This window comes from Impatiens glandulifera, chromosome 5 (genome assembly GCF_907164915.1).
Source record: "Impatiens glandulifera chromosome 5, dImpGla2.1, whole genome shotgun sequence".
Taxonomy (NCBI): Eukaryota; Viridiplantae; Streptophyta; class Magnoliopsida; order Ericales; family Balsaminaceae; genus Impatiens; species Impatiens glandulifera.
This window is the reverse complement of record NC_061866.1, coordinates 41,553,418-41,625,279: the sequence shown is the minus strand read 5'-3', so window position 1 is coordinate 41,625,279 and position 71,862 is coordinate 41,553,418. Positions and strand designations below refer to the sequence as shown.

At 29.4% G+C, this 71,862-nt stretch overlaps 8 protein-coding genes and 1 non-coding gene across 10 annotated transcripts; 5 read left to right on the top strand and 4 right to left on the bottom strand.

The window, feature by feature from the left end:
- The first annotated feature begins 13,813 nt into the window (after positions 1–13,813).
- LOC124939925 (transcription factor MYB30-like) lies at positions 13,814–15,468 on the top strand. The gene is made up of 3 exons (XM_047480389.1): positions 13,814–14,046; positions 14,143–14,272; positions 14,762–15,468. Exons 1-3 carry the CDS (start codon positions 13,911–13,913, stop codon positions 15,270–15,272), a joined length of 777 nt encoding a protein of 258 aa, XP_047336345.1. The 5' UTR covers positions 13,814–13,910; the 3' UTR covers positions 15,273–15,468.
- A 1,348-nt stretch (positions 15,469–16,816) lies between these two features.
- Positions 16,817–18,046, bottom strand: LOC124939372 (13S globulin basic chain-like). The gene is made up of 3 exons (XM_047479852.1): positions 17,910–18,046; positions 17,520–17,856; positions 16,817–17,206 (listed from the first exon to the last, which is right to left on the bottom strand). Exons 1-3 carry the CDS (start codon positions 18,044–18,046, stop codon positions 16,817–16,819), a joined length of 864 nt encoding a protein of 287 aa, XP_047335808.1.
- A 53-nt stretch (positions 18,047–18,099) lies between these two features.
- LOC124939371 (cocosin 1-like) lies at positions 18,100–18,969 on the bottom strand. Its single transcript, XM_047479851.1, has 3 exons — positions 18,639–18,969; positions 18,304–18,533; positions 18,100–18,219 (listed from the first exon to the last, which is right to left on the bottom strand). The coding sequence occupies exons 1-3, from the start codon at positions 18,967–18,969 to the stop codon at positions 18,100–18,102; spliced, it is 681 nt and encodes a 226-aa protein (XP_047335807.1).
- A 2,468-nt stretch (positions 18,970–21,437) lies between these two features.
- Positions 21,438–27,959, bottom strand: LOC124939370. The gene is made up of 6 exons (XM_047479850.1): positions 27,724–27,959; positions 22,901–22,927; positions 22,688–22,810; positions 22,363–22,612; positions 22,219–22,293; positions 21,438–22,016 (listed from the first exon to the last, which is right to left on the bottom strand). Exons 1-6 carry the CDS (start codon positions 27,957–27,959, stop codon positions 21,438–21,440), a joined length of 1,290 nt encoding a protein of 429 aa, XP_047335806.1.
- A 1,360-nt stretch (positions 27,960–29,319) lies between these two features.
- LOC124940153 (protein tas) lies at positions 29,320–32,948 on the top strand. Its single transcript, XM_047480636.1, has 8 exons — positions 29,320–29,652; positions 29,797–29,892; positions 30,135–30,218; positions 30,604–30,764; positions 31,271–31,388; positions 31,740–31,875; positions 31,971–32,149; positions 32,523–32,948. The coding sequence occupies exons 1-8, from the start codon at positions 29,386–29,388 to the stop codon at positions 32,760–32,762; spliced, it is 1,281 nt and encodes a 426-aa protein (XP_047336592.1). The 5' UTR covers positions 29,320–29,385; the 3' UTR covers positions 32,763–32,948.
- A 1,517-nt stretch (positions 32,949–34,465) lies between these two features.
- On the top strand, positions 34,466–39,660 carry LOC124939369 (PH, RCC1 and FYVE domains-containing protein 1-like). The gene is made up of 10 exons (XM_047479849.1): positions 34,466–34,513; positions 34,875–34,961; positions 35,183–35,272; positions 35,342–35,428; positions 35,568–35,672; positions 36,608–38,346; positions 38,424–38,634; positions 38,702–38,848; positions 38,934–39,280; positions 39,420–39,660. The coding sequence occupies exons 1-10, from the start codon at positions 34,466–34,468 to the stop codon at positions 39,550–39,552; spliced, it is 2,994 nt and encodes a 997-aa protein (XP_047335805.1). The 3' UTR covers positions 39,553–39,660.
- On the bottom strand, positions 39,293–39,366 carry TRNAV-AAC. Its single transcript has one exon. It is a non-coding gene; the product is annotated as a tRNA-Val (tRNA).
- A 2,412-nt stretch (positions 39,661–42,072) lies between the features above and the next one.
- LOC124937669 (putative E3 ubiquitin-protein ligase XBAT35) lies at positions 42,073–47,854 on the top strand. Of its 2 annotated transcripts, XM_047477970.1 has the most exons (11): positions 42,073–42,355; positions 42,468–42,582; positions 42,872–42,952; positions 43,090–43,178; positions 43,296–43,387; positions 43,805–43,886; positions 44,413–44,515; positions 44,593–44,667; positions 46,104–46,189; positions 46,708–47,336; positions 47,572–47,854. In XM_047477970.1, the coding sequence occupies exons 1-10, from the start codon at positions 42,254–42,256 to the stop codon at positions 47,305–47,307; spliced, it is 1,425 nt and encodes a 474-aa protein (XP_047333926.1). In that variant the 5' UTR covers positions 42,073–42,253; the 3' UTR covers positions 47,308–47,336; positions 47,572–47,854. The 2 variants fall into 2 exon arrangements, with proteins under 2 accessions (XP_047333926.1, XP_047333927.1); XM_047477971.1 differs by lacking the exon at positions 44,593–44,667.
- A 16,703-nt stretch (positions 47,855–64,557) lies between these two features.
- Positions 64,558–65,358, top strand: LOC124937670 (protein LIGHT-DEPENDENT SHORT HYPOCOTYLS 4-like). The gene has a single exon (XM_047477972.1). It carries the CDS (start codon positions 64,689–64,691, stop codon positions 65,262–65,264), a length of 576 nt encoding a protein of 191 aa, XP_047333928.1. The 5' UTR covers positions 64,558–64,688; the 3' UTR covers positions 65,265–65,358.
- The last annotated feature ends 6,504 nt before the right edge of the window (positions 65,359–71,862 follow it).

Genomic DNA, 71,862 nt, shown 5'->3' with positions numbered 1-71,862 from the left:
ACTTATTCATATATATTTAAATATTTATTGTTAGCCATTAAAGAGAAAATATATTATTTTATTATTTAGGGATACTACAGTAATCCCTAAATATAAGGATTCACTGTTCAACATCCCTAAAAAATTATAAGGATAAAAAATTTGATAAAGCATTTTTTTTACAACTTTTATGTTATTTATCTTTATAATAGAGATAGAACACATTTTAAGAATTCTGCTACAAATGCTCTTACTCCTAATTAAAAATATGTTTTTACATCTATATATACTTGACCTCCTTTGGAGCTAGTATATATTATCTTGGGTTATTTCAATTTTTTTAATTTTCTTTTTATCAAATAATATTTATAATAACCTGTTAATTCACTTAACATCACTACTTTAAGTTTATTAAATTTATTTTTTAATATAAAAATATATTTTAATAATTTATTTTAAACAAATATTAAATAACTTATTTTTTTAATCAAATAAATTTATTTAAAGAAAAGAAAACTCACACTATACGGTATCTGTCCAACTTTGATAAGGTCTTGTGCACGTATGTTGACCAGAAACCAGGCCCATTTAATAATTTATTTGATTTAAATTATATTTTGAATTTTTGAGGACTATTCCTTTTAATTAAATTATAAATTATAATATATTTATTTTAACATTTATAACATTCTAAAAATATATTAAATACTAACTAATTAAAGAGTATAAATGTATAATAATAAATAATATTTTAGAAAAATAAAAAATATTATAATATTTTGTTTCTTAATTTAAAAGAGATTTGTGATCAGGGGTATTTTATTTGAAAATAATCTCTAAATAACCCCAAATCAATAAGGCCAAGTCTTAGAATTGGTGCAATAAGTTAAAAATAAGACGAGATCAGCATCTTTTTAAATGTTTGTATTAGTCTATATATTAAGATCCCAATCATTTGATAATTTTATTGAATATTTAATTGGTTTAGGTTTAGGTTTATGTTTAAGCTATATATTTGATGGTTGATTATATAATTAATTAAATTGTTTGGAAACAAGTTTTTCTTTTATTGTAATTTTTTATTTTAAAAATTATTTAATATTTGAGCACAACAACCAAACACTCAAACAAAAGAGACCAAACACTCAAACAAAAGAGTCTAAGTATAAGTTAAGTAAACTAACTAAATAAATTAGTAAAGTGTTTAAAAAAAAGTAAAGTCGAATAAATTAAATAAAAATATCTTAATTCAGATAGATATATGAAAATTAATTTAATAAAATATGAAACTAACATAAAAAATTATTTACAAGATTTATTACTATAATAGTCTATCACATTTTATTTATTTTTAAGTCACATTAATTTGAGTGAAACTAAAAAAATATTATATTAGTTGTATATATATAAAAAATAAAATAAAATATCATTATACATAGGATAAAAAAACATTAACAAATGTCAAAACTATCAAATCACAACATTCAACCTGAATTGTTCTTTTATCACTTTTAAAAACAATATAGCGAATATATAATATTTTAATGTTAAAATAAAAAAAATAACTTTATTGATTAAGTATCTTCTTATAAGTTTAAGTTTATAAGTACTTTAATATGTTTCAACAAAGGTTACCAGATCTATCATTTTAATAGTTTTCAATAAATTATTTCTTTTAGTGTATTTCTTAACTCATAATCAACATTAAAATTCTTAAATTTGGTACTCTTTAATATTAAAATTAAAATTCTAATAAATTTAATTTAGTATAATTTTATAATTCTCAATTTTATTTTTTTAGTTCGGAATTATAATTACATATTTTTTAAACAAAATAACTTTTTTTTATCATTTATAACACGATTAAAGTTTTTATTCGATAATTTTGTTTTTAAATTAGGAGTTTAAAATATCGAACTGATGTCTTTTTTTTTTAAATTTAGTAAGTTAACATTTTTTGAACTGATATATATTTAATTTAAGAAGTTAACATGTTCAACAAACATTTTGTTTTTCAATTTAGGAAGTAATTAATAAGTTGAACCGATAATATTTTTAATAAAAAACAAAACTTAAAAAAAAATACTTTACTCATCTTGAGATATCTTAATTGATCGTGTCAAACCAATATTTCAATAAAATATAATATATATTAAAATTATTTTTATTATATTATTTTTTCAAATATAAGAATTTGAATTGAATTTGAATTGTATACTTTTCCTAACCTAAGAATTGAACCATATCAATTCTCATGTAATTAAAAATAGAATTTGAATGTCGTTGTTAATTTCAATTCTACTTATCCAAATATACCTAATGATCTCTACTTTGGTTCTTTTCTTACATAGTTTAAAGTTAAATTAACTTCCTAACCTAATACGCCTAAAAAGAGGGATCGTAGTTAGAGATATTAAACAAAATATGGTGATTATGGTACTGCCCTTAACGACCAAGTTACCATTGAGATTTCCTTCTATGCCCCTCGACGTCGAAGCTTATCCGTCACCGTCTCAATGACTCGATTTTGTCCCAATCTTCCTTTTCTTCCGAATAAAGGGAAGGAAAAATATCTTTGATATTTTAGGAATATAATTTTCAAAATATATGTTGTTTGGAGTCTCCACGGTTGAATCTCAATTTATCCAAAAACGAGTTTTAAATGTTATATGAAATATGCTTATATTAAATATGTGATGTCTTTAACTATCATAGAATTCTCGAAAAATTGACATATTTTTTTTTTTTTATAAAAAAATGATTAATTTATATTAAAAATAATGTAAATTTTATTGATTGAAAATAAATGAATCATTTTGATTACTATTGAAATGAATCGTGTATTGATCATCATTTGGTGAATATCACGCTTAACACAATTATAGTCCTCCTAATTATTATGAATTATTATGAGTTCTCACATATATATATATATATATATATATATATATATATATATATATATATATATATATATATATATATATATATATATATATATATATATATATATAGTTGATTGAGGTTTGGCTGGGTCCACAATGTCTTAATAATATCTATATACATATATTGAGGAAACTAATATCTTATTAGCTTTTTAATACATTTTCTTCCACTCAATTTTCCTTATTAAATTCTTTTAATATATTTTCAATAATTTATTTTTATTTCAGTTTTCATTAATATTTAATTTAATAATATATATATATATTAAATAATATAAACATCTTTTTTTTCCTATAAAAATATTATAAATTAGAATAATAAATATTTATGAAATATTTAAGCCATATTAAAATAGAATTCTAAATAAAGTAATTGTTTTTATTTTGATATTTGAATATATATATATATATTAAGTATTTATTATATTTTATAAATTTATTTATATATATAAGAATAATTAATAATGTTAAAATATCAATAAAAAAGACAAAATAATGTGTTAAATATATTAATATTTTAAATATTTATTAAATAATTAGTTTAAAATTTTATGGTCCAAATTTTTATCATAAAATATAAGATCATGTTAAAAAATAATAATTAAATTATTATTTAAAAAATTATTTAGTATAATTTAATTATTTAAAAAATTATTTAGTATAATTTATAAAATAATTTAATATATTTTGATATGTTTTAAATAGTTTATTTTATAGTTAAAATGTTTTTATATTAACTTAAGTATTTATGCTTTGTAGAACTCTATTTGACTAATATGTCATGTGTTGATGGATGTGGACATTGTCCCCAAACTTTGTGAATCTCATTCCCACCAGTCAAACAAATCAAGCAGCTCTTATGCATAAATAAATAAATAAATAAATAAATATATATATATATATATATATTATTGAGACTGATATTGATATTTATTAGAGTAATATATATATAATATATATATATATATATTATAAAATAGTGCATGCATGCAATAATTAAAAAAAAGACAAACTACAAACAGCCCATTATCTTGACTCTGACTAGTATCCATTTATTTGTTTGGAACTCCTTATTTATATTTTTGTTAATAGCCTCCATTTTTTTTTATGGTAGAGAATGAAATGGTTAATGTCAACTATATTAATTGTTTTCTATCATTTATTTGTTTTTTTTGTTTTTAAACAAACAAATTATTTCAAAATTATATATAATATAAACTAATCTACTTGGGTACTAATTTATTTATTTTTCTTTCTTGTATAGATAGTTATGATCCAAATTCTTGAATAGTCCTTGCAAATAGTTCTAAATGAAAATTGATAAATTCTTTTAAGAATTTATTTTATTTAATATGTTGTATATTGTAATTAAATTATTTAGTTATTTCAATTTACACTTAGGGCTGCTTCCATATTTTATACGAGGATTTTACTTAAAATTTCAACTATCATGTTTCCATTCTTTTTATGAATAAGTAATTAAATAAAATACTAAATTACCCTTTATTAAATAAACTACTCTAATGATAATTAGGTAAACCTGTCTGGCATATCTCAACTTGTTTGGCTTTATTAATATATTTAAATAATCAATTTCTTTTTTTCAAATCATACAAAGCTAAGTTTTTTTAAAACACTCACTTTTATCAACAACAACAAAAAAAAAAAACATATTAAATCAGCTCTGATAGTTTGTTTGGTTGGATTCTTTTTTAAAATTTCACCATAATCAAATATTATTTAATTATTTCTCTCATAATTGCATAATTTAATTCATTAATAAAAATATATTTTTTATTTAAAAAAATATATATTATTTTATCATTATAAATTAATTAATACCCTTTATGTATTTTTATAAAAATACATTTTTTTTAAATCACAACTGATTAATATTTTTTAAATAAATCAAAATTTATTTAAATTAAACTCAACTTTTCGATGAAGACTACTACCAAAAATTTTGTAACAATTTCACAGTTCAAGTTGAAAAGTGCTTATTTTGATCATTTTTGTAATGAGTTTGTATTAAAATTTTGTTGCAAACCCTATTTATAACTAAGACCTTGTTTTGATTGTTTTTTTTAAAAAAAAACTTAAAAGAAAAAAATTAATGATTGTTGATAATTTTGAGAAGGTAATGATTATTTTTGGTAAAAAAATTTAAAGGGTATTGATATATGTAAACAAAATAAAAAATAATAATTTAAAATGGAGAATTAATTTAATATTTTAGTTAATGAAATAAGTGATTTGATTGTTGAGAAGTGATTTATTTGAATTTTTCAAATAATTCAAGATGAATCAGATCTAATATATAGATGCAAAATTAATAAAACAATATTCTGATGGAATATTTCAAGATAGATGATGCCTATGGAATCTTTTAATTAAGATGCCTCTTGAAAAGTATCACTCTATTCTGATTTCTTGATTGATTCAACGAATAATTATCTGAATTAAATTACTTTAGTATTTTTTTTTTCTTCTATAACAATTAATTAAACGGTATCAAATATACCTAAGTACCGATTGACAAATAGGTAAAATGAATAAGCTTAATTAAACTAATTCTTCTTCAAAATGATGAATTGATTAATTAAATCTTCTTTAAACACATAAAACACTTCATAAGAGATGAAGAGATCATCTTAAGAAAGAGATATATTTTATAATCATAATTTTATAGTGAAGATAGTAGACTGAACTAAGGTTATGTGGTTTTTTCTTTTTGTATTTGAAAAAGTTTTTCATGTTAAACTTTATTTATTTTCTTTAGCACAATATCCTATTTAATTAATTAATTTCCAGTTACAAAAGAAGGAATCTAAGGAGAGCTTAGCTCACTTAACTATTCATATGAGTCATGATAAAGATATAGATGTTCACATTAACTACAAATAATCATATTAGAAACCAATGATTAAAGAGAATCTAAATTTATTGTAAGAATTTGTACGACTCAATCACCAATAAGTGCATGCTACAAGAAATGAAAATTGCGAACTTCTTAACCGCGCAAAGTTGTTGCAAACTTGGATGGACTCATCCTAATGTATGTGAATTATGGATTAAACTTGAATCAATTATTCAAAAGTAGACTTCAAGGAACAATGAAAAAGATATGAAGATTGACTATGAGTTTATAAACTCTTTTTAGTTCTCAACTTGGAGACACATATTTGTTGTTACTCTTAGTAGATAGAAGTATTTTTTTTCTTCTTTTTTGTATGTTGTTGCAAAAATACATTGTTAACCTCACAACATAGGAGAAAGTAATTACGCAAAAGTATCATATGAAAGTTAAAAGGACCTTAAAGAAGCACAAGATACAATGTCAAAATAATTGCGTACTCCAGTTTGTGGTTCTCGAATGAGTTGAGGTCAACTTGGAGTTCAACATCCTTAACAACATCATGTTTGATCCTTTTGTATACCTTATAGTTTGACAACACTTATCATGTTTAGATCTTAGGAACTTTGTTTCATTTTTATCTAGGCTCCAACATAGTCTTTTTGACAATAATGTTGGATGCCTCGTCGTTGGCTTTGTCAAATGTAAAACTAAGATTCTCATCAACATAAATTTTCAATTACTGTCTCCTCAATTCTCATGGTCTTATCATTCTTGGTACGTAGACTATTAGCAATCGGGAGTTGTTAAGACTCCATGATAAGTCGTATATCGTTAGAACCTTACATGCCCATATCATTATCAAGATGCAAATCAATACTAAAATTCAGTTACCCCTCTTCAAGGGAAATGTGCAAAATCCAATTGCATCCCTATATTTCCACAATGGCGCAGTTGTAAGAAGAGCACATTGATCATCAAGCATATTAAAATAATATAAGGGATTGTATTAAATGATTATTTATAAGGAATTGTATTAAATGATTATTTAGAGTTACATAGGTTATATCTAATATATAGACATTAGATTAGACTTATAACAAAACTAATATAATATTGATATTATTACAATTTATTATATTATGATAATATCTTACAAATATATTATCTTTATATTATAATATCCCTTCTCAAACTCAAGATGGAAAAGACTCGAACAATTTGAGGTTGAAGACGAGATGTTAAAATGTTGATGAAGTATTTTTCAAACTTCAGAAACTCGTGAGCTCTATCTAGTTATAGGTTGACAGTGTGTTGATTGATAAATCAACAAAGATGTAGAATCCCATGGGTATTGAATGCTGAGGTGAAACAGTACTTAAAAAGAAACTCATCTTAATATAATATTGATATTATCATAATTTATCATATTATGATAATATCTTAAAATATATTATCTTAAAATATATTATCTTCATATTATAGGAAAGCACTGAGGCACTTTCTAAGTAAATTTTCTCGGGTATCACTTTGAGATCATTTAGTGTCATCCTTCACATATTTTTAGAAGATGGTATCGGCTTCATCATTGTCATTTGGAGTTTTCTCATTAAATGGATTCATAATACTGTTGGAATTTTAAATTAGTTTAATAAATTTTATTAATGAATAAAAATGAGAAGGTAGATAAATAAAATCAAATTAAATACTTCTAAATTCAAACTTAAAATATGATTTAAATGTATAATTTGAATTAAATAATTTAAAATTAAATTAATTATTTAATTAATATTTAATAACTTTAGGAGCAATTAACCAATTGAATAAATATAATACAATTTTGAATCTATTCATTTATTGACAAAATATTATTGTTAACAAATTAAAAAAATGTAACCTAACTTTTTCTAATGAAGAGAAAATATAAAGGTAACGAAGAGATATCAAGGGCGATTGGATCAATGAATGATTTTATTTATATACAGTTTATAACATTTCTTTATAAAATGACACCTAATAAATACAACTATAATAATAACGTTGATTAGTATATATATTAAAATAGAAATGATAGGGTAAGAGAATATGACGAATGAAAAAAGAGATGACGTGTCAAAATCTGACTGATAAAATAATAAAATTTCTCTCTTCTGTCTCTCTTTACACCTTTTCATTTTTCCAGCCAATTATGTAATGTCAAGTCATGCCCTCCCTATCTGATCTTGTTAAAATTATCGGTAAAAAACACTCTCATTTCAGTTTCTTAAAGAGTCTATATATCCTTTTATTACTAGTATAACATGTCAATCCTAGAAAACTTATCTACTATTCTTGATTAGAAACCATGCAGGTGCATAAGTTCGGCGTGAGCCCAGCAAGCCCTCGGGGTAGGGCAGCCCACTCCCCAGACAACACATTTAATAAAAATATTAGATAGTTAATTAAATTTATTATACTTTTAAACGCAAAATATTGTATTACAGTGGTTTAAGATAAAATTCGAAATTTTTTGTTTGGTCATTATAAGTTTAAATCTCACTAAAATTGTCAATTTTTTAAAATTAAATCTAGAAAAATAAAATAAAAAATCACTACTATTTCTATCAAGACTGGGGCATGGCCGACTTTGTGTGCATGGAATAAGGTCTGGATCCCATTTTTACTTAGATGTTAAAGATGGGTTGCTTTCATTGGACAGTTGGATTATTTGAACATATTATTAAACTTTTGTCCATCAATAGGAAAATAATGTTAAGTAGTGCTGCAAGCAAGCTGAGGGAGGAATATTTGAATTTAAATCCATTCAAATTTAAATTATGCATGTACTAATTGAACAAAGAGTAATGGCATACATCAAACAAATTAAGTCATTTTCAATTACACTAGATATAATTGCTATTAAGAATACATATCTAGTTTTATTTGACTATAAGCTAAAATCCAAATATATATTCAAACTTTCACCTTCCATGTAAATTCCAATTTTATACTAATCTTTGTAGTCTTTTATATGATTACTGCATTCAATTTTCTAAAGTTTTCCTTCTTTTTCAACCTCTCAAATAACAATTTTCCCAAAGACTGTGTTGTTATCTCCTTGTCACTCAATTTTAGCTCAAATATGTATATTTATATAGCCTTTTTATCTTTCGTTGTGTTTGTGGTATGTGAGTAATTATCGTAAAATTTATATTGAAAATGTTAGGTTGTTTATTAGTATTAATTGTATTGGACGGATCAAATTAGTCTGGACATCGATTGCTAACAAAGGCTAAGAGATGACTAAATTCAAGATCGTAATAGACACACAAAATATATAGGGGCATAAACCACTATAAACAAATAGCAATTAATGACCAATCATGCATTGTTGCATCCAGCTAAAATTTCATAAGAATGGTCTATTTAAAAAGTTGAAATTTAAATTTAGAATTTTCCAATTAAATGATATTTTATTCATCGAAGTATGGACAACAATAAAGAGATTTGGCATATTATGATAAATCTCTAATTAATTAATGTGATAGGGTTTCCATACATCATAATTACATAGGATCTAACAGCCCTATATGATTATCTTAATTGTAATACATTTAATATTTCATTCATGAGATCTTAAAAATGATGCTTATTTTTATTACTTTATCTTGAAAATATATTTGCATTTATTAATATCGAGATTGGTCGGTGATATTCACATTGTTAAATGTTTAATGAAAATTTTCACATTTAAAAATAAAATAAAATGTAGAGATTAATTTATTTGAAATTACATCAGCCAAGTATATTGCTAATAATTTAATATTTGTCTTTAATTAGTCAATGAGTATTTGGAATCTAGGAATAAGGCGCCCCTAGTATAATATGAGTTTTCTTACATTTAAGTATTTTGAATATTGAGTGGTCATGCATGATTAAGACCTAGATATTTTGCATGGGATCGCATTCACATGGCTTGGTTATTCCAAATCAATATTTATTTATCCAATACCAGTTAACTTATAATGGACTAATGACTTAAAAAATATGAGATTGGTAGAGAGCCAACTTACTCACGCAATTCCCAACAATTTTAGCCTCTACCCGACTCATGGAATGGATTTACCCATCCCCCTTCGAGTTTTGTGTGCTCCCAACCAGATGTGCCATCGGTTGAGAAATCGAGTTGCTCTAGTGAAGTCAATAAGCACAATGAACTTTTTGAAATGATTGTTCCAACCTCTATTCGTACATTTCATAATGGATAAAATTTAACATTTTCGATTTCCCCTTAGATCTAGGTGTTAAAAGTAAGTCTCAACAACACAATATCTCATATAGATTTTGAGAAATTGATGATATTTTTATAAATTTTTTTGTCTAATATATCTACTCATGACTAATGTCTTGATTAGGTGTCTTTCCATTTAAAAATCTTAGACAAACTTTTCTTAGATTCGTAGCTACTCGAACTAATGTATGGTTATTATTCTCTCAATACATGCATGTATGTGGTCGATCTATTAATAGGAGCCGATATGCATGTTGTTCAACAAGAAACGCTTTTGTGACCTAATCATAGGACATGTCAAATTCTTGGTACAATATAGTTAAAATCGATGAATAGTTATAAACTCGTAAAATTGAGATTTTATTTCGAATTAGGCAAATTTTATTTAAAAAATAGTTATATATTATTATTTATATATATTTATATAATTAACTATTTTATATATTTATCATTTTCAAAAAATATATTTAAGTATACAATTAATTAAATAATAAATAAATAAATGACACTATAAAGAAGTTATATATATTTACAAAATTAATTATATTAATTTATTTATTTGAATCAATGATAACTTTTTTTAATTCATAAATATATATATATATATATATATATATATTAATATAAAATCGCAAAATCAAAATTATTTATAAATTTATAAAATCGTAAAATATTATTATCTTAAATTTAAAATTATAAAAAAGTTTAATAATACTTTTTACCTTTTTCCAAAATGCTAAGTAAGATTTTAAAATTTATTTTCAAAATAATAAAATCCAAATAGAGGAAGAATTCATTGCTCTATGTAAGTATTTGATTTTGACTGCTCTATTTAGAACGAGTCTTTTATTTGTGTTTACATGGATCTAGATATAACTATAATTTTTAAATATATCTCTAACTTAATTTTAAATGTTTTAATCAAAATCTTTAATAAAATACAATAAAATATATTTATAAAGGGGGGCACAAAAGTAATATAGAAATAGAAGACCACAAGTGGTGGTATACCGATTTTCTACCAACTCTAGCATTTAGGCCTAGTTAGCATCATCTAGGTTATTTAAATAATATTATTTAAAAAAAACAATGAATTTATTTTATTATTATTATTTATTTATTTATTTTTTATAAAAATATTTAAAATGTATTAAATATAATGATAAAATAAAAAATATTTTAATTAATAAATTTAATAATATAATGGATAAGATAAGAAGTAAAATGATATTTTTTTTTTTGTGTGTGTTTTGGTTATTAAATATTTCAAACTGAATTAGTCAATATTGTTTTAGACAAATTAAATTTCTATCAAATGTTTTGATTGGCTTATACAAAGAAAAAAGAATTAAAAAAATATATATTTGATTAGGTAAAATATAAAACTACGTCAGATAGAGGAATTTGATGAGATTATGATCACTGCACCACTAACAACTGCAAATGTACGTAAAGACATTTTTAAATAGCTGATTTTTTTTTTAATTAATATTCATTTAATTAATCTTATGTTTCTTCAAAAATATTATTATTACCAGTTATGTGAGATTGTTCTTGAAAACATGTGGAATTGGTCTTCTTTTGAAAATTGATAGTTTTTTTTTTTAAATAAAAATTAATGTATAATAGTTTTTTTAGGTCCAAGCATAATATAAGAGAAAATAATAAAATGAAATAAATAAATTATAAAACATTAAAATAATAATAGACATATATATTATTATATATATTATTGACTTTCTAGATTTTCGAGAGAGGTTATTAACTTCATCTTTCGTGAATAAATATCAGAAACATAGTAATAATAATATTATGAATCATACTAGTTAAATTATTAGATAATTGAAGAAAATCGAAAGTTCAACATTATAGTTTAACAAAAAAAAAACAATAGGATAATTATTCTTTTGTTATTAATGGACTTAAACCACAAATATCTTCATTTATCTTGTAGATTTACTTATTTTTGCAAAATAATAAATTAAGATTTGGCCATGGCTCCGTTGGACACTTGACGGGTCAGAACAACTATTCAAACAACCTATCACGAAGTTATGGCGGAACATTTTTAAACCGATTTGATTTCCGAAATATTAATTTGGATAATTAACTATTTCAGTTAAGATTAAAATCCGATTAGATTGAAATCAGTTTGAATTAAATTCGGAATGGAATAGAATTATCCAAATTAACCAAATAAAAATACAATTTTCATTAATAAAAAAAAGTATTGTTAAAAAAGTTAATAAGGTTGAATTAAGTGATTTATAAAAACTAAAAAAAAAGTGATAAACAGTACTTAGCCAAAAAAAAATTGGATTATCTAAACTATACTCAATCCAAATTCAACTCGTTTCCATTCAAAACACTTTCAAGTGAAATTGTACCCGTGATCTCTTGGTCTTTTATGTCAACGTACGTTTATCATTGAGCTACTTTGGTGGATTCAATCAAATTCAATATGGGTTAATCAATATAATGATTTGAATTACGAATTAAATAAATATAATTTGTATTTAGTATGAATCGGATAAAACAGATCGATTTGCCCATTTACTCACTCTACCCGAAAAACCTCCTTTTAACGGCTAACTAAAGATTGACAAGAACATCTTCACCATTATCAATAAGCACTTTGCAGTTGTTTCTTCAACTTCAACAAGAAGAGGAAGAACAAAGCTTTAGAAAACATGGAAGGACTTGGATGAATCAAATGTTGTTCGTCGCAAAGGCTCCTTCAAAATGTTCTATAGTTTCCAACAAATTCACAGGCTTTTTATTGGTAAGAATAAGAAGGGTTCCTTTAGTTTTTTATAAATTGGATTTTAGTACCATTTGTCAATCGATATCACCTTTAAATTTGTTATATTGTTACTTAATTAAAAAAATAAGTCTATTTTAGTGAATAAGAACATATTACATAAATTTTTTGAATTTTACTACTAAATTATGAGTAAAGTGAGATATATCATTATTATTGAAGTAATTGGTATTTTCCCATAACTTTGATTGAATCTCTCTTATTTACTACCTCTAAAAATAAACACAAGTTAAATATATATTGTTTAAATAAATTGTTTTCAGTTTCTTAATATATTTTAATTCAACTTTTTTTTTATTTTATTTCAGTTCTATTCATTTAAAATATATTTCTTTGAAATAATGTAAACTATTTTTTTGTTATACAATAATATTATAAATTAAAATAATAAATATTTATAAACTATTTAAAATATAATATTAAATAAATTATTTAATAAATAATATTAAATTAAATGACTAATATATTTCACCTGATATATTTTTTTTGTCTGTATTATATTTTACAATATTAATTATTAAGACCGGATTCAAATATACTCTTATATTAAATAAAAATATAATATCATAACTAGTATAAAAAAATTAAATTTTTTGACTATGTATCCAAAATTTGTAGATCACATATGTGATATGAACGTTACAAAATATTAGTCAAGTAACATACAAATTGGTCCTACCCACTATTAATAATAAAAATAATAATAAAAATAAAAATAGAGGGAGATACTCTTTCTGGGAAACTGCAGGCATAAAATAAAAAAGAAAAGGTTGAAAGGTACGTACATTATGATTATTCGTGAGAGATATAAAACATGAAAAATAAAAAAAAAAATAATAATAATTAGACTAGTCAATGATTCAATAGATAAGTGGGGTAATCTTTGAGGATATAAATAGAGACCACCATTCCACTCATTTAAGCATTACTTGGGTCAGATTCAAGATCAAGCTCCCAAAAAAATTATTAATACAATAACCAAACTAGAACTATCGACAAATCGAGAGTGTTCTTCGTGATTATTTTTACAATCGATACGAGATGGGAAGAGCGCCTTGTTGCGAGAAGAACATGGGTCTTAAAAGGGGGCCATGGACTTCCGACGAAGATAAGATCCTCGTCTCCTACATTCAACAACACGGACATGCCAATTGGCGCGCCTTACCCAAACAAGCTGGTAAGTTTTAGATTGTGTTTATATAGATTTAAGGCAATGGATTATTTTCTAAGAGCTTTAGACTGATTTTAGTTTCATTTTATTGGTGATATATAGGATTATTGCGATGTGGGAAGAGCTGCAGACTGAGATGGACTAATTATTTACGACCGGATATCAAAAGAGGCAATTTTACTTTCGATGAAGAAAGTAAAATTGTTCAATTGCATGACATGCTTGGCAACAGGTACTATACCTAGTAACATCTTAGTTTTGATTTATGGTCAAGTTTGAATTTAAGAACCCTCTTCTTAATCAAATTATCATGATTTTATTTAACAAAAATAAAAATGATATATTAAGTAATATGATAAATTGAGATAACAAAGCTGAGTGCCATGCATTTTTTTTAATATATAATGAAAATAATAATTAAATAAAATTAAAATATTCACCTATAGCATTTTGTTAATCTCTCTTGGGGAATTGTGCAATTTAATAAATACACGCATTATTATACATAACACCAAGTGGGGGATAAACAATTTCATAATTAATTAATTGTGGAAATTAATGGAATTACTCGGCAAGTGTGAATAATATATTGTTTCATATCTTCTTTGGTTAGTGCGTTTTGATTAATCAAGATCATATCATAATAATATGTACACAATTAATTAATTAAGTCACTAGCTAGTGCAATATGTGACAAAAATTTTGTTTTTATTTTTCTCAGATGGTCTGCCATTGCTGCTAAATTACCGGGTCGTACTGATAACGAGATAAAAAATGTTTGGCACACGAGTTTGAAGAAAAAACTCAACAATTACCGATCCATGCCCAAACCCGAATCCGAACCCTCTTCTAAGATTGAATCTGAACTCAATACAAGTCCAGCTAGGGGTCTCCCAATTTCACATCAGGATTTTTCTAGTGAAATTTCGTCGTCGGCAACAAATTCCACCTCGGTAACAAAGGACACAAAGGACGAGAAAATGGATGAAATTACCTTGACAATCCCAGAATTAATCGACGAGAGCTTCTGGTCAGACGAATTATCGCCCACAGACAATTCCGTGGCGCAATCTGATTTTCGACCTTTCGACGAGGATTTGCAACTTTACTTCTCGTCGCCGCTATCTACTATCGACGGACATGATCATTTTAGTTTTAATCGGGATGAGGAAGACATGGATTTTTGGTACAACTTGTTTATACAAGCTGGGGAAACACCGGAATTACCATAGTTTTGAGGCATAATTGTTTTCTATTTAATTTTTAATGATTTTGGTATTTTAATTAGAAAAAAATATGGGTAAATTAACAAAACAGCAGAAAACAAATAATTAAATAATTAATGATAGCAAGTGGGATGAATTGAGTTGTCTAAATCCAAAGTAATTAAAGCATGCAATTATAATTATTCAATGACGGGAAAAACAAGGTGCAAGTGATCCACGGCAGTAAAGGATTAGTATTATATAAACATCACATATTAAATTAATCATATATTCTATATTAAGTAATCTAATTAATAAGCAACTTTGTTTGCATTATGTGGAATCCATTAAATCTTGAAATTTGCAACTTTTTGTAGCCTAATTTGATATCATTTAAAATAATATGACAATTCAAAGGCAAATTGAGTTTAAAAAGAAAAAATCTTTTTTTAGGTTTGGAACGATAACATGTACATGTCGATGTTGTCTACGAAATAAATTTTGTAGCAAAAAAATAAAATATTTATCGATTATGTTTGCTAAATGATAATATATAATAATCTAAAAGTTAGGCCTTGTTCATTATTAGGGTTATTAGTCTTTCTTGAAGCACTCCATGATGATGGCACCTATCTATTTTTTTAAAGAACTTCTTGAAGGAACTTGCAATGAAAATAAATATAATGAAACCAATATTTGCTGCCAGCCGATCGAGTTTTGAGCTGCCTTAATCCCAAGTAAAAGAAAATATAAAATTTTTTGGGCCCTCTACTTGTACATAGTTAAGAAAATGTGAAAATTTTGTTAATGGTGAGATTCTAATCCATAATCAAATAAAAAATTTCATTTCAATTCGAACTATTATGCTTATCTATTTTATATTTAAGAAACTAAGTAAATTTAATTTAATTAAATTATTTATTTATTTTTATTAAATGGGCTATCTCACAATCATAGCCCATGGATTTATTGGGCTTATCCTAAGGTTCGGGCCGACCCGAAAATGACATTGAATACGAAATTAATGTTATCTATTTTGTCATTAGGAGCTCGTTGAAAAAAATGATTAAGAAAGCAAAATCGAAACTTGAAAGATAGACTTATAATTTTGTCCTAATATTAATTTTGAGTATCATTCAAAGTTGACAATATTAAAGTAATTAAGAGTTGATATCTAAATAGATTCAAAGCTCATGGTGTTTGATTTCATTTTTCTTGATTTTCAATTTTCTTTTTGGGTGGTGTCATTAGTTTATAACAAATTATGTCATATCATTATAGTTTGGTGTTAATTATTATCTTTATTTTGATTTTAAGAAAAATAGTCTAACTTATTAAAAGAAAATTTAAGTAGAGATTTTTGGTTATTTAATAAAAATCAATTTTCTATCAAATAAGTATCATGGAGACTCATTTTTGCAAAAACCACCAGCAGTGGCTTATTATATTTATAAAAAATAGAGAGAAAAAAACATTTATTCCACCCACAACTTCTCAATTTGTCTCACTCTTTTCACAACTCTAAACCAAAAGGCAACGGAAATTACATGGGATAAGTATTAAACTAAACCCTAATCCCTGTCTGATCTTGATGATTTAGATCCAGGTCCAAACACCTTCACCTCCCTTTGGTTGAATTTCAAGTTCCTCGCTTCCTCCCTCGAGATTCCATATGAGTTCATCAGCACTTCCACTGGCATCCCTCGGAAGACCGACAACCTCCCAGTTAATGGGCTGCTTATTGCATTCGCGCTCGTCTTGAAAGCGATCCATTCCAAACCGTCATCGCTAGCCTTCTTGATCGATGCAAAGTTTTGTGGCACGACAACTATCTGTCCTTCTTGAACGTTTTCATCGAACACGGTTCCCTTGCTTCCCACAATTTGTATTCTACCGCTTCCTCGGAGGATGTAGATCATGCTGTGAGCGTTCATTGTCCAGTGTGGAGCCAAGATCGCGTTCTGCATGCATGCATGCAAAATTTTAGATTCTCACTTAAAAATAATGAAAGTGATATGTGAAAGACTCGTAGTTAAGTGGTATAACATAAATAACTCATGTTCTCAGTACTCATTAGCCATTTCGGATCTTAACACTTCTTTCGTGGTGTTTTTAATGAGAATTCAGATGACACATTTTCTTAGATTTTTTTTAGTGAAATCGAAAGGAGATTCTAATCTCTTAGAAAATATATTTTTTCACAATAGTCAATATTATCCTTTTAAACAAAACTATTATCACTTGAACTATATTGGTTAATAAAGCATATCTTACCCGGTAGAGAACGACTCTCTCAGCGCTGAGCCGAACCGAGTTGAGAATTGGGAAACTATGAGAATTGAAAGTGGTGATGTGTCCGCCTCGTGGGTTGTACACGTCAGCAAGAGCGGGATTATTGATGTTTTGCCTCATCTTCATGGTGCAAATGGTTTCTTCCATGCCATTGTCTTTTCTTCTTTCTTGTTCTTCTCCTTGGTACTTAGGGCACACCACCTCGAAGTTTTTCTCCACTCGGACGATATGACCTCTGTTGTCGTTCTCTCCGCCTAGCTTACTCGCGGTGTCAAGATCCACGTTGAATAGATCAGCTAAAAATTGGTTATCGATTCCCCTGAACACGGGGGCCTTCTAATGCGGGGCCTTCACTTCAAATGTGGCCCCTACTGATTCTCCTCGGGGATCCTTTCCGTCGGTGCCTTCCTCGTTAACACCCATACCGTCAGACCCTTCGTCGCAAAGAACGTATTTGTCCACAACTCAGACAGTTCACTTTCTAATATCGACAACCTAAAAGGTGACATCTAGCTAGCGACTTCTCTGTTAATTCCATCTCTCTCTCGCCCTTAGCCTGAGCCTATTCTTCTTCACGTGAAAATGCCCTATCTCCGGCTTCTTGGCATTGGTCTCCACGGCATTCCTCTCCTCTTCGTTTTTCCTCGTCGTGGGAGAATGATTTTCCAGCCAAGAAGAATTTCTAATCATTAATATTACATAGTTAGTTTGCAAGAACAAAAACAAACCTTCATGTGATGTACGTGATGATTTATATATGTCTTACTCTAATTCGGAGATCGAGCTGGTTGGCATTGTTTCCAAGATCGAGAAGCGAAACAATCTCGAGAGAGTTCTCTCCGTCGTTAAATGCCCATGTTGTCATACCAGGTAAGACTGCAAAGACATCGCCTTGTCGAATTTCTCGAACCTTCTGATGCCTGTCCGACGAAAACCTCTCCTTCTCCTCTCCAAAACTAGCAAAATGTCTACCTGATTCGAATGTCTCAACGCAGCCTGGAATTACAGTCCCTTAGATACCTCTTCCTACATGCTCATTATAATTATTGCAAGTTTAAAAGAAAGACTTTTCAAAAGAAAAACATATATATATATGTATACCTCGTATGACATAAAAGATTTGAGGTACATTAGTGTAAGAAGGCAATAGTAGGCCACGTGACTGAATAATCTGTCTGATTGCGACAAAACCAGCACATCGAAACTCATCGTTTTCAAGATCCCAGACATGGGTTTCACCGGCCTCAGCCTGGATCCGACGGTTTGGTTCGCGGGCGCTGATTCGGTCGATGTCGCAGCTAGTTCTTGCCTGGAGACGGTGACGCTGCGGGCCGGCGAAGTTCTTCCATTGTTGCTGCTGCGGGCTGAATATGTCGGCAGTGCAGATTTGGAGCAGAAGAAGAAGATAGATGCTTAGAGAAAGCAATGCCATTTTGATCGAATTCTTGATCGTTGTTATTTATGATATTGGAGATAATATGAAATGGTTATTTGGGTAATGCTTTATTTATAGTTGAGAAGTAGTAAACTTAGAATATTAGAGTCATTAGACACGTTTATTATTCTACTTTTGACAACTCTATTTTTTGTGTATGTTTGTTTGTATATCATTTTTTAAAAAACTAGCTCATTGTTTTGTGTTTTGTATAAATTTTGGAGAATAATTTTAGTAGTTAACTTATATATCTCATATATATTCAATTATAAATGGGTTTTTGTGAGTTTAAGATATAGTTAAATAATGGTAATGGAATGATAATTATTTAATAATTGTGTAATTAGAAAAAAAAATGAATATATATATATTTTTTAAATTGACAAGGCTACATGAGTGATAATAAGAATGTGGTGATGGTTTGATGCAAAGGCATTAGGCTATGACAGCTCTTTTCTGTTTTTGGAGGGCAAAATTGACATTTGTTGACACTTGTTGATGATGAGGTACAAGAGCCATGCATTCATAAATATTCTTAAAAATGAAAGATTATATTTTATTTTTATTTTTTTAATAAAGAATTAATTCTAATTAAATCAAATAAGAAATTATAAATCTAACATTAATGTTTAAATAATAAAAAGTAATTGAGGTTTTAATGAAAATCAGCCAACAAATATGCAATTTCTTTAAGGTCGTGATTACAAAATGTTAGTATGCGGTGTCGGAGTAATCTCTACCAAAAAATCTGTGCAACGATAAATTTGATTTTGCTCGAGGATTTGTATGTAACGCCAAAAAAAGTTCAGTCAAATGATAATGGCAAGATAATTCCAATAACTAATTATTAAAAAAAACTCTTAATCCGATAAAAATATCTTTTTTTACTGCAAAGAAGGACAGAAACTCAAAAAATTATCAACACGATTAGATATGTATAAAAAACAAATGACTCACTAAAATTAAAAATTGATAGTATTATTTAAATTAAAAAAATACGAGACGACAAATTCAACTAAATAGAATGTCGTATCGAATAAAACATAACACCAACTTAAATCTGAGTGGTGGAAAAAAAATAAGACACGATCCCATACTTAAAAAAATGTAATGAAAAATTAAAAATAGGATGAACATTAGTTAATCGAAAATGGTTATATATATATATATATATATATATATATATATATATATATATATATATATATATATATGTATGCATATATATTTCTTTTTATTAAAAACACAATTTTATATAAGAGTTGCTTGTTGTATTTGTAATCCATGCATCATGATCAACTTAGACAAAATAAAACATAAAATATTAATGTCTTAACTTTCAATCAAATGTAAATAATTCCTCTCAAATAAGAGAACTCGATGAATAATAACCTATGGCCTATGCCAACTCTTCCAAATGCAATTTTCCAATAAGGTGATCTTCCATATTATTCAAACTTGAACAACTTATATTGCATAAAGAGCAAAATAATCCCAATTCTTCCAAATATTCCACTATGGAATGGTGCTTCTTCCCTCGAAGATGGTCTGGTCATATCCTTATCAGACCTCACCCAAACCTGGCATATATATTCGGCATTTTAACCGGCCAACATCTTTCGGAGATATAACTATGTCAGGGTTTTACCGATAATTTAATGTCGACGCAACAACTCTTTTTGTATAGTTACGATCCTCTAGTAATGGAACTTTATGTCGATCAGCACCCTAGAAGGAAGAAAATAAGTTTTGTTTATAAAACTATCAATCTCATGGATTAAAGCAATGAATTTTGTTCGATACTTGAGATTTTGAGAGATGACGAGATTGGAAAGGACATAGTCACATAGTAACCTTTTTGAGTTTTAATAGTTTGTTTAATCTTGGATTTTAAATAATTCTTCATAACGTATGATTTAAAAATTAAGACATTTCATTCACTAATTATAATATAAAAATAATTTTATTGGTTATTTGATGAAAAAAAGTTATATATTTGAATTTTAATCATTATAACGTTCTTTTACATTTAAAATTGAAGTTTTATAAAATTAAAATAAAAGTATTTTAAGATTTTTAATTGATAAATGAAGAGATTGAAAAATAAATGACTAAATATATAGATTTTTTTTTTTTAAATTCCCAATAATCAAATCACTTTCAATTTTTTTTTATGGAATTCATATTGTAGTATACATTTTTTTTTTTTAAATATGTCTATGATGTATTATTTGTAGTCATGTATACATTTTTATTTTCTTTCTTGTATTTGTGTTAATTTTTCTTATCTAATATTTGTTTCAATATGCTTAAACTATACTTTAATATTTCAAAACTATTTTAATAAAAAAAGTAAAATAAATATATTTAAAAGTTTGCATAGAAGGAAGATGTAATAATATACAAAATATTTTATAACATCAGATTCAAATTCACGAAAAATTAAAGTAGACAAACTTTAGATGCTAAGTCCAAATGCTTTTTCCCCTTAGGTGAGCCTGGATACTTGCCTTACTCGAACACCAAACATTGCACAATGAACACGACAACTCTTTTTTCTCCAACTTAAACACTTCGGTTAAGGCCACCTTGTGCTTCATCCCTTGAAAATGACTTTTCAAGGTCATTTCACTACTCGTCTTCACCTGGCATAGACCGCAACTATAAACCTCTTTATGGCCTCCTTCATCGATGTCATGTTTTTTCCCCTCTTTATGGCCTCCTTCATCGATGTCATGTTTTTTCCCCTCGATACTAGCCTTACTTGAACACCCAACCTTGCACAAAGAGCACGACAACTCCTTTTTCTCCAACCTAAACATTTCCGCTAAGACCGCCTTGTGCTTCTTCCCTTGAAAATGACTATTCAAGGTTATTTCACTACTCGTCTTCACTTGGCATATGCCACAACTATAAACTTCTTTAGGACCTTCATCTATGTCATGTTTTTCAACTGATTTTGATATTTGTGCAACATCTTTTTCATCATGGTTATTATACTCTAGCAATGCTCTTTCTTGTTCCTCAATCAAAGTAACAATGTCCTAGAACAATAACAAGAACAATAAAACAAAAAAATCACGATTCAATTCTTACTTAAAACATCTTAAAATGAAACAGAAATAATGATGGTGGAATCACACTAGTTTTTCTATCATCAATCAAATAAAATAAAATAAAATAAAAAAACAAACAAACCCTACTTTTAACTCATAGATAATGTAAGAAATTGAGATGTTCAAGTACCTGCACAATTGTCCCAAATCCTTCAACATTGAGAGCTTCATTTTCAACATTAGGTTTCCTTTCATCATGCAGAAACTTAAAAAGAAGATTAGTCAAAGTCAGAGACATATCAATGGAACAAAAATAAAAACATAAATTACTCACTTTTCTTACAATAAGATCCTCCAAACCTTCAGAACCATTAACTTCCAAAAACTCCTCTGCCATAGCTAAAAATATGGCCTTATTGAGAAGAACCATTTTGATGGACTTTTTCAAGTAATTGTTAATAAAAGAAAGTATCTCAAACAGAATGGGCTGAATGTGATGAGAGTAAACAAAGTAAGCTTGCTCGAACTGAGGTAATACCAACCAGCAGACAGTTCCTAGCTTGATGCAAAACCAGAATGGAATCCTAGTACATGATTGGGTTGTAATTTGTAAAGAGATGAGTGAAAGAAATCATAACTAAAACTAAAACAATAGTTACCATTGGATGATCTTGGCAAGAACATGTTCAAATAGTGAGAACAAAAAGAATAAGATCCAATAAGCAACCAGTTTGCGCATATCATTGTTTGAGTTGTTTTCCATTGACCTAACAGAGGCTAATCTGCATACATAGATTAATTCATCACATTTGTTTAATCTCAACAGTTCTTAATAAGTAACCTAATTAATGAAATGCCAGATAGAGACTTACATAGGATACCCAATAGCAAATAAAGACCTGCAAACACAATGTATGAAAGATATATATGAGAATGTTTTTAAAGTAAATGATTGACTAGAGAAGATGAAATATATCATATATGGTCACCAAACGAGATTCTCCAAGAATTGCAGTTGAAAATTGAGTGATCCCATCAAAATAAGATCCTTTCTTTGCCCTAAGTTTTCTACTATCAGGGTTTAGGGTTTATAATGAAAGATATTATGGTTTTTTTTTTGTGGCTAAAAAGATGTTTGAGAAATGGGAAGATGGAAAGAGTGACCTTTGTAGTTCCCATGAAGAAAGCATTCACTTTAAGCGGCAAATATTAAATTAAATAACAATTTTGTTATCAATTCTTCTAAATTAAATAACAACACAGCATATAATTTATTTATTTATTTCGAATATTGACTAAATTTAATACAAGAACTAAATGAAAAATCAATTTACCCATTAGATTTGTATTGTGTAAATTCATTTGTTATTATTGATCAATATTACAGAAACGAATTATGTATGATATCATTTTATGTTTGTAAATATAAGCATTATTATATATTTTTAATTAAAATAAAAAAAAAAATTAATTTGATAAATTTTTAAAATAATATCAAATCATATAAGAATAAAAGAAAGAATTTATATGAACAAGACTCGGACATCACCCAATAAATCTCAGTAATACTCTATAAAAGACTCAAAATACTAGTCATTTCTTGATAATGCAAAAGTAAATGAGTTACCGATTCAACTTTTGTGACGCATATCACAAAAACTAGCCATAATACAAAAAATTTCATGCATATATCATCCGTTAGATTTCACCATGAATAACGCTCCATCCAAAATCGAGATCTTGAATGGAATCTTTGACTTCCAAAAAATTTTCCAACAAAAAATTATATGTAATCATCTTAGCGAACAACTTGTAGCAATACGCCACATAAAAACTATTTATATTTTGTCAATGCATAACGTCTTGTTCAGACGGTGACACTTGTTTGTGTCATACCAAAAGTAAAACTCTATTATGAGACGAAATCTTCATAATGTTTAATCTCCTTTTATATCTAAATCGGGTATCAAAACCACTAGACCAATGATCAAACATGTCATTAACTGTGACATTTCTACATATATCAATAAAATTTAATCGAAGAATCACCCCCCACAGTGAATCTCGACTGCTCACGAAAAATTTTTCACATGAAATAAATGATCCTACAAATGCTACACTCTGCTGGATAATTAGACATTTTGGTGAACCAACTAGACCAATCATTATCATGTTTATAGCTGATTATCGATGTCAAAAGACTATTCGGCTTTATTGCAAATCTATTACACCATTTTGATAGAAGAGTTTTATTAAAATAAATAAGATCTTGAATATTTAGACTTTCTTTATCTTTAAAACATTTAACTTTATCACAACTAATTAGATGAAAAAATGACGAGTTAGAAGATCCCCATAGATATTTATACATTATTCTCTCTATTTTTCTACGCCACACTTTTAGGGAGAATGAATAACGACATCATATATGTGGGCACAAATGACAAGACACTCCTAATGAGGATTAATCGATCCTTTCGAGATTATTTTACTTTTCTATCTAGACAGTTTACATTTCATTTTAGTAATAATCGGATCATAATAGACTTTAGATCGTAATTTAGTACCTAATGGTATACCAAGATATGTTGACGGAAGACCAGAACCCCAGCACATTGTCAACCTCACCATTCTTCTATTTGTAACAAAATTTGAAAAAAAATGTATGACTTATTAAGATTAACTTGAAGACTGGAACATGCACCGAATAACCATAAAATATCTCGAATGTGTTTAAAAATTCTATTGATAATTTGAACCATGTAAAGCGTGTCATCAGCGAAAAAAATATGTGATGTGGCAAAATGATATATTCTTGACCCACAACTCACTTCATGAACGAGTCCCGAATTTTCTACGAAAGGCATCATTTTTTAGAGAGTTTCCATAACAACGACGAACAAAAAAATAGAGAGTGGATCATCATGTCTGATCCCTTTAGAGCTCTCAAAAAATACCTAAGAACTCCCATTAATAATGATAAAAAACTTGACCGTTGAGAGACAAAATCTAATCCAACAATCCATTTTGCACCCATTCTCATTTTGTCCATTATATCAAATAAAAACTCCCAATTGACATGATCATAAGTTTTTCGATGTCTAACTTGACAAAAATAAATTTTTTACCTCTTGAATTAGTTGAGTCCATGCACTCATTGACTATATCATAGATTTGAAAAAATTTGATGAACGAAATCTGATTACTAGATATGAGAGTCTCTAACACTCTCCGAAACCTATTGGCCAAAATTTTGCAAAAATCTTATAGAATGACGAAACAAGACTGATATGCCTAAACAACTTCACATCAATAGTTTCTAGAACTTTACGAATGACACATATCAAAGTAGAGTTTCATCTTTTATCAAATGAAGAAAAATGACCAATTGTTTCTATAATACCGATTTTAAGGAAAGACTAAGGGTGTGCTTGGTTCAAATAAAGGAATGAGAATAGGATTGGGATTGATAGATGTATGGAATGAGAATGGGTATGATTGATAGAAGTGTAGTGTTTGGTTAAGAGTTTTAATTATTCTCATTCCCATTGATAACGTTTGGATTTATAAGAAAAAAGTTATAAATATAATTTTGTTATTAAAATTATGATTAATTTTAATTTTATTATATTAAATTAAAAATATAAAATATTATTATTTTTATAACATAATTGTTTAAAATATATAAAATATTTAAGTGACATAATTTAATAAAATATAAACATCTAATATTTTTTCATATCAATTATATTTTTCAAAATAAAAATAAAAATAAAAATACTTATAACAAAAAAAATAATATTGAATGTAATGTTTTAATTTTTTACTAATTATAAATAAATAATTATTTATTAAATATAAATAATATAAGACAAAGTCTTTCAAATATTATATATTTTAAATTAAATATAATATTTTATTTAATAATATATTATAACATGGTATAATTTTTTTAATAATAATTTTTATTAAAATATTTTATATTTAATTTTTTAATACTTTTTTTATATAAAATTGTTATTTTATTTTTAGTTTTATATTTTAATTTTATTATTAATACATAATATTTAAAATTAATTATATTATTATTAGTTATTGTAATTATTATCAAAATTTTATTTAAAATAATTCCTTAATATTATTTAAATAATTGAAATTATTTATTCATAAATAAATAAAAATTTATTATTATGTTAATTATAAAATAACGTATAATATAATTATAAAATATATATAATATTATAATTATAATTATGAGAGAGAAAATAGGAGAGTGAAGATAATGGGAGAGAAAGTGTATTGCTCTAGAATGAGATTCATTCCTCCCAATTTAGAGAGGATTGAATGATTCCTGAGTATTTTCGGGAGCTGCTTTTCCCACCCCCTCCCTCACTCCTCAATCAACTCTAAAATGACTTATTTAACCCTGCCACCTTTATATATTTACATTTCTTATTTTATTTATTTTAGGGCGCCGTTGAAAACTTATTATTAAAAATATTATGTTTGATTAATTATTAATATATAATATTATTAAGACTTATTATTAAAAATATTATGTTTGAATAATTATTAATATATAATATTATTAAATAAAATATTATGATTATATTAATTATTAATTATTATTTAATAGATAATTTTATTTATAAAAATATTAATAATTATTAATATTATGTTTGACTAATTATTAATATATAATATTATTAATTAAAATTAGAAATAATTATTAATATATAATATTATTAATTAAAATTAAAAATATTATGATTGACTAATTATTAATATATAATATTATTAATTAAAATATTATAATTAGACTAATTATTAATTATTATTTGATAAATAATTTTTGTAAGTATTTTAATATATATATAATTAATATAATAAAATATTAATTATTTATATTTTATTAAATTATTATATATTTCAATATTTAATATATTTTAAATAATTATAATATAAAAATAATAATATTTTGTATTTTTAATTAAATAAATAAAGTTAAAAAATATTAAAAATTAATTAATTAATTATATTTAATAAAAACACTCAATAATAAAATAAAATAAAATAAATAAAATAAGAAATGTGTAAATATATAAAGGTGGTAGGGATAAATAAGTCATTTTAAAATTAATTAAGGAGTTAAGCGGGGGTGGGAATATGGGAGGGGTGGGAAAAGCAATTTGCATTTTGGAATCAAATCAATATCCTAGAATCAAAACCACCAACCAAACATCTCATTTCATTCTCTTTCCCATTCCTGAGTACAAAAACCGAGTACAAAAACCACGTACCAAGCATGCCCTAAGCCTTCTTAAAAAAATTAAGTAAACCCGTTGTATCACAACGCTTTATCACTTCCACACCCCTTAATGGCCTCTTCAAACTCCTCTAAAGTAAAACGAGCCTCCAACATATCTTTTTACGTTGTACTAATTGAATAAAATATTTATCATTCAATTCAATGTAGGTGTAATCTTAAATGGATTCTTAAATAAACCCTTATATAATTTCTTATATAATTTGACAATACTCGTAGATATTTCAGGTTCACTATCATGAACTTCCCCCTCGTTCGAGATCAAATTAATCACATTATTTCTTGTTTGCGTGTTAAAGATCTCATGGAAAACTTGATGTTTCTATTTGCGACTCTTAACCATGTAGCTCGTGTGCATCAATTCCTTACTCCTTACACATATCGAGTAACTTGCTAACAATGTGAATCCGAGAATTAACCTCCTTAGCGGAGAGTTCACGAATCTCCTCATCCTCGTCAACAACATTAATTTCATTATACAAGTCATTTATTTTAGCACAAAATAGAGCACGATCTCTCACGAACCAACTTTTGAGAAACTTACGTAAATTCCTTAAGTTCACAAAGAGATTACTCGATGGAGAACCAAATGATGACTGATTCATCCACCATGATTGCACACGCGGTATAAAGTCATTTTTGATCAACTATTTATTTTCGAATCTAAATTGTCGACATGTTCTCTCCATCTTTCGGTGTTCCATCAAGATCGGTCGGTGATCTGAACAACTTCATTGAATGAACTTTTTAAATATATCAGAAAATCCTTAAAAGATTGATTCACTAATTATAAATTTGTTGATACGAGAATGAACGCGACCCTCATTATCATTACCTCTCCTAAAGGTGAATTGGCCACCTTCTAAAGGTAAATCGATCGGTTCAAGTTCTTCAATTATCTCTGAGAACTCGCGCATTAGGCTGTTATGTCTATTGGCCTATTTTCTTTCAGACGGGAATCTAACTTCGTTCATGTCGTCCGTAAAAACGATTGGTAATCCCAAAGACTAGCCACATTCTTCATCTCATTAAAGAACTTTGTTTTAAATTATGAAAGAACCGATTCATAGACCAAAAAAAATTATGTTTTAAAATATTATTGCATCTAAATCAACATATAAACTCAAAATTTATCAGCTTTGCTCGATCAAAACACAACTTTAAGACCTATATATTATAGAAGGTCCATATGCTATTTGAGAATCGAATTGGGTCAATTAGTTTGAACTATCCAAATTTTAATAATTTAAAGTTTTTTTTAAAAAGAATGACAAAACATTTGTCTTATTATAACATGTCATTTTCATTTTCAATTAATTTGATACGCTTATAAATAAAGTGATATTTGTAGATGTTTTGAATTGAGCATTTTTTCTAAATTTACCTATTTTAATTTGTTGGAGGTGGTTTGGAAGACTAAAATATGTATATCTAAGAAAAGATTTGAAAAAATTCAAATAGAGATAAATTTGAAATTTATTTTTTACAGAATTTCAAAACGACATAATTTTGTTTTCTAAATTATCAATTTGTACGTATTAATATATTAAATTGACTATTTTTTCGAGTTATATGCGTTTCAAATTATCAAATATAGTTGGAATACTTTAAGAAAATGTGTGATGGGTAAGAATAATTGAAAATTTGTAATATCATATCACTAGTGTTTTGTTTTGTTTTATAAGAGTTTGTTCGGATTGGGGTTATTTGAATAACCTAAAAAGAGAAAAAAGTAATGATTGGTTGATGATTTTGAGAAGGTGATGATTATATTTGGTAAAATGACTTAAAGGGTATTGATATATATAAATAAAATAAAAAATAATAATTTAAAATAGAAGGTATTTTAATATTTTGGTTAATGAAATGAGTAATGTGATTGGTGAGAAGTGATTGATTAGAAAATTGATTTGGTATAGATTAAATAAATAACCTAACAAGGCCTAAATGTAGTTTTGTGACGGTTACTTCTTTCTTCTTTTGGGTTGAGGATAGACTTTGGAGAACAAGGAATTAGGGATACAAGGAAATATGCTACAGACTACACTCGTCATGGCTTCCTCCTTAACGTCAATGCCGTCAACGAGCTCATCCCCTGTTCCCTCCTTCATTTCCAACCTTCGCGCTAGTTTTCTTTCTGGTCGCGCGCTATCAAGGCTACCAAATGACGGAAGCACGAGGAGGAGGAACCCAGCTTCCTTCGCCGTCTTAAGCGCAAAATCCGGGGAAACGAGGCCGCTTCAATACCGAAAACTCGGGGATTCCGATCTTCATATCAGTGAAATCACTTTGGGAACGGTAATCAACTTTACCCATATTCTGTTTTCCTCAAATTTTTCCTAATCATTCATTGCTCACTGTATGTGACAGTACTACTTACCTATTCTTCTTGAAGGAGAATTCGTTTGCTTAAAGGATTTCACTTCTTTTCTTATTCTTCAGATGACTTTTGGACAGCAAAATACAGAGAAAGAGGCCCATGAAATTCTTAGTTATGCATTTGAACATGGAATTAATGCTTTAGATACTGCAGAGGCTGTAAGATCTTTCAACTATTTCCTCATATTTTCTGTACTAATTAATTCTTAGTTTCTCATTTCTTACAAAATATTAACAATTTGAACATAGTATAAGAGAAAGAAGTTCATCCATCATGTCTTTGTATCTTTGGCTGTCTTTTCTTCTATTCTACTGAGCAAATGCTTACTTGTTGAATATCATATCATAGAAGTGGAACTGATATCTTTGTTTTTCTTCTTCCCGACCCCCAAATAAATAAGTATCCTATCCCCATGAAAAAAGAGACTCAGGGAAGAACAGATTTGTATGTTGCTAGCTGGCTCAAGTCACAACCACGTGATAAGGTACTCTTCGATTGTTTTCAGAATGTATATTGTATTTCGAATCTCGAAACTAAGATAGCAAGATTATACTTTCTACATGGATTTATCTGTTTTCACCTCCTAACTTTTTTGTGCATTTCTTTGAACAATCACTTTATGCAATAGAAACACATTATTTCTGTTTCCGTTAACATCTAATTCATGCGCATTAGGATATATCTAGCTTGAACCTACATTTGTCCTTTGCAGTAACAACATTATTTAACATAAAAAAGTTCAGTATTTTAGGATCATAAAGCTAAAGTTTGTATTTATGCCTCAGTTATATTTGATACTGCTGTTGGTATGGAATTTAATTCCACTAGAAAAGTGAAGTGGGTTATGTTTTTTTTCTTCTAATGGACAGGTTATTGTGGCGACAAAAGTATGTGGGTATTCAGAGCGAGCAAGTTACTTACGTACCAATGCAGAAGTTCTGCGGGTTGATGCTGCAAACATTAGAGAAAGTGTTGAGGAAAGCCTAAAGCGTCTCAATACTGATTACATTGATTTATTGCAAATTCATTGGTGAGCTTCTGTAGATTTCTTATTTACATCTTGCTGTTTGTTTCTCTTTTGGAGATTGTTGAGGCACCTTTGTTGGAAGTAAGACTTCCCTGGAAAAACAAAGAAGGCGAAAAAAAGTTTGACGAGATGTTCATACCTAATATTTTGTTTCACTTAAAATAGAACTCATTGCTTGAAAAAAGTTATAAACGAAGACTTAAGATTCTGAGTAATAATCAAAACAGGTCTGACTCGATTTGAACCTTTCTCAAATTTCATGTCCTATTTTGAATATAACTAAGAATCAACCATGATTTATATGTTTTGCCTAACTTCAGGTTCGAAAATAAGTTTTTGGCAGATTGATCAGTCACATTTTGATTTACCATGCATTTTAGTTCATATTTTTCTGTTCTTTTTTTCACCCCTTGGAGTATGAAAGGTCTATTAACTGTGGAGTCGAACAGTGTAACTATTTATCTATTATTTATTTTGATGCATGACCAATTGTTTTACTTATGATTCAGGCCAGACCGTTATATACCACTGTTTGGCGAATTTTTTTATAATCCTTCAAAATGGAGGCCTAGTGTACCATTTGTAGAACAGTTACAAGCCTTTAAAGAGCTCGTCGACGCTGGGAAGGTACACAGGCTTATGATTTCTTTTTTCCTGCGATAAAATTCTTTAATGTACTCAGGTTCGACGATTATTGATATCTCAAACATGATTATATATGTGATTAGCTAAGAGCTTGTTTGATGTAGTTATTTCTTTTTGGAAAAATCACTTGTTTGATGAAAAGGTATATTGTTTGGGATAAATGACTAAAATATCATTCGTATATAACATTTTAAAATGTTATAAAATAAAGGGTGTTTTAGTTGATGATTTGAATGATGTTCAGATGATGGGGTAAAGGGATAAAGGGTTCTTTGGATTAAATCCAAATAATCCTTAAGGCCTAAGAAATTATATAATGATTGTATGATACAGGTGCGCTATATTGGTGTCTCTAATGAAACATCCTATGGAGTGATGGAATTTGTTCATGCTGCAAAGATTGGAGGACTACCAAAGATTGTCAGTATACAGAACAGCTATAGCCTGCTAGTTAGGTGCAAGTTTGAAAGTGAGTTAATAATCTTTCGTTGTTTACATCTTGTAAGTTAATTATGTTTTTAAGTGTTTTACATCTTTGTCTCCTTTGTGTCTTTTATGCTGTAGTTGATCTTGTTGAAGTTTGCCACCCGAATAATTGCAACATAGGCTTACTAGCTTATTCCCCTCTTGGAGGTGGAGCATTGACGGGGAAATACATTGATCTTGAATCTGAAGCTGCGAAAAAGGGAAGGCTTAACCTTTTCCCTGGTTATATGGAAAGATATAACAGATCTCTTGCAAAGGTACGTATGTACATTTATTATGCCTTTTATAATTTGTGCGATAATTCATGGTAGTGTAGTAATGTACATGGTGGCTAAATTTGATCATTAATGACTTGTAGAATTTCTAGAAGTAACCTTTTAGGATGTGTAGTTTTGAATTTTTAGGAGTGACGTTTTGATCCTATTTACAAAATCTCATTGGTTTAAAATATAATCTTCATCGTGATCCAAAAAGTAAATTTGTATACCAAATGAAGCTAAAATTCGGACCATGATGTGGATCATGATCTTGAAAACAATTTTAGTTTTAATAACAATTTTCAGTAAGATAGTGATTATGTCAAATATTGAGAAAATATACCAATTTCTAAATTTTGTTTGGAAATTGTAGGAGGCAACAATACAATATCTTGAAGTGGCGAAGAAACACGGGCTGACACCAGTAGAGTTAGCGCTTGGATTTGCTAGAGACAGACCATTTATGACGAGCTCTATTGTTGGTGCGACGTCCGTTAAACAGTTAAAAGAAGATATCGATGCTTTTGTTACAACTGAGCTACCATTGCCACCTGAAGTGATGGCGGATATTGAAACTGTTTTTAATAGATACAAAGATCCAGCTATCCTTTAGGTTAAATTGAGAGCATCAATTGTTGATCTCTCTAGTTAAATCTCATATCCATTTGCCCTGCATTTGTGTTGTGGGAGAATAGATATGGAACATATACAAAAATATCTAACTTTGTTGTACTTGTAATTTGTAAACTTAAAAATGATAAATTATCTCAGTGATAGAACACAATAATTCTTGTCATCATAGTCATGTGTGGTTTATTTGAAAATAATCACCATTCTTTTTTCTTTTCAGAGAACTTCAATCAAACAGCGAGTACGTTAAAATCTGATAAATGCCTTGTTCAAATTTTAATTGTTCACAAAAACAACTGGACTATTCTACGACTAGGTCACGGGTAGCTATATTTTCTACTCCGATTCTGACTTCAACCGAATTGATTAGGTTTAGAAACTAATTGTCTAAGAATTATGTGGTTCGTGATGAATTATGTGGTTTCGTGCAAGATATGATGTTCTGACTTCTGAATATTTTAATAACCGATTTGATTAGGTTTAGAAACTAATTGTCTATGAATTATGTGGTTCGTGCAAGGATACGATGAATAAGAGATATACGTAACCGTTTGCGCAAGAGTTGTGATAGGGTAACGAATTTAGAACGAAAGTAATGTCACAAATCGACGAGTTAGAAACGAAATTAATGTCACGAATCTGACCTGGTCTGTCACTTAAGCAGAAGAGAGAAATACAAAAAAAAAAATGAACATGACAATTTTTCAAAAAAAAAAATGTTTCTCTCTCCTGCACATGGCCATGTTCAGGACAAAAATCTCTCGAACATAACTATGTTTGGGACAAATTTTTCTCGAACATGACAATGTTCGGGACAAATTTCTCTCGAACATTGTCATTTTTCAAAAAAAATATTATTTTTTCTCTTTCCTCCGAACATAGCCATTTTCCCGAAGAGAAAAAAAAAATAAAATTTTCTCTCTCCTCCCAAACATGATATTTTTTCAGATTTTTTTTTCTCTCATTCCTACACATGTGGTAGTTCACGTCGTTTTTTTTTCCGTTATAATTTTGTTGCCCAAATACTCTCGTTGAAATTGTTCTAAGAAAGTCTTAAATAAAGATGTTTGCATCGATAGAAAACATTATCTTCTTTTAAATATTTAATGATTAAGTGTTTTAAGTGTACCTATATTTTTTTTTTATTTAATGATTGTGCTTTAAGTGTACGTATATTTTTTTTCTAAATAAAAGCTTTTAAGTCTCAATTTGAAATAGTATAGAAACTTGAGGTCCTAGTTTATTATTAAATATGGGAGACGGTTTTCGGTTTGCATGTAGAAGATGGTCTAAAGAAGCGCGCCAATATCGCGGTCTCATTTGGTTTGATCTGCAAAAACGTCTCACTCAAATCTCTCTCTCCTTTCTTCTTCTCTGTCCACATTTGATCATTTGATTATACGAGCTCTGCTAGATCCATTCTCCATCAGACACAAGAAACGCAAACTTTGCTGCTCTTTTGCTCCAAATCACTTGATAATTCACTCTCTGAAGCTAGTTAATCTCAAATCGTTCATCAGCTTCCAGATCTGAAAACGAAGAACCCGTAGATTAGTCATCATTCATCTCCATTTTTGATGATACGACGAAGAATAACAACAACGAGCCTATTCTATCATCTGCATCCATGAAGACTGTCCGCGTAACGCTCCCTATACGGTTTCTCATGATTTTGATTCACATGGAATGGCAGATTCTGTTAACTATGCCAATCCTGATCGTGATATCGAACAGGTCTCTCTTTCTCTTTTGTCTCTAACGTAACGTAGCATATCTTCATCCGCATCTATAGGCCTGATTAATGTATTCTGATATATAACGTCGTTAGAAGAGAAAACTATCATATTATCAGGATCTAATTAGAACTTCGTGTTTATTATGAGCATCTAACGATGAATTAATCTAATCCTTATGTTTTGTATACTATTATGATTTGTGTAATCATAAAGCATGTAGAGCTTTGCCTAATTTCAGAAAAGAGTAAAAAAAATGTATACCTAGGAGGAATAAGTATTGGATTTCATTGATATGGTGTATGTATGATTCCGCTTTTCTGTAAAAGTTATGTGATAAAGTTGTTTGTACTCGTTTGCAGGCCCTTATTGTTCTGAAAACAGGTGCACAGCTAACTAAATACAGTAGGAAAGGGAAGCCTAAATTTTGTCGATTCAGAGTTTCTTCAGTGAGTGGTGTTCAGCCTTTTACTTCTTCTTCTTATTCTTCAAGATATAACATAAGTTGTTCCAACTGCAGACTGCACTAGTTATCGAAACCATTTATTCCTTCTTTTAGATGAATGATGTTAGCTCCTTCCTATTCAAATTCAAAATCACAATCCACTAATTCCCTGCACTACTTTGTAGACACTACATTGATATGGTTATCTCATGGAAACCTTTGCAGGATGAGACTACATTGATATGGTTATCTCATGGAAAAGAAAGGAATTTGAATCTATCTTCAGTTTCACGTATCATTCTTGGACAACGAACGGTCAGTTTCTTCTTCTCTCTTTTATCTTTCAAGCGAAAAATATTTCTTTTAACCTTTGATTACACACAGGCTGTTTTTAGAAGATATTTGCGCCCTGAAAAGGAGTACTTATCGTTTTCTCTCATATATAACAATGGAGAAAGATCCCTTGATCTGGTTTGTAACAAATCTATTTCCTTTAAATTTCAATTATTTTTCTGCAACTCAAACAGTTTTCGATAAATTCCAATAGTCATGTATTGCTACTTCTGTTATCATAATAGATTATTTTGTCTAATATTTCATATTCAATTAGATTTGCAAGGACAACACCGAGGCAGATTTGTGGCTCACAGGCCTCAAGGCTTTAACTTCTACTGATCAAACTGACAATAGACATACTCAAAGTGATATTAACAACGTAAGTTTCAGCTCAATTTGGCCATAAAATATCAATCGAGTTCTTTGACAGCTCATGGCTATATTGTGAACTGTATTGCTCAAATCCATAAGTAGTTAGATAGTTCTGAGGTATATTTTCAGTTTGAGGTAGCCATAGGTTGATAGTTCGTGCTGAATGTAACTGTTTATATTGTGAACATCGAGCAGAGGACATGGAAAAGAAAATTAATAGCCTGCAAGAATTTAGTTTCCCCCCTTATGATGCGGTTGGATTCACATAAAGAAACACCGAGTAGTTAAACGTCATTAAGTTGAGTATAATTCACAGTCAATATTAATTAGTGATCAATTTTATGTTTCCTATCAACAATATTCATCTTATTAGACCATAGTGATATTAATTCATGTCTAGCTAGATCTGTCTCTCATTAAGACCCTCATTTCCTTTCAAATTTAAATGACTCCATGACAGTAATATCATATTGTCTTCAAAGTGCTTTTCAGTTGGAATTGAATTTGAGATTTCAGCCTCTCAAGTTCAAACACTTGCCATTTGTACTACCTAAGACACTAATATACTCGGCCCCCATTTGATACAAAGATATATAAGTTATATAATACAAATGGTATAGAGGTATAAGAGAAGGATTGTATTATGTGTTAAGTTTGTTTAGTTGAAAGTGGTGGAAACAAGTTAGAGTTTGTTAGATGTGTTTGGTAAAGTTATAAAGATATGCTATAAGAACAAAATGACATTTTTATTTGAATTACATGGTGAAATGAATGGGATTTAACAGGAAGATATTTGATTGAAACAAAGAAGGATCCCTGTTCTAGATACATAATTACTATGCACTGAGCAATTCAATCTTGAGTTTTTTGGTTGATTAATAGATTAAATAGATGAATTAGAAAAGGGAATATAATTTAGTTGTTTGTGCAAATTATCCTCAGGTAGATATTGTTGTTGGTACAACAATAGAGGTCACTTCAAGTATCACTGCTCGTGATAAGGTGTTTATTGATTCAATCTCTACTGAATCTTCTAGTGGTTATCCAACCCCGGATGTTCGATCTGAACGTTCAAATATGCAAGGAAGACAAAGCATTGGAGATGGTTTTCGACTGAGTGTTTCAAGCAACCCCAGTATTTCAAGTCAAGGTTCAGATGATATAGAGTCATTAGGCGATCTTTATGTCTGGGGAGAGATCTGGTGTGACAACACTGACGGGTCTCTAAGTTCATTTCCTTCGAGAAATGAAGTTCTGACTCCTCGGCCCTTAGAATCAAATGTTGTTCTCGACGTTCATCAAATTGCTTGTGGCGCTAGGCACGTCGGTCTTGTTACAAAGCAAGGTGAAGTCTTCACATGGGGAGAAGAATCTGGTGGGAGATTAGGCCATGGTATTCAAAAAGATTTCAGCCGTCCTCGTCTTGTCGAATATCTTGCAGTTACAAACGTGGAATTCGTTGCTTGTGGGGAACATCATACATGTGCTATATCTGCATCTGGTGATTTATACACATGGGGTGATGGCTCTCATAACGTGGGACTTCTTGGTCATGGTGCCGATGTTAGTCACTGGGTACCCAAAATGGTTTCAGGTCCGTTAGAAGGAATTCAAATTATGGCCATTGCTTGTGGCACATGGCACTCTGCGTTGATAACTTTAAACGGCAAGTTGTTGACATTTGGTGATGGAACATTCGGTGTATTGGGTCATGGCGATCGAGAAACAGTCTCTTTCCCTAAAGAAGTTGATCTGTTAAGTGGTTATAAAACAGTCAAGGTTGCATGTGGCGTTTGGCATACTGCAGCCATAGTAGAGGTCATGGGACAGAACGGTCCCAATTCTTTATCAAAGAAAGTCTTCACTTGGGGCGATGGTGATAAATACCGATTAGGTCATGGTGATAAGGAGTCACATCTACATCCAACTTTCGTCTCTTCTCTTATGGACTACAATTTCCATCAGCTGGCATGTGGTCATTCCATGACCGTTGGATTAACCACATCAGGCCATGTATTCACAGTTGGAAGTACTGAATTCGGTCAGCTAGGGAATCCAACTTCTAACGGAAAGATACCTTGCCTGGTTCAGGACAAATTGGTGGGTGAGTTCATCGATGACATATCATGCGGTGCACATCATGTTGCGGTGATGACTTCGCGTGGCGAAGTATTTACATGGGGAAGAGGTGCACATGGGAGATTGGGACATGATGATACAGAGGATAGGAAAGTACCGACACTTGTTGAAGCACTGAAAGATAGACATGTAAAGAACATAACATGTGGGTCGAATTACACTGCGAGCATATGCATTCATAAATGGGTATCTGGAGCTGATCAATCTGTTTGCTCTGGCTGTCGACAACCGTTTGGTTTCACAAGGAAAAGGCATAACTGTTATAATTGTGGGCTGGTTCATTGCCACGGTTGTAGTTCAAAAAAAGCTATGAAAGCAGCTATGGCCCCAACTCCAGGGAAACCCCACCGTGTATGTGACTCTTGTTATAATAAATTAAAAACTGCTGAGGCTGGGAATGCGACTAATGTTACTAGGAGGGCTGTTGCTCCTCGCTCTATAGATTTTCGAGAAAGATCCGACAGGGTGGAGCCTAGAAGATCAAGAATGTTGCTGGCTCCCAATATTGACACAATGAAGTATCCTGCAAAACCGTGGAACAGGTTTATATCTTTATCACATACATTGTTTTGAACTTCCATCAACTTTAGCACTGAAATATGAATTACCTTTCTTCCAGCTCACAGAGGGGGAGTAGTCAGCATAATGTTTACAGGGCCCCAATTGTAGCTCCACCACAATCCAGTGCAAACTCCAGACCATCTTCACCATATACTAGGAGACCAAGCCCTCCGCGATCTGCCACACCCACATTCTCTAGGGGTGTAATCGATAGTCTTAAGAAGACGAATGAGTTTCTAAACAAAGAAGTGGTGAAATTGCAAGACCAGGTAAGAAACCAATTTGTTTATAAGTTAAAAGAAATTTCTGGACTAAGAAATTTGCTTTTGATTTTAGGCTAGAGGTTTTAAGCATAAATCGGACTCCCAAGATGAAGAGATTAAAAAGTTTCAAAAAACGATATCAGAAGCTACTCTTGCAGCTGGAGAAAGATCTTTCAAATGTTCAATTGCAAAGGAGGTCATTACAACTATTTCAGCTCAGGTTATTATTACTATCTTTTTTTCTTGGTTTCATCATAATTGGTGTAATATTGTCTTCTTAATATGAGCATCATATGGTTTTTCAGCTGAAAGGAATGACAGAAAGTTTGCCAGAGGAGGTACTTAACAGCGAAAGTTTTAAGTCATTGTGTAGTCGGATTGAAGGATTTCTAAGCTCGGAAGAACATGAAAGGCAAACAATGGGCAGCAGCTCATATGAGGATAACGGGGACCATCACCTATCACAAACAAATGAAGATAACAACAAGTCATCAATATCATCTCAGACAGGCCATGAGAATGAAAGTTCTAGATATGCTGGTGTTGCAATTCATGGGGTGAAAGAACTTAATGAGCAATTTGAACCTGGTGTCTATGTTACCTTAATACAACTACAGAACGGTTCAAAACTCTTCAAACGAGTAAAATTCAGGTAAAAAATTAATGGCTTCGCCCGGGCTCGAACCGGAGACCTTCAGTGTGTTAGACTGACGTGATAACCAACTACACCACGAAACCAAGTTGTGTTGATTATATATTTCTTATTTGATTATTCTGAATTGTTTTGACAGTAAAAGAAGATTCTCGGAGCAACAGGCAGAGGAATGGTGGAAGGAAAACAAAGATAGATTGCTAAAGAAGTATAACCCACCATTGACTAGCAGTGATGAAACTGAATCATCTGATGGTCATACTACCACCTAGGAAGGAAGGAAGAACCCAAATGGTATGATTTTTAACTTTACTACTCTATTGAACTCCTCCTTATGTTTCTCATTCACAAAAGATTTATCAGTTATTTTCAGATCATATATGAGACTTCTGAGGACTTGAAATGAGAAAAAAAATTAATAAATAAATCTAGCAATTCAATTTGCAAAGAGGGGTGGCTTTGTTTGTAATTTTGTCACTCATTGATTTTGTATTTTTGGTATTGTTGAATTGTAAAGAGGTGTAAACTGTTGTCATGTATCCCCTCTCCCCTCCTCACCTAAAGACACTCATTTTCAATTTAATGTTTTTTATCAGGATTTATTCTTTATTATGGCTAGTATATGACCCTATATTCTAGGGGAAATTTGATGAGATGACTCTCATAATAGGGTAAATGAGCCGATAACAAATGCATAATTTTAAATGTGCTGGTGACCACTTCATATTTTATGACGAAATTTTCTCTGTCGCAAGACACAACCGGATGTAATGTGAAAAGTCCATAATCGCGAGACGTACCCCCAGTTGCGAGAACCGACATTTGTGAGACGCAACCGGCAATCGCGAGACACAATCGGTAATCGCGAGACGCAACCGGCATTCGTGATACGCAACCGACATTTGCGAAATGCAACCGGCAATCGCGAGACGCAATCGAATCGCGAGCCGCAACCGGCAATCCGATTGTGGACTTTTCACATGGCATCCGGTTGCGTTTCGCGATAGGGACAATTTCGTCAAAAAAAATATGAAGTGGTCACCCGCGCATTTAAAATTATGCGTTGGTCACTAGCTCATTTACTCCCCTTTTTAAGATTATTTTGTCAAATTTCTCTCTTCTTGAAGGATTTAAATTTAGGAATTTTTAGTGAGAATAAAACTTAGATTTATTTTTGTTGAGTTTACTTGTTGCTAGCTTCATTTCATTTGAAATGCTATCTTATTAGCCAAGATCTCATTAAATTGTTTTTGGTTTTATTCGTTGGCTACTTTTTTTTAGCTATAAACTCAATTCTTTTAACAAGATATATTTCAATTTTATATAATGTATTACTCTCCAACTAAGTATCTTTAACATATTTAAATACATTTTTGTTTCAAAATTCGATCTATTGGACCTTGTTCCATATCATAATTCAAAAATATCATATCATCCTTCCTTCTCAATTATATTAGTCAAATTCATTATCTGAAATACTAAAATATCTTATATGTTAAATTATTATTTTTTATTTTATTATTATATATAAATACCTTTTCAAATTTTTTTGTCAAAAAAAAATTACCTTATCAAAAATCATTATTTTCTAAATAACTAGATTATTTGAATAACCTAAACTCGAACAAGGCCTTAGTTTAAATATGATTTTGTCCGGGTTATTTCTTTTTTTCGCGTTTATTTTTGGAGCCATTTAAATTGTTTTAAAATTGAATCTGAAACATTTGAATTTTTTTGATACAATGGTATTTAAAAAAATAATAATAAATTACTTAGTTTTTATATTCGAAACAATCGTTACTTAATTATTGTTTGAGTTTTATTGTAGAAGACTCGTTTCATCTCTAAATCATAATTATCTTCTTTTTTTCTTTAATTTTTAAATCAAATAAAACTTGTAAATACAAATTATGTCAAATTATACAAATTTCTTTTAAAGGTCATGAAAAATTAATAAAGACTCGACAAAACAGAACAGAAACATTTAACAAGAAATCAAAAAAAAATTAACATAAAAAATTACACACACAAAAAGAAAAATTATCCACAAATACATCAAAACAACAAAAACAAATAACAATCTTACATCAAAACAACAAAAATAAATAACAATTTTAGCCAAAAATAAATATCATCTTCAACCTCTTAAACCAATACTAACCCTAAGATTAGACAAACTAAACTACATATTTTTATCTATTTACCCTCAACTCCATTTCATAACTAAAAATAATAATACTATACTATATTATTTTTTTATAATTTTTAATATTATATATCTCAATTATTTAATATGATTAAAAGACTATAAACAAGTTGGGCTATCTAATTCAATTTTTATTTTATTTTTTTAATTGGAGATTATAAGGATAGTTATTGGTCTATTATTCTCTATTATAAAATATTAAATGATACGCGTTTTGATGTCATTTTCTATCTATCAATTCGAAAGTCTTAACCATATATAATGACCAATTTGATTCAGTTTATAAATACAATTTTATTTTAAATGAATAACCCAATAGAAAGGTTAAATTGAAATAATTAGTATAAACTAAATACTATAATATAATAAGTTATTCCCTCTTCTAACTTTAGAAGAGAAATACTAATAATAAGTTCATGAGTTCGAGTTTGTCAGACGTCTGGTTAAGTGTTTGCGGGTAATACTTAATCCGTTGTCTATTTTTTTTTTAATATAATAAGTTGAATCAAACTGGCCTTAAATCCCCCTCCCCTCTTTTCTTCTTCCCTAAGTTTCTTGTTTACGTTATTCATATCTATCTCTGTCTGTCTGGATTTTCCTTTGAGAAAATTCTCAGTTTTTTCCAGGGGAGGTGCAAACGTTCACTTCGTATTTCCATCTTCTCTCACCCTCCCCTTCAAACCCTAAATCAAAAAAAGTTAGTTTTTTTGATCTTGGCCTCATTCATTCGTTTCCTTCAAACCCTAAAACAATCTTCATACACAAATATGGGGCAACAGCAATCGAAAGACGAGTTACTGTACCAGCAAGTTAATTATGGTAACACCGAAGGGATTAAATCTCTCCGTAGAGAAGGCGCTGGTTTGGAGGTATCAATTTTACATTTTTATGCTGATTTTGTGGGTTTATCGAAGCATATATAAGAACTATTAACATGAACGGATATGGGTTTTTTTTTTTTTTAATTTAATTTTTCTACAGTGGATGGATAAAGAAGGGAAAACACCTCTGATACTTGCTTGTATGAATCCGGGTCTTTACAATGTTGCAAAGACTTTGATTGATTTGGGTGCTAATGTTAACGCCTATCGTGGAGGTATGCATTTCCATGTTGATTCTTTACTTTTTGATCTTACAAAAGGGGTTAATTGTATTATATTAGAGTAGATCCTTTCATTTTAATTGACGTTAGCGAAAGATTATCTTGAAAAATAGCAAATTGCTTAGGATATCAGTTGAGCAAATTGTGTATGCACATCCTCAAGGGAAGTAGCCCATTTGGAAACACTTATTGTTTCTATTTATGTATCTTCCAAATTGGTATCTTGTGAATGATGTCTTATTAGGTTAAAGTGAAAGTGCTAATGTAATTGTCTGTTTTTCAGGTCGTCATGCAGGTACTCCACTACATCATGCAGCGAAAAGAGGACTTCAGCAAACTGTTAAGTTACTTCTTGCTAATGGTGGTAAGAATGCCACTGTTCTTTTACGATGATGGTCAATTATTTCTTTGAATGTATTTATGATGAAACTGATGCCTTTTGTTTTCTTTATAGCTTAATATGTTCTTTAGTCTTTAACCATCTTTTGTGTGAAATTGCAGCAAATGCATTAATAATGAATGATGATTGTCAAACTCCCCTTGACGTCGCAAGAGCTAAAGGGAACAGTAATGTTGTTCGTGCAATTGAGGTGCTTCAAAAGTTTACCGACCATTTTTTATGTTTGTTTTATCTTTCCTATAATGCACTGATTATTATTTTCTTTTTGTATCAAGGTTTAACAAGATTTTCTTTTAATTATGTTCAGAATCATATCTGCCTGTTTTCTGGTTGGCTGAGGGAGATCTATGGTCCCGGCTTCCTGGAAGTATTTGCGCCACAACTTCTTTCAAGGAAAGTGTAAGTATAGAATCTCTTGGTTGCTTGATGGCTTTTTTCGAATAATTTCGTCATTCAAATAGAAGAAATATAAACCAAGCACTTAACAAATGTCAATAACTTTATTCCAACATTTCAATCATTCATTTAAGCTATTAAATGAAATAAATCGATTAAATTTTCAGTTTTAATCATAAGCACCTTTACTTTCACCCAGGATTCAATTGCATATAATTAGAGCACATCGATGCATACTTATTTGTGTGCTTTATTGAATTGAGATCATGGCCAGTATATTAGCCTATTCTCTTAGTGTCATGTTTAGATCAAATTCTAGAATTCTTTTCTCTCATATTAACCTCCTTAATGTGTTTGGCATATGAGTTTTGTGCTCCAAGCTAATAATATATTGACCATGACATCTTGTTGTTTTGTCAGTTGGGTTGTTGTCTTACCAATTGGTTCCCGCAATTTTACAAGGCCTTTCAAGTTGGAGCTTGCTATGTATTCCAGTGATCTGGTATTTACATATTCTGAACTGTTAATTGATCTAAACATTTGATTGGTTTAATCTAAATAACATATCTTACCTGTTTAGAAACTGAGCTGGTCTTATCTAAAGTATGGAATATTTACCTTTCCTCAAATCGCTTCAGTTTTGAATCACTTAGGTCCCTTCTAAAAACACTGTTGCATTCAACCTCTTATTGGAGATGAATAGATTTTAAAAAACATCTTGTAACCCCATTTGGAAGCACTTCTAATTTGTGGGCAACTGACTAGTAAGTTTTTGAATCTGTCCGACTAAATTTACTTTCAAAACATAATCTCATCCAGATATGTTTGTGGATCCATAATTTTTGTATTAAGGTGTTTTCGAATGGCTCGTGTAAGCTTGTGTAGTATATGTTATATTTTGTTTGTGTTCATTTCTGTTCTCACCAGGCAACTAGGATGCCTATGTAATATGTATGTATCTTATTGTACACGGTGTTCATTTTTATCACTATTATTTTAAAATGAGATTTTTTTTGTTTGCCAAACAGGATGCCCAGCCTCGATCCCTTATTCCACTGTGGAAAGCCAACTTGGATGAACCAAATTTTAGCCGACCCGATCCAACAGTGATAATTGCTGATATCGCAAAAAGTAATTTTTGACCTTGATTCCTAAATTAACTGTTATGTAGTTTACCAAAATTTAATTGATTTTGTCTTCATGCATAGTCTCAAAACGCTGGAGGAAAAGGCGATGTATTGTGGCTTCCTGTGAGAGAATGAATAAGACTCGAAGAGTTAGGCGTAAGTTATATTAATTTTTACCTCAGACAACCGGAAACAAATTATAAGTGAGATAAAACAGTTATTACAGATTAGGAGATTAAAGAGGTTTGAGGGGAAGTGTTATTCTGAGTGCTTAAGAGATTTATTTATTTTTCTTGCTCAACAACATAGAGACCTCAAAGTAGTCTCTCCAGGTTGAACTAGACCCTTCATGACCATCTCTCCAGCCGCTCTATCTCAATCGATTTCTAGATGGGCTGGACCAAGCATATATGGATATTTGACATCCTAGTTATCAACTTCTTCATCTTTGTTGATCAAATTTGCGACAAATGCCAACAGTTGTGTTCAAAGGTCACCACCTTCTACCTATCATGGCGTGTGGCAAGATGAGATGACGAAGAACGATGACCTTTGGATTTGTGGTTGGCTTTTGGCTCACTAAGATGAGAAAGGAGAGTGTAAACTTTGAGGTCTCGAAGTTGAGTAAGGAAAAGAAAAAAAATATCTTAAAAATCATTTTCTGAAGTCATAGGAATTTAGAGGAAATGTCTAGGTTCGGGCAAGCTGGCTGGATACATGGTATCTGAGGTGAAAATTAAATTTCATAAGTTGTGTAAAAAATAGTAATTAGTGTCTTAAGTTGCAAACTCATCTTGCCACTTAATCACTTCACAAAAATCAAACTCTGCTAGATATAAATTAGTGAGAACTATTGGGATTGTTTGAGCAATTCACGTAATCGCTGAAATCTTGTCAATTGATTATGAGTAGCTTTGTCGAGATCATGGTGGAGTTTAAAGGAGGATATATCTGGTAACAATTAAATTTAGGAGTTTCGCTCTTAAATCAGTTTTGTATATATTTGATCCTTTTAAAAAAAATGTGTCTATTCTCTTTTTTCCCAAAATAAAAACTAAGTGTTACTAAAATATGAATTAGCTGTGCATGTTCTCCAATTTGCTTGTAGTATATATATTAGCAAATACTTGACAAAAAAATGAATATTTTTTTTGTGACCCGGGTTTATTCCCTGGGGTGGCTAGCACGACCCCCAGTCATGACCATACCTGTTCTTAGTGGGAATTGAACCTGAAACATTTGTAAGACCCTTGCCACTTGAGCTACCTGGTGGGTAAAAATCGAATCGAATGATGAATATCTTACATGTTTTGGGATTTGTTAGAAATGAAAATTGTCTGGACTCAGACAATGCTAGGAAAATATCTTCTGATATACAAAATAGCTTTTCAAATATTCATAAGTCATAGACCTTACTTTGACAAATGAAATTATGATTTTTTAGCAATGGGAACATCTTTTTAGGGATTACTCATTTCCTTGCCTCAACAACACATTAGTATACGAGTTATAAAATTTTGCAAATCACTGCATTTGTTTGTTTACTGTCTAGAAGCTGGAACATTTTTATAATTATGCTTATTTTGTTGCAGAAACACGCATAAAACTTGGATCTGCTAATGAAAGTGACAAACAACAATTGCAGCAGTTTTGCAATGCTTGCAAGGGAATTCCTCAGGTACTGAAGTTATCTCCATTCATGTTAGTTACCTTTCTATGGTTTAAATGAGGTCGGCACTCAAGTTGCATAAACACATAATTTTGACTCTTGCCCTTGCTACCATGTCAGTGTTTCATAAAGAACAATCCAATTGGAATTCCAATTCTAATGTTGAAAGCATATAACAAAAAAAATGTTAGGATGCTTGTTAGAGATGTATTGTCATTGAATTTGGTGGTTCCAAGTCCATCCATGGTTTGTTTGAACACTAAAAATAAAGAATTGGAATGATAGTATATCCCATTCCAACATTTTTAATTTGGAATTACAAATACAGTTTTTCTTTGTCTTAAACATTTTATCCATTAACATCATGGTCATCGTGTCAAACCAATTATAGAATTGAAACTAGAATTCTAAACTCCAATTCCCCTCATCAAACATATATTTTCTTTTGTCAAATTACAATGTTCGATTAATTGATATTGTCAGATGTTGTCCTTTTCCATTGACAATAACCCTATTGTGGAACACAGGTAATGCGTTCTAACTTTCCATTCAATACTCAAGTGCCAATTGCCCCTCCACCCGCAACTGGTCCAACTCCAGCTCCAGCACAACCACCTGAAGAAGAAATGGAGTTAGCTATGGCAATTAGGGCTTCGATGAATTCTGCAATGGAAGCAGGACCATCTCATACTAACAACACCAATGCATCCTCCAGCAGCAGTTTCAATAGTTGGGATACTTCAAAGATCCCATATGAAAATCCTGTAGAAGTAGTCCATACCCCAGCACCTGAAACTTCAGTTCCATCTGCCCCGCCAATTGAACAAGCAATCATAGAGGATGATGGTCCTATTCACTATCCATCCATTGATGCCGACAACCCTGTTGATTTATCTTCTTCAACAACAACTACGACCGAGAATGTAACAAATAAGACTTGGAGAAAAGAGGATACTGATTCTTCGTCTTGTGTTATATGTTTGGATGCCCCAGTCGAGGGGGCTTGCATTCCATGTGGTCACATGGCTGGATGCATGTCTTGTTTAAACGAGATTAAAGGTAAGAAGTGGGGTTGCCCCGTTTGTCGTGCAAATATTGATCAGGTAGTAAGGCTCTATGCTGTTTAGCAGCTGAAGAAGGCATTTGCTACTTACTGGTAAGCATAATATCTCGATGGCTTCTATATATCATTTATCAACATCATTAGAACCCCATCTGTATACGCATTTTGAATTTTCAATCTGTCTAAGTTTAGTTTCAAAATGTTTTTTTATCTCGATGAATGAAAATAAGGGTTTCCAAATGGGGTTTCTTATACATATTTTTAAGATTGTGACTTCTGATCATATATTTGACTGTTTATTTATGACTTGGGATGAAAATTTTGGCAGATGAAATTTGCTTGCCTCAAGGAAGAGATGGGGGTAATGTGGCCAGGACATAATCTATGACAGAAAATACTAGAAACCAAAGTAAGATCTTATATATTGATATGATAATTAGTGATTTGTTATATTTTGTGTATTATAATACAAGGTTTTCTGGTAGCCTCCTTAAAAAAGGGGCTATTAAAAACTATTGAATTCTTCTTATATATGAAGAATGCTGTATAAAGGCTGTATGAAAACTAAGACTTGATTATTATGTGTTCATCTCAATATATCAAATCTATACAATTTCCTTTGTTCTAAAGTCATTAGGCAGAAATGATTCACTTTCATGCATCATAACCAAAGGAGGGAATGATAACCAAAGGAGGGAATGATGTGGCATCACCTTATTGGTTGAAAAAAAGATAAAAAAAATGTACGAGAGAAGAGAGAAATTATTTTATTTTTTCATTAGAATGTGTCACTTCGTTTCTTCTTTCGAATTCACTCCTCTAATCATTTCTTTTAATAAATGGAGCATTCTCAAATCATTTCTTTTAACAAATGGAGCTCTTATAGAATGTTGGTGTTTTTTTAGATCATTTTTGTTTAAATCCATGAGTCTTCTGAATTTATGTTAAGATATTGCTTTCTTCTGATGTCTTGATTATCACAAATAAATTCTTGTAATAAGGGTATTCTAACTAACTTTTCTCATATCTTAGACTAATCTCTGGATGAGTTTTGCACAAAAATCATTGACAAAATTTTACATTTCAATAAAGATGTTTCAATTAAATTAAGATGATATTTTATGGACAATTTTTAAAAAAATGATGTTTTCAATTTAAATTTTACATAATTTATCATGGTTACAATTAATATAGTATGATAAAAAAAAATGTGAGAATTATTTTACCATTTTTGATGAGTTCATGATAAATTTTACCATTTTAAGTATGATATGAGAAAAAAAAAATAATAGGAATAAAAACACGTTGCCTATTTAAATTTTACCATTTTTATGAGTTCATGAGAAATTTTTACCATTTTATAGGAAAAAATTGAATTTATATTTATAAATAAAAAAATTTGTTATTTTTTTTATTATTTTATAATTACTTTTATACTTAATTATATATTTGATTAAAAATAGTGTCATGTATTAAAAGTCCTTAATTATATATATATATATATATTTATATATATATATAACTATTATTTTTTTTATAAGTAATATTTTGATTAAACGAGTTTACAACTTTTCAAAGTTTTTAAATAAATGTTTGATTTACATTGGTTAATGATTTTAAGTATCTCTTAATTTTGTCAGTATTAGAAATTGATACGTTATTTTTATCAAGCTAACAATTTAAAAGTTGAGACAAATAAATGTACACTTTAAATACACTAGTTATCACACTACTATTATCATTTTTGTCAAAAAAAAAAAAAAAAAAAAAAAAATCAATTTTTGTTGTGAAAATTTTCTTCACTAATTTGTAATGTCAATATATTGTCACCAATAAATCTTTTCATCTCTAGTCCCAACAAATTACTTAACCTTTTCACTCATATTAAATAATAGATTGATATCCACATATTTAACAAATGGAAAAAAATCTAATAAATATTACAAATTATTTGAAATGACTCAACTCATAGAGTCAAAAAGGTCCACTCACTCAACTTGTGCTTCCTTCCTTCCTTCTTAGCCAATGAAAATAATTTAATATGTAAAAACAACAATGTGAGTCTATTATTACTACTTTATAAACAAAACCTTTAATTTTTAACCCCACATTTAGGTGTTTTTGACTTTTACCATGTACTTCAGATTCTTTTCTAATGGTAAACATAGAACGTTGTCCAAAACATGAAACTTCTACTCCAAACGCAACTATACATAAAAAGAAGACTTAAAAAGATATTCGAGGAAGAAGATTGAGTTAAGACAAAGTTGAAAAAAACGAAAACAAAAGGTTTAGATCGCGAACCTTGCTAGACAAGTGGAGAATTGAATATCGAGTTAAATGATTAAAAATGTAATGAATATAGTACCAACTTGCTTTGAGATTTGTCCCAACTTTAGTTAAGGAATCAATTTGTTTTACCCTTCCTTTAACCAACACAAAGACATGATTAGTCATTCTCTTGGATTTGGCATAATTATCAGCTTAATATCTAGGCAACTACTTCATTATAAAAACCATGAAACCTTTTTCTTTATTTTAAATGATACATGCATTGTGATATGAAAATGATGTTTATTTAGTCCAAAATATAGAAACATGACAAACAAATCAAGTGAAAAATTATATTGAAATCGAGAGAACAAAACACAATGCACAAACCAGAAAAAAATAAAAGAAACATTATACAGAGCAATCGGATCCCTAGGGAATCAATCGGTGTCCGGTGTCCCCATTCGGATTCAACAAACCTCGTAATAATTACATTATGAGTTTGTCAAAAGTTATTGAGTTTCTGATGATCCATAAAGGATGAAAATCCAATTATTCATTTACGTCACCTTTGTGGGATAGGATCAGGGCCGGTCCTGAGAAGCCCTTAGAATTTGGGGCCTACACAAATTTAAATTTTGGGGCCCTAAAATAGTAAAAAAAAATTAAATTTTAATTAATAAAATAAAGTATAATTAATTAATATATTATAATACGAGACTAAAAAGGAGATAAAAAATATATTTTTATAATATATATTTAATATTAGAGGAGAAAAAAAGAAAAAATTAATATTAATAATATAATATTATTAAATATAAAAAAATGGGGGCCCTGTAAAAGTGGGGGTCTATGCAACTGCATTGGTTGTCTTACCCTAGGGCCGCCCTGGATAGGATTATCTGTTACGGGACAGGACATGGAGGGACAAAACAGTCATTTAAAAAAAAAATTGTTTTGTCCCTCTCTATAAGGTGAACAAGGAACCTTCTGGAACATGCAACCCTCGCCGCACCTTAGTTACCCTAATTCATGTATCCCAACGACTTTAACCCACTGAATCTCGGTCATGCTCCAAATAAGACATCAAATTTTCCCCCAATAAATAGAATGCAACGAGATGATAAGTCATATCCACCTCACAAAACACACTAGTCCTCTACTTAGAATAATAATTCTCTTCCCCATATATTTGTTTGTCATGGATGAAGATTTCGGTGTGAACAACTCTACTCTATGAATAAAATTTAAAAATTTTATAACATTTTTTTTAATTAAACTAGTTAAATCTAGAAGTTATAACTCATATTTTGTTTTTTTACCATCGTTAGGAATCACATATGGTTAATTATTTCCGGTGGAATTTCTCCAATTGATCTATCATGATAAGATTTGATATCAATAGTCAATCTAAATTCCCTCATGAGAACTAAGTGAAATCGAATTGAATGTGGTGATTTTTTTTAATATGATCGCAATTGATATTAATAAGGCCAACATAAGATATGGTGTTAATATATATAGAGAGAGAAATTGATGCAGCGTGCGTGGCTAGGATGAACCTTTATCAAGATTCGTTGATTCTTACGAATACCGAAAGTTGATAGATATTGAGGAAACCTCGTTTTCTGATTAATAATCTTCCCCTAACAAAGTGTTTTAAGATTCTTTTAAATACTCAAACCCTAGCTTGCAAAAGAAATAAACAACTTTTAATAAATTGCAAAAAACACCCGAAACTAATAAAAATGCGATTTTGAGCCCCTAAACGTTTCCGCCCGAAAAACACTAGGCAATCGTCGAAATCTGACACTTGCGAGATATTTTCGGATGCTGCAACTTTCGCATAAACGCCTCTTCGACTCGCACCGCATCATTCCCCCCAGGGTAGAAAAGATTCGTCCTCGAATCTGGAACCGCATCATCCTCATCAGAAGAAGACTCACCCACAAAAGGAACAAGATGCTTCACATTGAACACATCAGAGGTACGCACATGGCTGGGAAGGCGTAAACGATAAACATTGGGGTTGATCTTCTCCACAATCTCAACAGGACCAATCTTCTTAGCAGCAAACTTGCTATATTCATGAGCTGGAAAACGATCCTTAGTCAGAATAGCCCACACAAAGTCACCAACTTCAAAATCAACAGCACGCCTTCTCGAATCAGCCTTCTCCTTGTACTTGGCAGTAGCAGCAACCAAGCGGTCATGAGTGGTCTGATGAACCTGAGCCAACTGACCAACAAAATCCGCAGCAGTGGAATGAGGACGCACCTTGCTGGGCAGCGCTAACAAATCAAGAGGAGCACGCGGAGACAGCCCGTAAATCACATGGAAAGGACTGAAACCAGTGGAGCGATTAACAGCATGATTGTGAGCAAACTCGGCCTGAGGCAGCTTCAGATCCCAAGCCTTAGGATGATCCCCAACTAAACTGCGCAGAAGGTTCCCCAAAGACCTATTAACAACTTCAGTTTGGCCATCAGTTTGCGGGTGATAGGCACTGCGAAAATTCAGCTGAGTATTAACCAAACGCCAAAGACTCCTCCAAAAGTGACTCACAAAGCGAGTGTCCCGATCAGAAACTATGGAGGCAGGAAGTCCATGAAGGCGATACACATCCCTGAAATAAAGCTGTGCAACAGCCACAGCATCAGAGGTTTTCTTGCAGGGAATGAAATGAACCATCTTCGAGAATCGGTCAACATCATACACTGGCGCTGAATCTGAAGGAAGAGCAGAGTCAGGATCATCCACCTCAGTAAAAAGACCACGATTGGTGGACTTTGGGTTGCGACACTCTGCTTGGCGATGGCCAACTTCACCACAATTGAAACAACGCAAGCCACCGGGACGTCCCTGCGGGGGGGCTGTAGTGCTGCGAGGGGGGGCTGGGGTGGGATGGGCCGGCTGAGAAGAAGAACCAATGCCACTAGTGGGGACAACCTGTTTTCCAAAGCTACCCGAACCGCGCCTGGCTAGCTGTTTCTCAGCCTGTGAAGCACGCTGATGTGCCTCAGAAACAGTCAAGGGATCAAACATATTCAAAATATCCTGCAACTGGAGGCGAAGACCACCAATATAGCGAGAAACCATCTGGAGAGGGGACTCAGACAGGTCAACACGAGCCACAAAGGTGTAAAACTCAGTGGAATAGTCATCCACGGAACGAGAACCCTGACGAAGATTCTGGAACCGCTGGTACAGGTTACGTTCGTAATTATATGGTAGAAACGCAGCCCTAATATGCTTCCTGAATTTGTCCCAATTCGTGAGCTTTGCCTTACCATGACGAACACGTGTCTGTTTCAACTGCTGCCACCATGCTTGTGCACGACCATGTAAGCGGATCGTAACAAGGGGTACACGACGATCTGCAGGAACTTCCTTGAAATCCAGAATCTCTTCAACCTGAGAAAGCCAATCAATAAACTCCCAGCGATGATTGAGGCGTTCAGGGGATCGATTCCGAAGACCACCGAGAGGGTTTTCATCTGTCATCGTAACATCATCTTCAGGGTGGTGCATGTGCATAGATGCATCCATCCGTTGCGTCAACCATTCAACCTGCCGCCTCAAATCGTCGTTATCACGGCGAAACTCAGCGTTTTCACGTCGCAACTCAGCAAGGTCACCATCATCAGCACCAGGGGTAGGGTTGCGCGGCTGTCTTCAGGGCGGCATACCTCAGGGTCGACTGGAAACTGATACCAACTGATGCAGCGTGCGTGGCTAGGATGAACCTTTATCAAGATTCGTTGATTCTTACGAATACCGAAAGTTGATAGATATTGAGGAAACCTCGTTTTCTGATTAATAATCTTCCCCTAACAAAGTGTTTTAAGATTCTTTTAAATACTCAAACCCTAGCTTGCAAAAGAAATAAACAACTTTTAATAAATTGCAAAAAACACCCGAAACTAATAAAAATGCGATTTTGAGCCCCTAAACGTTTCCGCCCGAAAAACACTAGGCAATCGTCGAAATCTGACACTTGCGAGATATTTTCGGATGCTGCAACTTTCGCATAAACGCCTCTTCGACTCGCACCGCATCAGAAATGATTGAGAGATGGAATTTAGGTGAGGGAATAAGAGATGGAATAAGAGATGGAATAAAGCGTGATTGGCTGAAAAAATCAAATAATTTCTCTCTTCTCTCTTTCCTCCCACTTTTCTCTTTTTCCAACCAATGAGATGATGCCAAATCATTCTCTCTCTCATTCTCTCCCTCAAATTCTCTCTCTATCACTCCTCTCATATATATATATATATATATATATATATATATATATATATATATATATATATATATATATATATATATATATATATTAATATTATTAATTATGTTTTTATAAGCTTAGTGATATTGGTGAAGAGTTCAAACTTTAGAAACATATATATTTTTAATTATTTTCCGTGATCATCTTAAAATGAGTATACTCTGTCTAGGTCAAAAATTAAAAAGCTACCAAATAAAGTAATAATTAATTCATGCTTACAAAGTCACTTCAAATTTGAATATTTATATTTCATACTCTTTATATAGTGTTTGTTAATATTTTCAGAACCCAAAGATTGGAGAAATAATAATAATAATAATAAACATTAATGTTTCAAATCAATGAGACTCTTCACATGGGTTCTTTAAACTGACAATTGAGGGGGTCTTCGCATGGTTTTCACTTCATATATATGGCTCTTCACACGACCTACATATATACATTTTACATGGATGATGATGGTTGTTGTAAAATGTCATATATATATATATATGAAGGGCTTCACATGGCTCTTCACATAGCCTTCACTTCACTTTACATGGCTGTTGTAAACTTCCATATATATGAAAGGGCTTCCCATTGCTCTTCACACGGGCCTTCACTTTATATGGTGGATTCCTCGACCGAGAAGAAGACCGAGGATCACCCATTATTCTTACACCAATCTCTTGATCGAAAAAAAAATATAAAGCTAACCCAAAATTTTAAAATAATTAATAATAAATAAAAACTTTCATGTTCTTCATTGTTTTGATGTGTTCTTACTTGATTTTGATTTAACAATGTTATGATCTTAATGGTGATTGTATGATATTGTTGTATACTTAAAAATAAGAGCTTAAGCCCAAAAGTATTTTGGTTTTAGTCTCGTGTTTCAGATTACTTGGTCGAGTTTTATTTTTCTTTTAGGGTTGCCCAACCAAGAAAATAAACTAGCCATGTCTAGTTTTTTTTGACCCATGTTGTTGTCGCAGGAATGATGTTGTCGACTAAGGAATGTTGCTTTCGACCGAGACCGACATGAAACTTTACCAACTAGACTTAAGCCCTTTCTTTTTATTTAATACTTGTATGTATGTATATTTATAAATTTGTAAGTAATATAAACAAAAATAAGAAGATCCACACAAATGTGTGTGAACAATTACCTTTAGCTCTAGAAAAAAATGTAAATTGTAAAATATATTTTAAAAGGTAAAATTGATTTAGTAAAGACTTATGGAGCGTAAAGACTTATGGAGCGTTGTGGGACATAACTCTCATTCATTTGGCACTTTCTCACACGTAACCAAACGCCAAACTCGAAAGAATATTTAATTGTGTCGTGCATACACCTATATTTTTTTTCCAAATTTGAAAAAATTAGGTGACGACTCTTTAGTAGTGAGATTTTAATTTTAGAAATATATATATAAAAAATATGGTTAACCTCTCATTAAAATCTCAATCTCTCCTAGATTCAAAAGGATGGTAATTTATGGAGTTGCCTATAAAAAAAATTTAACACTTAATTTTCATTATCACTTAAAAATTATTTCTTCACAAAAAAAAAATGAATCATATTAAAGCATGGTAAGATCCAAATCAAATTGAGCTTATTTAAATAATTTTTTATATTTAAATAAGATTGATTAGGTTGATTTTGAAGAGATTTTGAATTTAATTAATTTTTTTATAAAAATATTTAAAGTATATTAATATATATATAATAAAATATTATTTAATATATATATATATAATTTTAATATTTTAATTAAAAAATTAAGTTATATAATAAATAAAATAATGAATAAAATATTTATTTTATTATTATTAAATTTAATATATATATATATATATATAATCTAACAATATGTAACATCTATATATATATATATATATAATGATGCTTAATTTTTAAAGTGTCCGGATTGCCGGGTCGAGAAATGTGGTTAATTTGGATAATTGGGTCGGATTGTGGGTTGACCCGTTTTTAAATTTAAAACGGTTAAAAATAAAATTAAAAATGCTAGAGGTATGTTTTGAACTTACAACCTAACAAAACAAGTATAACTCTTTAACCAACTAGACTACAAAGACTTTATATTTTAAATTCAACACCAAATTTAATAAATGCGGGACGTTTTAATATTAATATAAGTTCAACTTTTTAACTAACTAATCTATATATATATAATGATGCTTAATTTTTAAAGTGTCCGGATTGTCGGGTCGAGAGCTGTGGTTAATTTGGATACTTGGGTCGGATTGTGGGTTGACCCGTTTTTAAAAATGCTAGAGCTATGTTTCGAACTTGCAACCTAACAAAACAAGTACAACTCTTTAACCAACTAGGCTACAAAGACTTTATATTTTAAATTTAACACCAAATTTGATAAACGCGGGACGTTTTAATATTAATATAAGTTCAACTTTTTAACTAATATATATATATATATATATATATATATATATATATATATATATAATGATGCTTAATTTTTAAAGTGTCCGGATTGCCGGGTCGAGAGCTGTGGTTAATTTGGATACTTGGGTCGGATTGTGGGTTGACCCGTTTTTAAATTTAAATCGGTTAAAAATAAAATTAAAAATGCTAAAGGTATGTTTCGAACTTGCAACCTAACAAAACAAGTACAACTTTTTAACCAACTAGGCTACAAAGACTTTATATTTTAAATTCAACACCAAATTTGTTAAATGCGGGACGTTTTAATATTAATATAAGTTCAACTTTTTAACTAACTAATATATAATGATGTTGAGTAAATGGATACTTGGGTCGGATTGTGGGTTGACCCACCCATAAACTTAAAACGGTTAAAAATAAAATAAAAAATGTTATCCGTAATTTTTTTTCACAATTTTTATATTATTACTCGTGCAAATACACGGGCTAAATGCTAGTTATATATAAACATGGTTATATTTCATTTTACTCACATTTACTATGTTATTAAATTCATTAATTAAAATATTCTTTATTTAAAAATATTAATTTATTTTATCATTATCTATTAATATTTTAAATCTTTTACTAATAAAAAATATAAAAAATCTCATTCTCTCAAAATTACTATCAAAAATTACTTTTGAAATAAGTCTAATTGAAGGTAAATTTGATTTAATTTATATCGTTTAATTTATTCAGCTTATTTTTAAATAAATTTGATAAGATTTATTTTATACTCAATTTATTTATTTTATTTTATCTAATTATAAAGGAAAAAAATAAAGATAAAATTGTGTTTAAACTAACAATATGTTTAATTATAATTTTTTATGTTTCATGTAACAAATTACTAGTACACGTTAAATGCTATATAATTCAATGAATCTACAATTTTGAGATACAACAAATTTATTTTCTAATAAAACCAAAATAAACAAAACCAACAAGTTTTTTTATATAGATAAAGGAAATCATTTTGTTGGTATTTGGTGTTGCTGGTTGGTTTGCAACCATTCAAGGGATTGGTGTCAATAGAAAAAGGGGGCATTAAAGTAATTACAGAAATGGGAAGAGTTGTCAATCAAATGAAGAGATTGATGGCAGGAGGAGAAACAAAATCATGTTATTCCTCCCCCTCCCAAAAATACTAATAAATATTAATATTAATATTTTTTTAATTTATTATATATTAATATTTATTCTTCCACCACTCTCAACCTCGACTATTTCCACAAAAGTCATGACCAAATTTCCCCACTCTGCCCCATTCATTCCAAGAAATTCTATTCATAATAATATTGATGGTTAAGGGAAATATATTCACCATTATTATAACAAAATAAATTATTTTTTATTTGATATTAAAGAATATATAGTTTAAATAAAAAAAATGAAAAAAAAATGTAATCATATTATACAAATATTATTTATCATTTTTACATTTTTAAAAAAAATCATAATAAATAAGTTAATTCACAATATAAATAAAGTCCAGGTTAAATGACAATTAATCATAATAAGTTCAAGTTAAAAAAAATAGCTTAGATTCTGGTTTTGAATTCCAGTCAAAATGTACAAAATATGAAGATTAAGTAATTCATCTAAAAATGACATCAAATAAATTAATAACCCGCATTCTTATCAAATAATATTTTTTTCAAAATAAATTTTAATTTTTTTAAAAGTTCTGTTATAAGAATTTATTTGGATTTGTTATTCAACTAATTTGAAATTTTAAAGTGAAATGATTTATACAGTAATTTGAGTTTCATTAAAAATATATTAATATATAATAATAAAATATATTTTATTTTTTAAAATAAATAATATTTTAGTATTTTAATTAATAAATTCAACTATAAAAAAATGTAATTTAAATAACTCAAACCTTATTGTAATAATGTAATATATATATATATTTATTTATTTATTTCTCATTACACTCTCCCTATAGGATGAACAACGACAATTCGTCACAAATTCATGGATATATAAAAAAAATCACCATTACATAATTTATTTATTTTGGTAAAAGATCCAGATGTAAAATCTCAATTTACTGAAATATGAGTCTCCTCCTTTACATAAACTATCTTTTTAACTTTTAAATTATTCAATTCATCAATAAATATCAAAATATTCTTATTTTAATTATAAATATAAATAAATATTTTAATAATCTAACTTAAATAATTCTATTTTTATCTAATAAAATTTGAATTTTATAACTCTAATAGCATTATGTCACATCAAATTAATTAGATTCTTCTTTAAACAAGTTAAACTCGGTCTAATATGGATCAAAATTTGTATAAACCTTCGATAGGCACAATATACACATTCACAACATGATAGGCATAAGCGGCATGATCGGCATAGCGACACGATAAGCACATCCACGTCACGATTGGCATAGGCGGCACGATATTGTCTTGACTCGGAATTCATAAAATCGGCGTTGAAATCAGCATTGATCAAGGAAGCGCGATCGGCACATGCGGCACGGACAACACGATATTGTCTAGCGTCGTTCTGTTGTGCAGTTGGCTTTACCTGTTTTTCTAGTTTCTTTTGGATACTTTTGGGGATTTATTGATTGTCGTCTACTGTGTAGTTTGCTACTCAATCAGGTTGGTCTGCATTGAGTGGCTTTTGTTGGCTCATCTATTGTCATTTTCTGATATAGATTATTGTTGTTGATTTCTACTGCAGGTCTGAATTTTTGCTGGTTGCTAAGGTATTTGGTTGTCTGTTGAGCAGGATGAGTCACGATGAGCCTATGCTCGACTGGCCTCCTCAACCAACCTAAAAGTACAAGAAAAAAATAAAGGGAGTTTGGAGAAATTGGTTGAAAGGGCTTCCACTTTTACTAGGTGTCCGATCGGTCTCAACGCTGCTGATGCAGATTACGCTTCCTTCAATCCAATTGTTGCATCGACCAGTCACATGGCTGGTCTACCAACCGGTCAAGACCGTCTTCTGACTCATCTCCCAACCGGCCATGACGCTCCTCCCCTAACCGATCATGTATCCTCCACCCGACCGGCATGGCCGCTCTCAACCAAACCAGCAGCGCTACTCCTTCGACAGGCCATGTTGCTGCCACCCTGACTAGTCACGGTGCTGTTTTTCCATCCAGGCTCACCTCATCCACTTCGGCATGTCACGACATCCCCACTCCGACCGCTTAAATCCCCGATAAGTCGTGGACCATGGGACGAAATAAAATCGCAAATCTAGTGGGCATTCAGAACCAAATTCTCAAGTCCCTCGCCCAGTTCCAAAGGCATGAACTTGTCATGACCACTGAAAGGAACGAGCAAATCATTTGTCAATTCAAAATCCGATTCGAGCAAGATTAAAACTAATTCGACAAAGCTGAATACGAGAAAATTATTCCGTGGTCAGTTGGTGTCATGAGGGAGTTCTACAAGTGCCCCAAAACCTATGCATACACTACACAAATAAATGCAAACCGAACATGGAAAACCAAAAATGTTTGGGGCAAAACGGGACAGCTAATGGAAGCAAGCTCAATGTGGATCCTAGTCTAAAAATTAAAACGCTTGAACACCCGCTCCAAATTGAACTCCCCCTAGAAATTGAAGAGGGATGCTTCAATGATTGGAAACGAGTTGTCGTCGGTCACTTCATGAGGACCCACAAGGCCACATTCTGAGCAAGCCCTCTTCCGATAATGGAGCGAAAAAGGACTCAAAAACGTCAAAGTCAATGACTTTGGCTATTTCTTCATCACTTTTGGCACGGAGCCTAAAGCCCAAGCCATTGCCGACTCAGATTTCACATTCATGTTCAGCTTATGTTTCAAGCTTGCCAAATGGAATGAAGAAATGGACATCAATAGCAAACCGCCACAATCCAAACGAGTGTGGGTGAGACTTAGAAACATCCCATCGCATCTTTGTAATTCCAAAGCACTTGTTTTGAGCGTATCCCGACTTTGACTCGTTTGAACGTATCATGTTTGCCCGCGTTTGTATTGTGATTGACTCAACAAGTAAAAAACCGAAAAAAATTCGAGTTAAGATGCCGGAATGGAAACATGACCATCATTGAGGTCATGTACGAGTAGTTGGAAAAAGAGGACATGGAAAAGAAAAAGAAGCTCGTGACCACTCCCGAACAAGAAAATGTCAAGGTGGTCAAGAAATCCTATATTGAAATCCTCAAAGCAAATGAAAGCCACAACGGACACGTAAACGAGAACCAAATCGATCCCGATCCCACTGAGCCTGAAACCGAGGCCCTTTCCCACTAATTAGGTTCGAAAAGCCTGACGTCGACGTGGATGACAGCGAAAGCCAAAACATCTTGAAAACCATGAACTCCGAAACCAAAGAAAGCCGCAACGTTGTCAAAGAAACCACCTTAAGGGAAACATCTCATACTCTCAACTTCAAACTCAAGACCAAAAGAAAAAAGTGACAAGAGAAGCTAGCGAAGACGAAGAAGCCGGAACTTTATCCAGAAATATATCCCAAAAGAACTAAGGGTGACAAAAAAGAAGGAAAAAAAGAACAAGGACAAAGACAAGAGAGACGAGTCCGAGGAAATCAACCCTATCGTCTTGTTTTAATTGATTGATTGCTAGTTTCATTCATTATTCACTTTTGTACTTTAATTTAATGTCCGTGTTGTTGGATTTCTCATGGCCATCGTGTATTGACTTTGAGCAAATTGTTGTAAGCTCAAATTCATCTCTTTTACTCCTTTTACCCTTTTCGGATTTTTTTAATTAATGGCGTAAGCCATTTCTAAGAAAAATTAAAAAAATTGCATAAACCTAAAATATCAAGCACCAATCAACCTTATTAATTTTAAAACTAATATTTATTCTAGATCATCGTATTTATAAAATTAGTCTAATATTAAACTTTTTTAACCTATCTAAATAATAATAAATTAGAAAAAAAATGCACCTAATCAAATATTTCTAGACACTTCAATGGAATGAAAATTATGTGTGTTTCAACATTTATTCTTCATGTTTTAAGGTTTCGCCTGAAAAAATCTTATCAATATTCATATATAAGAAACTATATATCAAAAAGTTGATTTTTATTTTTATTTTATTTTATTTTTTACTATATGTTTAAAAATTCCATAGTTTTGGTCAAGCTAACTATATAAGTTGTTTATTATCAACAAGAAACTTGTGAGTAAAAAAATTATAGATTGAAATATGTGAAGACTTAAAACTCAGCCAAAAAAAAAAATTATTTATTTATCCTTGTTTTTCTTCGACCCGATATGCTCTATAAGTTAACTAATCTTTCTTATTAAACTATGATATTATAGAGGAAAATGTAATTACAAAAATTCTTCATTATATTATCCATCAACGAAGAATGGCTCAAATGAATTTTTTACTCATTTTCTTTATTATTTAATATTTTTTTTATTGATTGTTCATTTGATAAAAAAAAAATTAACCACAATCAAACAATATTACATCTCAGGACGGACCCAGGAATTAGGGTTGGTGTGGGCTTAAAAAAATTTTGTGGTAGACTTAAAAGAATAACGATAAAATTCTGAATAAAAATATTAGATAAAAGTAAGTTTTATCATTTTTTTAATAATTAGATATAAAAAATATTGAAGTATATTGAAAATTTTAAAAATTTAACGGGTATAGTCAAATTTGAACCGTTTGGGTGAAGCTCACATGAGCCCCTTCATAGATCCGTCCCTAATTACATCCACTATTATCCTTACATTAATCATTTTATTAATTACAATTCTAAAGTATTCTATATTTTTAAAAAATAAAACAAATATTTTATAATTATATATTAATACATATTTTTACCAAAAAAAAAATACTCATTTGCCCAAAATCAACCTCCAACATTTGTAAGTAAATCAAAATTTATTAAAAACAAAATATGTTTGTTCATATTTTTTTAATTCAATCCTAAATCAAATATTATTTTATATTTATCAATTATATCACTCAATTCATCTATAGTAGAAACTCTATAAAATAATACACTTTGGAGGACCAAAATTTATTAATTAAAAGAGTTATTAATTAATCGATAAATTATTAATTATTAATTTATATATTAATTAATATTTTATTAATTTATAGTAAAATACTTAGTTTACAAAAACACTTTTAAATTTCTACTTAACTATTTTATACAATGTATGTACTGTATATCAAATAAATGACCCAATTTGAAAGAAATCTTCAATCTCCCACCTTATTATGCTTCTTGTGTTCAATGTATCACTTTATGACATTAAAAATATTTTCTATATAAACAAGATCAAAATATGTGTTAGATGCAATGAATCTTGCAATTTCAGCATGGACTATGGATGTTCGTGCAAATACAATTGCGAACTGCTTTCGTCATTGTAAATTTCGATCAACAGATAACGTGACTTTTGAGAACTCATATGAAGGTGGTGAAAGCACTCAAGAACTCCAGAATTTGATCAAAGAGTTGGGTTATCGCAATGCAATGGATGTCGAAGATGTTCTGATTTACCCAAAAGAAAATGTAGTTACACAGTTGTTGACTGATGAAGAAATTATTGAAAGCGTTATTAAAATTAATAAAGATGATATCGATGAAGAAGATGATGAAAGTTCTACAATGGAGTCCCCTTCGCGAAACGAAGCTATTAAAGCGGCAATCACATTGAACAATTTCTTGTTGAGCTATGAGAAAACAACACCAGAAGTTCTTACCATGTTAAGAAAAATTAGAGACGACATTCAAGGGGAAATTGATTTCAACAAAAAAAAAAACAAAAGACAATTGAGTCATTTTTCAAAAAACCTTCATAAATCATTCATATAATATGTTATATATAAGGAATTATTAATTTATATTTTATATGGGGTGTAAAGAAATTATCAAAAATGTATTATCTTATAATTTTAGCGAATTATTAATTTAACACCTTATCCCCGAGTCGGAACCGGCCAAAAATATTATTATCTTAGAAAGTTTATTAAATAATCGAGTATTAATTTATCGAGTTTTGTACTAAAATATTTAAATACCATTTATCTTTATATATTAATTTCATTAAAATATTTATAACATTACCGAAAAACTCAACTCAAATCTTTTATTTATTTCAAAATAACCGACAAACCCAACTATATGGACTAGTTTGATTCAGCTTATTCTGAGCTTATTATCATTAACTTATTCAGCTTATTCTCAAGTATGTTGGATACGTTATTAGCTTATTTAATCGTTAAGTTTGGGTATGTTTGATTTAGTTTATACGCCAAGTTTATTTATTTTTTTATATTTATAATATTATTTAATAATTAATATTATATATATAATGTTATATATATATATATATATATATATATATTTAATTTTAAATATTAATAAATGATTTAAATCAAAAAATAGTATATGTTTCAAAATAAATTATATTAATATATAAAAAAAAATTGTTAATATATAATTTTAAATATTATTAATGACTTCAATTAAAAAATAATATATTTTAAAATAAATGATATAAATAAATAAAGTAATTTATTATTATTATATATATATTTTTCGCCTTTTCACATTTTTTATGTCCAAATCTTTTAATTGTCAATTTATTTTCGAACTCTATCATCTTCTTCCTATTATCATTTATTTCAATTATAATTAATACTTTTAATAATTATTAAGGCTAGTTTAATTTCTAAAACTATAATTATAAATAAAAAATGACCGTGTATTTATATTTTATAGTTTTGTTTAATTATTTGATAGATTAAAATACCTATATTATAAATAATAAATAAAAATATATTTATATGTATGTTTTTTTATAATAATAATTTTATATAAATATATAAAAATATTATAAATATATAGAATATATGAGAGAGAATGAATAAAATAATTAAAAATAAATGAAATAGATGAAAGAGAATGAATAAAATAAATAGAAATGAATGAAATAGATGAGAGATGATGAATAAAAAAATATTTAAAAATAACCGAGATTATAATCTTAATCGCAAAAAAAGAATGTTTGATTATAATTTTTTGTCTGAGATTATTAATCAAACGCTCATACGACAGCTTATAACACTAAATCAAACAAGCCCTATATCTTTTAAAATAATAAGGTTTATTTCAATAATTCAAACCGACAATGAAGGTAACCCATCAACAGTATAGTACTGGAACAGTACAGTAGGTTTTCAAGGGTTTTCTAGTATTCATCAAATTCAACCCAAAAACAAACAAAACCAAAACCAAAACCAAACCACTGCCGTTCTCTCTCTCTCTCTCTAATCTAAAATCTCAACTATTTACCAGCAAAATGAAGCTAAACCCAATGATTTCTTACCTAAACTTCTCTCAATTCCAACTCTGATTGTGAATTGTAATCAATCATCGATCTTATCTTGATTCAAGATTACAAATTTACAAACATGGATAATATTTCCAACACTACTCTACAAATGCTCATCTCCAACCCACCAAATTTAACAACCATCATCACCAACTCCATCCCCGCCGCCGCCGCCGCCGTATCATCATCATCTTCTTCTCCGACGAATCTCAGCCGATACGAGAACCAAAAACGCCGTGACTGGAACACTTTCGGTCAATACCTTAAGAACCACCGTCCTCCACTCTCACTCCCCAGATGCAGCGGTGCCCATGTCCTTGAATTCCTCCGTTACCTCGATCAATTCGGGAAAACTAAAGTTCATACACAAATTTGCCCTTTTTTTGGTAACCTTAACCCACCCGCCCCTTGTTCTTGCCCTCTCCGACAGGCGTGGGGTAGTTTAGATGCACTCATTGGCCGACTCCGGGCGGCTTACGACGAAAATGGTGGCGGCCCACCTGAGTCTAACCCGTTTGGGGCCCGTGCTGTTAGGCTTTATCTTCGTGAAATTCGTGATTCTCAGGCTAAGGCTAGAGGAATTAGTTATGAGAAGAAGAAACGAAAACGGCCAAATCCACCGGCGGCGGGGATGATTACACCTCCGACGAACTGATCGGAGTTGGGTTGGGTTTAGGGTTTAATCTTGATGATGCATGGATGAGAATCTGATCATGGTAGTATTCAATGCATTATAGTTTATATATTTGATGAGAATGATCTTTGGTTAATTATGATCTCTTTTTCATTTTCTTTTTCATCTTCATCATGATGTATTGTTCTTAGAAAAATATTTATTTTCATCTATTTTAATTTTCTATCATGTCCAAATTTAGGTTGGATTTACTTATAAATAATGTTTTGTTTTGGAAAATGAGCAACTTTTCATTTCATTGGTGATCAATGTGGTCATGAAAATTACTCTTTTTGGGGGAGTGAAACTAAACAAACAACATGGATGAACATTGAAAATTAAAGAAAAATTGAATTTGGTTTGTATTTTGGTGTAAATTATGGAAAACAGACCAACTTAATTATCTTAATAAGTGAAACAAAATGACATTGTTTGAAAAAACCTAGAGAACCTGGATCTTGGTTTGAACCAATATATTTTTTAAATATCTAATTATAATATTGTGTTATATAATTAATGTTATTGGTTTTTTTTTTTAATTCAGCTCTATGTGTTTTCATATAGCCTCATTATATTTGGACTTGAAAGAAAAATAAAATTAAATAGGAGATTTAGTTTAAAATAGTTGCTAAAAAATACATCTTGGAACTTGTTTTATATTGGGATATTTAGGATTTTATTTTTATTTTTATAAAAAAATTGTTATTATATGAAAAAGTATATAGGTTTTTTTAGTTTTTAATTATTAAATTATTGTAATGTATTTTTTATTAAAATTTTATAAAAATAAAATAAAATAAAAGTATTTTAATTAATAAATCAATTAATTAGATAGATAAAAATAAATTAACTTAAATAACAAAAAATAATTTTTAAGAAACCAAATATCACACTATTGTACTTAAAATATCTTAAATTAAAGTTGATATGTGATCAGTAATTATCGTATTATATTAATAAAATTCAAATCCTATGTTTTTTTAATTTGGATAGGAGACATATTATTACTTACCCTAATCTTACAAAAATAATAATAGTCTTGTACTAATAGTGCATAAGATAAATTGTTTATATTTTTAGCCACAGTTCCAAAATATTATCCTAAGAACCATCTTTTGAAAGGTAGGTTTCAAGAGAAACGTCTAATTAGAGATGCCAGATAGAATGATTTTTAAGTGGAATCAAAGGAATGCATTTTTTTGTTTGGAAATCGCAAACAATAAGGGTTAGCAATGCCCCGTATGCAAAGCGTGTAACTTTGTATCCTCTATCCAAATTCGGGATTAATTTTTTCTTTTCCTTTAATAGTGATGGTAATAAAAAAATCATAAGGATAAAGAATGCAATACAATAAAAAAAATTAGAAACTCCAAAACGTAATTAACTATGCGACTAATAGAGAAACAAAGGTTAGAAACCAGATATATGAAAGGATATTGATTAATGTGGACTTCAGATTTTTTGTTTTGTTTTTGAAAACAGTCATCTCACATATTAGAATTATATATTTTGAGATGCATGGACATATGAAGAAGTGAAGATTTATGTAACAATGATGTTAGTTATGATGTCTACAAAATATAAACACCAAAGCCTTAATAATCAACTTCAAGTATTTGAATAATTTCAAATAATTCCTTTTTCTACTAATTAATTAAATTAATATTTTTTAATTCAATAAACTCATATTTTTGAAATGATCTTAAAAGACAAAGGAAGAGTGGAAGTGTCAGGTTTTGTAGGGTACCTGTTTGTTTGTGATATATATAAAAGAGACATGTAATTAAACATCCAAACTGTCAGTCCCGGAAAACCTCCACTTATGACAAGTTAATTATAAGTTATAGATTTTCCACACCACTATGCACTATGCTTGTTTGGATTTGAATTCGGAGTTATAATATGAGTTATTTAAAAAATAATAATTAATAACTTTTTCCACTGGTAAAAAAAACTTAAAATGTACCGGTATATAATAAGGCTATGTTTGGTAGAGGTTACAACCCTGTAGATAAAATATACTTATATCTATAGTAATTAAAAGAATTGTTTGATTATTATATATTTATATATACAGAATAAATTAGGTATAACTTATACCTTATAAGGGGTATAATATTATACCTACCTACACCTGTTACAAGGTTGAATAAATAATTATAAACTTAATATTCTTCTTTTTACCCTTGATTTTATAAAATTATTAAAATTTTAAATTCTGTATTATATTTTAAATTATAATAATAATAAATTATATCTAAATATTAATTTAAATTTAACTATTTGATTTTCAAATTTAAATAATTATAATAAATACACAATTACTTATTTTTATTTATTTTTTTAGTTAATATATATTTTTATTTCTGTAAACAAAAATTATATTATTTTTAAGTATAAAAATTTTTAATTTGATAATTTGTATACATAATTAAATATAATGATTATATAAAATTAATAATAATTTTAATTAAAAAATAAGTCATATATAAAATTAATTTTTAAATTAATATTGTATTTCATTATTAATAAATAATATTTATAATTAATTATATAAATAATTAATATTATTTCAATATACAAATATTTATAATAATACATAAATTTAATTTTTTTTAATTAATTAATATATAAATAAGTTTTTTTTATATATAATTATATAAATTAAATTATAAGTAATTATATATAAAATAATGTAAACCATATAATAATATTATTTATTTGAAAAATATATTTATCCAATAATTATATATTATATTTTATAAAATTTCATCTAATTAATAATACAAACACCTTATAATAAACATTAAAAATAAATTTAAAAAATATAAGGATAAAATAGTCTTTTACACTTTTTACTATTTTCTTTTACCACCAACCAAACACAAAATAATAAAACATATACAATTTATACCTATTTTTTTACTCTCAACCAAACACTAATAACCTATATAATTTATACATTCTAATACCTCCTTATAATTTATACCCTTACAACTTATACCTATATAACTAATATATCATACCAAACACTACCTAATAAAATAAAATAATAATTTTAAATCAAATGTATTTTGTATTTTAATTAATTAATTAAAAGGTTGTAAGATTATTTAAATAATTTTAAGAGTTTGTTTGAGTAAAGAGTTTTTTTGGTTTTATCTGAATTTTATCATAAAAATCTTTGTTTGGTAAAAAACTAGAAAAAAAATTGGTTTTTAAAATTTGAAGACTAATTTATATTTTGACTTTAGAGGATATGGTATAGGTGGGAGAATAATGATTTAGAGAGATGATAAAATTAGAAGGTAGTTTTGGTATTTAAATGATAAAATTATTTGATTTGATGGTTGATAAAATGTTTTAGTTTTGGGATAAAAACTGGGTTTTATCTAAAAAAACCCTTTCATCAAACGAGCTCTAAAGCTTTGTTTGAATTAGTTGTTTTTTTAAATCTAAAGGGAGAAAAAAAGAATGATGATTGATGATTTTGAGGAAAGTAATGATTATTTTTGGTAAAAATAAACTTAAAAGGGTATTGATATATATAAATAAAATAAATAATAATTTATAATAAAAGATATTTTAGTATTTTGATTAATGAAATGAGTGATGTAATTATTGAAAAGTGATTCATTAAAAACTTAATTTTATTTAGATTATTTTAAAACTAAAAAAGAACATGATCTTAATATTTTTTTATTTTTTTACAAATACCTAATATTTTACCTATTTTATTTTATTTTATTTTATTTCATTTATCTTAACAGTTATTTTATGTATAAAAAAATACAAAAATACTAATTCTTTATAATTTTTTAAAAATTTCTCTCTTAATTTTTTAAAAACTCTGCAGTGCAGTTGAGAGAAGAATCTCAGACGTCAGGACTTTCATTTGCACCTTATTTTGGTTTATGACACTGCAGCCTTTTCTGTTGAGTTTGTTTATTTTTTGGTTTTATTTTTTTAAAACTATTTTTATTTAAAATTTAATCATTATTTTATTTAATTAATTAAATTTTTTTATCTATAGAGTGACACGGAAAAAAAGTCGACTTAAGCGACCAATATTTCATAAAGTTTGATTCTTACCTAAATTGTTTTGAATGAAACTATGGAAGCTAAGAACATGACCACATGATGTTAATTCTCCGTAATTCAAAAACTAATAATGATATTTTTTTATATATTAAAATTATCTTTTATTAATCCTAGAACAGTATAAAAAAATATAAAATGTTTTGATATATTAATCCAAAAAAAGATTTTTTTTTTAATATTATTCATCATTCAGATAATTTTAGAAAAAGACCTTTAAAAAAACAAAAAAAACATCAATTCCTAAAACAAGCTCTTGAGGCCATACAATTAACATTTCGTTATTTCTTAAAATCATTGTTAATGATTGAATTATCTAACTACATATTTCAAATAATTATGTGATATATCTTATTTTAACTAAACTAAAAGAAATAATAACACAATTAAAGTCTTATTGGAATTAAGTAATCTTAGTTAGTTTAGGTTATAAGAAATTGAATTATATGATAAAAATATTAAATAAATAATAAATAATATTTTAATTAATAAATTGATTAAGGAAAAAATAAATGAAATGATTTTACCAAATAAAGTCAGTCCAATTGAAATTGAACATTGAAACTCAACTTAAATTAAAAACTCAAATGAGGTATTGATGCATTTCATTTAATTTCAGTTCTTCAATTTAAATCAAAATTTTAAAACTAAGGATTGTTATTAACACATGGAAGATGAAAAAGTGTTATTTTAGTTTTTGAGTCACTAAAAATTTCACCCTCAAATTAAGAGTAAGGGGTTGTTTGAAATTAAGCTTTTTTTTCTTTCTATGATCTAAAAATTAATACCTTCTAGAAAAGAGTGGTACCAGGTAGATATATAGAAATATGAGTTTCATGTCTCTAGCTAGGGAAGATTCTAGTGATCAAAATCCACCCCAAACAAGGCCTAATAATTTAACATATATCTTGAATATGAAATTCATCACCCATTTCACTAAAGGGTCAAATCATTCTGCCAATTTTATATTAGTGCTCCCCAAATGGGAGATTGCATTAAATAAGTCAAGTACATTCACATGAATTCTAGTTAGCTTTGCATTAAAAGCAGCTACCATTGGATCCGATTGCAGTTAAAGACCAAGTCCTTGGTTTGATTATTTTTTTATATTTTTTTATCCGAATTTAATTAAATTTTTATTTGTCTTAATAGTTTTTAAAACTATTTTTAAAGTTAATTATCCTTCTATCTTTAAAAAGAGATAATATATAAAGATAAATAAATAACATTTTGATATTTGGATGATAAAATGAATGATAATTGAAAAGATAGAAAATATTAGGTTTGAAGTAAAATACCGCATCATGTGAAAAACTCTCCTTAATGTTAATCTTCTTCTATAACTAACTCGACAAGCAAAACCAAAAGATCGATGATCAAACATCTCATTAAGTGTGACACTTTTACATATATCAATGAAAGCAAATTCAAAATATGTTGCAACTAGACTTTTGATACTACACAAATCTCGTCCCAAAAACTGATCGAATATATTCATCTTCCACAATGAATCTGGATTATTAGCAAATATGATTCACTATCATGAATTTTCCTCTCGATTGAGATCAAATGAATCACACTATTTTTTGTTTGTGCGTTAGAGATCCCATAGAAAATATGATGTTTCTATCCCCAAATTTTAACCATGTAATTCTAATATGCTGGTGTATCTCAATTTCTTCCTCCTTACATATAACGAACAAGTTACTAATAATGTGAATCTGAGAACTAACCTCTTAATCGGAGAGCTCACAAATCTCTTCAGTCCCGATATTGATATTAATTTTAATAAGTCATTGATTTTAGAACAAAATATAACATGATCTCCCACAAACTAACTTTTAAAAAGCTTACGTAGATTCCTTAAGTTCACAAAAGGTTACCCGATGAAGAACCAACTGATGTTTGGCTCACCCATGATGATTGCACACACGGTATAAAATCTTTCTTAATCAATCATTTATTTTCGAATCTAAATGGTCGACATGTTCTTACCATCATTTGACATTCCATTAAAATCGGTCAGTGATTTGAACAACTCCATAGAAAGACCTTTTGAAATATATTAGAAACCCTTCAATAATTAGAAATCAATCGATTAGTAATGAACTTGATCCCCATTGACATTACCTCTCCTGAAGATGAATAGACCACCTTGTAAAGGCAAGACAACAAGTTCAAGATTTTCAACTATCTCTAAGAACTCGCACATTAGGATACTAGGCCTATTGGCCATTTTCTTTCAAATGAGGATCTAACTCCGTTCATGTTGCCCATAAAAATAATTTGTAAGTTTTACAGAAAAGGCACGTTCTTCATCTCATTAAAAACTTTGTTTTAAATTATGAAAGAACTTACCCAAAGACTCCTGAAATTACCCAACGGAAATTATTTTTCCGATTTTTTAATTGAATGCTAACCGAGTATCTACCCAAATTAACATCCATTTTCTCATACATGTCTTCATTTCATGCTACAAGAA

What these genes read in the sequence shown, in the direction of transcription:
- LOC124939369 (XM_047479849.1), top strand. Translation starts at nt 34,466, where the DNA reads ATGGCAGATTCTGTTAACTATGCCAATCCTGATCGTGATATCGAACAG. An exon ending in GTCGATTCAGAGTTTCTTCA is followed by an intron (nt 34,962 to 35,182) that starts GTGAGTGGTGTT and finishes AAACCTTTGCAG; the next exon opens with GATGAGACTACATTGATATG. An exon ending in TGGTGAAATTGCAAGACCAG is followed by an intron (nt 38,635 to 38,701) that starts GTAAGAAACCAA and finishes TTTTGATTTTAG; the next exon opens with GCTAGAGGTTTTAAGCATAA.
- LOC124939371 (XM_047479851.1), bottom strand. Translation starts at nt 18,969, where the DNA reads ATGGCATTGCTTTCTCTAAGCATCTATCTTCTTCTTCTGCTCCAAATC. An exon ending in AATCTTTTATGTCATACGAG is followed by an intron (nt 18,534 to 18,638) that starts GTATACATATAT and finishes CTGTAATTCCAG; the next exon opens with GCTGCGTTGAGACATTCGAA. An exon ending in AGCTCGATCTCCGAATTAGA is followed by an intron (nt 18,220 to 18,303) that starts GTAAGACATATA and finishes ATTAATGATTAG; the next exon opens with AAATTCTTCTTGGCTGGAAA.
- LOC124937670 (XM_047477972.1), top strand. Translation starts at nt 64,689, where the DNA reads ATGGATAATATTTCCAACACTACTCTACAAATGCTCATCTCCAACCCA.
- LOC124939370 (XM_047479850.1), bottom strand. Translation starts at nt 27,959, where the DNA reads ATGAATCAGTCATCATTTGGTTCTCCATCGAGTAATCTCTTTGTGAAC. An exon ending in CTTGCCAAGATCATCCAATG is followed by an intron (nt 22,613 to 22,687) that starts GTAACTATTGTT and finishes ATCATGTACTAG; the next exon opens with GATTCCATTCTGGTTTTGCA. An exon ending in AGGATCTTATTGTAAGAAAA is followed by an intron (nt 22,294 to 22,362) that starts GTGAGTAATTTA and finishes CTTCTTTTTAAG; the next exon opens with TTTCTGCATGATGAAAGGAA.
- LOC124940153 (XM_047480636.1), top strand. Translation starts at nt 29,386, where the DNA reads ATGCTACAGACTACACTCGTCATGGCTTCCTCCTTAACGTCAATGCCG. An exon ending in GTGAAATCACTTTGGGAACG is followed by an intron (nt 29,653 to 29,796) that starts GTAATCAACTTT and finishes CTTATTCTTCAG; the next exon opens with ATGACTTTTGGACAGCAAAA. An exon ending in ATAACAGATCTCTTGCAAAG is followed by an intron (nt 32,150 to 32,522) that starts GTACGTATGTAC and finishes TGGAAATTGTAG; the next exon opens with GAGGCAACAATACAATATCT.
- LOC124937669 (XM_047477970.1), top strand. Translation starts at nt 42,254, where the DNA reads ATGGGGCAACAGCAATCGAAAGACGAGTTACTGTACCAGCAAGTTAAT. An exon ending in CTATGTATTCCAGTGATCTG is followed by an intron (nt 43,887 to 44,412) that starts GTATTTACATAT and finishes TTTGCCAAACAG; the next exon opens with GATGCCCAGCCTCGATCCCT. An exon ending in CTTGCAAGGGAATTCCTCAG is followed by an intron (nt 46,190 to 46,707) that starts GTACTGAAGTTA and finishes TGTGGAACACAG; the next exon opens with GTAATGCGTTCTAACTTTCC.
- LOC124939925 (XM_047480389.1), top strand. Translation starts at nt 13,911, where the DNA reads ATGGGAAGAGCGCCTTGTTGCGAGAAGAACATGGGTCTTAAAAGGGGG. An exon ending in CGCCTTACCCAAACAAGCTG is followed by an intron (nt 14,047 to 14,142) that starts GTAAGTTTTAGA and finishes GGTGATATATAG; the next exon opens with GATTATTGCGATGTGGGAAG. An exon ending in CATGACATGCTTGGCAACAG is followed by an intron (nt 14,273 to 14,761) that starts GTACTATACCTA and finishes TATTTTTCTCAG; the next exon opens with ATGGTCTGCCATTGCTGCTA.
- LOC124939372 (XM_047479852.1), bottom strand. Translation starts at nt 18,046, where the DNA reads ATGTCACCTTTTAGGTTGTCGATATTAGAAAGTGAACTGTCTGAGTTG. An exon ending in AGGATCCCCGAGGAGAATCA is followed by an intron (nt 17,857 to 17,909) that starts GTAGGGGCCACA and finishes CCCCGTGTTCAG; the next exon opens with GGGAATCGATAACCAATTTT. An exon ending in AGAGAGTCGTTCTCTACCGG is followed by an intron (nt 17,207 to 17,519) that starts GTAAGATATGCT and finishes GCATGCATGCAG; the next exon opens with AACGCGATCTTGGCTCCACA.